Genomic DNA, 72,089 nt, shown 5'->3' on the forward strand with positions numbered 1-72,089 from the left:
CTTCTGGGGAAAATAACATTTGATTCAAAACTAAAATCGCAGCACTGCTTTAGCTTCCCAGTGTGACAACTGGCCCCAATGTCCTGCACGCACTACACGCACACCAATTGTTTCACCATACACCATACGGCTTTCTCTATAGTTGCGCCACTTTCAAACATCACAGTACACCAGTCATCTCAAGGAGAACGGTCGAGAGAAAGAGAGATAGAGACAGATAAAAGAGTGAAAACAAATATAAGCATCATATCCAGAGGAAGAGGCAGAAGCGATGAGAAATGGGAGGATAGATTACATAGACAGAGAGATGGAGAACTTTTATCTCTACCTTAAGGGGACTGACATGGCAGGGGCCCCAATGAGACAGCTCCTCCACTGTAGTCCATTTGTCTCCCTGTTCTAGTCTTTCTCTTAGGAACAAAATCAATATATCTAACCTTTTCAGCAGCCGGAGGCTTAGCACACGCATGCACACACTGTCACACACTCTTCACCTCACCTTGCCACTGCTGAGTAAGATTTAGTAAATCACACATCACCTGCTGTTGTTCATCCAGAGACATGGGGCACGATGGCACATATATGGATAAAACACACGCGCACACACATACGGTGTGAGATGAGATATGAATATTGAGAAGATGTGTTGAAAACACAGAGGCACAGTGCCATCTATAGGCCAATAAGAGAACGACAGCTCTTGTCTGTAACATTAGGTTTTACAGGATTTTTTATCATTATTATTTATCAGTTTCCCATCAAGATATACAATCTATTTTTCCAAGGAGTCCTGGAAAAATTGGCAGCACAAAAATATTTCACATACAAAAGATATTTGAACAAATATATGAAATGCAACACAAAAATCCACTCATTTGACAGCAGGCTAGAACTTGCACATTTTAAATCATTAAAAAGGTCTGCAATTCGATAAATTAGCAATATTGATTCCTTTAATCATTCAGTATTGTTTTGAGATTAAAAATTCTGTGTCCGTGTTGGACACCATACAAGTGGAAAGGAAAAGTTCCCAGTTACAAGCAAATGTGATTATTAGCAAGGTGGCTTAATCTTTATGGTGTCACTCATCTCACAAGATTAAAATATTGAATGGTGTCATTCACCTCATAAATATAAAATATCTAATGCACATTGTAGTCTGTGTCTCCATGAATAATTGGATCATGATACATCATGATTGCCATAATAGCTTACAAATCAGCATTACCGTTTATTAAGATTATTGCAGTAGAGAATAATACAGACTTTTGTATCTGACAGGCTATGAGTACACTTAAAGGCCAAAGAGTTCACTTTTGTGAGTCATTAATGAGATGAGACTAAAAAGGGACCAAATTGGCTGTGTAGGTTGCAGCCTGGCCTAGCAGTTAGCACATGAGATATGTAAGTCCTCTCTCAACTGTACTTTAAATGATGACAAAAACACACTGGATATCATGTAGGCATTGTAGATATCTTGTAGGATATTTAATAATACAGTACAGTATGTGCTAGAATGTGTCGAAGTGGCAAAATGTTAGTGTGGCTTAAACAAGAAGCCACCGCTTGAAATGTAAATATTCTTTTAATATAAATCATTTATAACAAGTGTTATACATTCATCTTGCAACAAGAGGCTACTGAGCACTAGAAGATGTAGTACTTATTAGGCATATGCTATGTTTGCCTCTATGCCCATGGTGGTTTAACAAGCCACCTTTGTTGTGCCTGCAGCAAACTATTAAATAACCCAAAGATAATATATCATATATACTGAGCACCACTGCTGTGGATAACCCCATATACACATATTACCCATTCTGTAGCTCTGTGAGTCACAGCATTAATTAGAAATGGGATGACAAATGTGTGACTTCATAGTTTGTGTGTGTGCGTGTCAATTTTTATGACGTGGATGCGAAATTACCCAAAAACCAATGGTGCCCACAAAGAAAACCAGCTTAATAAACATCCAGCAGTATTTATTATTAGGGGGGGGGGGGTTTACGTTTTTTTTTTATGTTTTTTGGGGCATAATGGGCATATTTCTAAAATGTAGATTGGCAGCCTGATATTATGGGAATTCGCAACTACACTAGTCAACATTTGAGATCAAAAGTTGTCAAGAACGGGTATTGGTTTTGAGACAACTTTTATGAAAGGTTTTGATCCACTTTAAATGTATAAATGTAGTATATTTTATGAGGTGGCTAATTTGTATGAATTAGTATGACATAATTCATAGAACAACATACAATCATTAGAATAAAGCAATAATAAAGCCCTCCAACCCCACTCCTAAACCCAAGTCACTGCACAGTCAGAAAAAAATTGACCCTAGCTGTCATTGGGGTAGTACACCTTTGAACATAAAGTGCCCTATTTTAACAATCTAAGAGCATTGTTTAAAGCACACAGCGCACAGTCTAAACAGGCGTGTCTGATTCCAAAAGGGTTGTTCCTATTCTCGTAATGAGTAATGGGTGTGTTTTGGGCGTAACGTCCAATAAACCAATGAGAGTCTCAGCTCTCAACCCCTTTAAAAGCCAGTTGCGCCTGGCGCCATGCCTAATCCCTATTTAGAAAACAGAATTTTAAACTGAAAAACTAAGCGGAGGAAGAAGACCGCCAGTTTAAGATTAATTTAAAAAAGTGTTGTTTTTATAAAAAATAATTATTTTTGGGATTAAAACCTTTAAAAGTCGTTTTCTTTCAGTCATAGATGCAAAAATAGCAGGATTTTGATTGTTGTAAATGTATTGATATCTTAATCATTGTAATCTCGTAAAATAATTTGCAAATATGCAAAAAAAAGGTTTGTGCTCTAAAAATACAAACAAGAGATAAAGAATTTACAAACGTGCAGACAGCCGTTTCAGAACTCGGACAGCGCCATGGTATGGGTTGTTTAAAGCGTAACTAAACCCCTGGTCAGAGCCTGACTCCACCCACTGGCAATATTTGAAAAATGCAAGAAAAGTGGGCAGATCCCAACGAAGATAGAGGGGACAAACTAAGCTCGTACCAAGTGTGTGGTGAGATCGTAACAAGGGCGTGGTGAGCTTGAACCTGCTTACGTCACGAGGGTTTTTTTGGACCCAACATCCAATAGGAAAATTCAACTGCAGTAGCCACCATTCAACCTGAAGAGGGCAGCACTCAGATGTTTTTACACCATATATTGTAGTATTGAAACACTTTATATCCAAATGTCAAAAAACTTACTAAAATCAATGAACAGCACTAATAAAGCCCAATTCTTACAGATCATTAACTAAAAAAAGTTGGTTTAGGGTTTAGTTACTCTTTAAAAAGCATTACTTAAAAATGTTTCTCATCACACTGTATCCACAGGTACAGAGTCATCATATACAATAAATCCGTGGGCAGCATTTAAAAGACATTTAAAAATAGATGCATTTGTTTAAAGCAAAGCATTTATTTACTTACCGGGCTATAGGCGAAGCAGCTCTTTACACCTTCTAACGTCTCATAATCGGTCCTCATTTATGCCCAAGAGACTCAATTTAAATCTTTTACATTTTAATCCTTTAATTTTTCATATTTAAAAGCCTTTTTGTCCTACTGGTCATCCATATGTGATAAGCAAACCCACATTGTTGTCCCGTTTATAGGCGCATATTAACTCGCTCATTAAATAACAAAAACACTATTGCGCCATAGACTTTAGACCAGTGGCCGGTTGCATAAAACTTTAAGACTAGTCTTTACAGTTAGTCATGAATTTTTTTCTTCAAGACTGGTCATAACTGTTTTAAGTATGTTACATAGAAAGGTAGATTGGTCTAATTTAAATCCAAATAATAAGACTGATTAGCCCTAACTAATTGCTAGTTAGTCAGAATCATTCGTAAGACGCAGTCTTAATGTCACGGCTATGTTTATGCAACCGGCCACAGGTTTTAGTAGGTCAATGGCGTAGTCTATTTTAGTTGCCTCAAAATAGCAACGTGCCAACAATGTGCCTGAACACACTCGTTTTTAGACCAGAACGCCCATGGCCGCAAAATTGGGTGCAAATGCATTTGCTATTTAAACAACGTGGTTCTAAACGTGAAAATGATCATTGCGCCGGGTTGAAACTAGCAAAAGACACTTGCTTTGCGCATTGCGCTGCATTGCGCTGGGTGTATGATAGAGCCCAAAGAGTTCATAATAGTTACCAAAGAGTTAATATCAGTTACTTAAATGTACATATTGATACCAAATCTATATATCTGTACTTAAATGCACATAGGACATCATAAAGGGTACTGCCCCAGTGACAGCTTTTTGGCAATTATTTCTGACAGTATGGGGCAAAAACAGCAAAAATGAAATAGCTTGAAATGTTTGAATATGAAAAAAAAACAACTTGTAAAATACTTACCAATTGCCATGAGATTGCGTTGCGATTGACTAACTGTTAAAACACTAAAAACTTGAAGCAAAATACTGCCATGCATGACAGTTTTTCCTTGTTTTATCTTGGATATTATGTGCCGCTTTGCCTCTGCTGTCACTGAGGTACCAGATTTTTCAATATTAGCTCAGTGATACCTCCCTGTAGCTATCCATTTTCATTCAATTCAGGGGAAAAAAAACACCTCTAGAGACATTAGCTATGGCTGAGTGAAATAATTCATCACGGCAAGCTCTTCAGATGCACCGGCGTTTCGGAAAGCAACATTAATGCATTGTTCTCTAAACATGGTACTCTCATTTCTCAAACAGCAGAACACTGCTGCTCCGGGATCAAACTCCATACCCTAAAACCTAATCTTGGGCACTATTAAAGAAATATTGGGCACTATTACAGATCAGCATGAATGGGGAAATAGAGAAAGCAGCAGGTATTCAGCCTGGGTGAGAAGATGTACATCTAAAGGATTGAAAGTGGGGCTTTTAAGTACATTTTAAGGTTATGAAAGAACATCCCAATACTTCATTAGCATTCTTTAAAAAACACACAGAACAGAAACTAACACTCAATGCGCAAACATTAGTATGCACAAATAATTCCCGCCCCTTGGTGTACCTCTCCAAGCGAAGGAGAATTGATTATCAAACCCATGATCCCATCACAATAACATCTGGCCCCAAATTCAACTTCAAATCTGTGGTTTTGAACCGAAACCTTCTCACCTAGGCCTCAAGGTGTCATTTAAAGAGGCAGGGTGTTAGTATATCCTGCACGTTTGGCTCGCAGCTCTCCGCTAAAGAGCCGTCAGAGCGGAACATTTTGAATAAAGAAAGTCATTTACTTGCATTTTGCTGCCGGACGGAAGAATAAGTGATTGCCCTGGGCTCCTCTCCGCTCGCTCTCAAAAACAAAGTCATAATTGAGGTCTTTGTAGGGGAGAACATTAGACTGTGAAACATTTATGCGCGTGTTCGCCTGCCGAATAATAATGTCGCTAGGGTTGTCTCTTTAATATTAAAAAACACAAACATTTGCACGAGTTTAACTTCTCTTATTACGAAATGCAATAATGAGATCTTTGCTCTCTGTGAGAGACTTCTATTTCATCTATTGCTAACAACATCAACCAAACAGGGCCATACAGGGGAATCTAAGATGCTGACTGTAAGCGATGCTATTGGTGGGAGTAATTTAATGGGCCAGAAACATCTACAAACAAAAATAAGTGCATGTCACAGTAGGGGGTATGTGACACACGCTGCAAATATCACTAAGGGAAAATATACACTGCCGGAAGATTTTTTGCTGTACGTTAATGGTAAAAATTGAGAAGTCAGTGATAAAATTTAAAATAACTTCTCATTTTCTAAGTAAGATATTATGAGCTTTAATGCCACTTCAGTCAAAGATGAGATGATATTAAAGGATTAATCCATTTAAAAAAAAATCCTGATAATTTACTTACCACCATGTCATCCAAAATATTTATGTTTTTCTTTGTTCAGTCGAGAAGAAATTATGTTTTTTGAGGAAAACATTCCAGGATTTTTCTCATTTTAATGGACTTTATTGGACCCCAACACGTAACAGTTTTAATGCAGTTTAAAATTGCAGTTTCAACTGAGTTTCAAATGACTCTAAACGATCCCAAACGAGGCATAAGGGTCTTATCTAGCGAAACGATTGTCATTTTTGACAAGAAAAAAACTTTTAAACCACAACTTCTAGTCTATCTCCAGTCCTGTGGCGCTCCAGCAGTGGCGGAGGCAGAGGGCAAGTTGGGGTGGCAATTGCCCAGACGAAGTCCTTGCCACCCCTGTTGCCAAGCCGCTGAAAACTTTACACTGTTTGATTTTTACGAACATTTCTCAAATCTCTCAGCGGACGTGAATGCAAGCGTGCAGCGTGCTGTTGCTTTTATTGGTATTAAATTAAACGAAGTACTGTTTTAACGGGAAGTTAGTGCTTACATTAATACTTCAATGAGCATTACTAGTCTTGTGAAACTGACTAATACTGTCACGCCTGCGTGAAGATGCTTAAAACAATAAAAAACATGTCGTTAGCAAATGTTCAGCAACAATCACATGTAGGCTTATTCATATTGGCACATATTGAACTTAATAAAACCACCGTGGATATAGTACAGGGATGTAAACAGCGCGCTTTTCGGCGCCTCACGCTTTTTTCACGTAAGTTTGACTGGGTGTAAGGGTGACTTGGGTCCTAGAGGGTTGGATTATAATTTGACAAAGTCATCTGAAGCCATTCCATAGCTTAATGTGACATACGTCTTTAAAGGGGGGGTTTAATGGTATTTCAAGCATTCTGACTTATTAACACAGTTATAGAGTTGTTTCCTCATGCTAAACATAGGCAAAGTGTCAAAACAGCAGTTGGGCGTGTTTCAGAGTATTTCTGTGCCGAATGCACTCCGCCAGGGTTCGTACAAGTTTCGGAAAGTTTTTTTCGATTACGGTTCTAACTGACGTTTCAGGGGTTTTCGATACGTATCACTTCTTTATATGGGCTTCCGCCGGAAAACTTCCCCCGGAAAACCCCGCCCTGCCGTCAGTCAGCGGGAGACGCTAGAGCTTGCTAACAGCTTATCACGCCACTCAGCTTTGTTTAATTTCAAAAGTCAACAGTGGCACAACAAGAAGTGTGTTTTTGGATGTAAGGAGAAGACATCCAGCCTTATGGAAACAATGGATATAGTTTATTATCCGGGGTAGCAGCGGAGTTTTGCGTGTGTGTTTGATGCGGTGGATTTTCAGAACCGGGTCATGACGAGTTACACGTGGTAAGTAAGACTTCTGTCTTATGTTGGAAATAGGCGCGTGTATATTATATAAATGACACGAACATGTAGTGAATCATAAGTTAAACAGTGTTGTATAGTGTTGCATAACTCGTACTCGCTCCTCCCGCGGTATAACTCCTCCTTCTTCATTTTTTCGTACGTTATCGGAAAGATTCGGTAAAGCTAATCTTTCTTTTATAAATCTGATTAAACTAAAGACTCTTCAGAGATATAAAGGATGTCATACTACTCTATAGGTACTCCAGATTAACATCAGAAATGCAGAAACAGGGTGTGTTACGTGAGCTTTAAGCAATTTTCCTTGTGTTGTCAAAATAGGCTAGACCTCAATATAGTCAGATTTTTTTGTAATGTATAACTTTAGTATTTGTGTTATTAGTAAAGGTGTACTTATGGTAAATAATAACAAGCAAATTGTTCCAAATTTTGGTTTCTTCATGAGGTGTGTAACCAAGTTTTCCTTTGTATAGGGACAGCACAGCAGAATGAAGAAAAAAAGCGATAATACCAAATTCTTTCTAAAGAAGCAAAAGTCCGGTGCAGATCAGGGCCAAACAGATCCCAGTCCAATTTGTTCTATTTTTGCTGTATACTTAATACATATATAATTGTGTACATTTTGGAAAATAAACAACTTTAATTTAATCTATATACATTTTGTGGAAAATAATTTATTTTTAGTGTAATTGACCCCTTTTGTATTGACCCCCCAAAATAATACCTTGTCACCCCGTTGCCACCCCTGTTTTAAAAGTCTAGCTCCGCCACTGCGCACCAGTTCACAAAAGTTTCACAAAATCCCTTCCAGGAAAATTTTCTTCTAAAAATATATAAACATACAAATATATCAAATGAAAGAACAGACCATCTGCTTTCGAACAAACAATAAACAAACAAACAAACAAAATTGGGAAAAACGTTTCATCCTATCTATATATTTTTCCCTGCTTACAAACTCTTAAATATGGGTATTTTTCTTAAAAAATATTTTTTAGCAAAAAGCTGAAATAAGTGTTTTTTGTGAGGGACTTTTGTTAGAGATCAGATACAGAACAATTATCAAAACATACACAGAGTTTAAAATTGCCAAAAAAAAGCTTCAGTTTTTTATAAATTGGGTGAGTGCACCATCTAGTGGATAACCGCAGTATTACAGATTAACATAAAACCTCATCAGAAACACTTTTTTATGCAAATGATTTCTCTTAATTGACAAGATAACTTGTCAATAGGGGAAAAGAGTTAATGACGGCCACAGACCATTCAGAAATACCGGTTTGTTGGCAGATTTCAGAGTCTGAAGAGTCTGATAATCTAAAAAAAAATGCTAATTTTCAAGAAAACATATCAGATGCACTTAGAGGGTTTTGCGTCTTTTTATATATATATATATATATGATACTACGTTGTTTTGATTATGAAAGACTGAAATATTACTCTATTAATTTATTCGTGTCCATGGCACAAAATGCAGCTTTTTTTGTGCCTTGAGCAGGAATGTCTATTTCGTGTCATTCAGCACAAATTTATAAAAATATTTTTTTGTGTCCGTGGCACGACTTTCTTTTTCGTGTCATTTTATGTATTGTTTTCTCTTTTTCTTCTACTTTTAAATCATTGTCGCTTGAGGTTTGGGTTAATTTTGGGGTTTGGGTTATATACTTTTATGTATTAATTTCTACATGTTTTTCTTCCGCTTTTACAACAATTCTCGTCTGGAGTTGGGGTTAGAGTTGGGATTTGGAGGTAAGAAAATAGGTAAGAAAAATAGAAAAGAGCAATGAGAAAGCAATACATAAAATGACACGAAAATAAGTTGTGCCAGGGACACGAAAAACTATAGAAATTTGTACGACTTACATGAAAAAACATTCATGCTCAAGGCACGAAATAAAGCTGAATTTCATGCCTTGCACACAAATAAATTAATAATTTTTTTCGCGACTATAACCCGACTATAAAACTTGAGATCAGTCTGAATTATTAACATCGTATTTAAAAAAAGGTCAAAATATCACATTTATATATCTTAGAACAGAGACTTGGTTCTTTCTGTTAATGCTGGATTAATCCTTCATGATTCAAGCATGTGAGGAGAATCTGAATTTAAGTTATCTTGAAAGCTTTAATGAAGAGAGCCACATTAATAGTTGCATGAATAGAGCTGAATCCTAATCTCATTTTTAAACACAACCCTCTTGACCATTTAAACAGGAAAAGGCATTAAGGCATTATTAGACATTGTAGATAAACAGCATCATTCCACAGTTACAGAACAATAATGCAGGCTCAGAAAACAAAGTAGTCTCCATGTGCAGTGCTGTTTATTGCAATGAAAACACAGACAAGGTCAAAAAACAGGCAAGAGTCTAAACGAAAACAACCGGAGACCCGTACCAGACAGTAATTCAAACAGAGATGGATGGAAAAATCTGAAAAAAAAGATGCAAAGAACTCTAAAACTAAAAACAGTAAAATGTAATTTATTTTCTGCATGGAGAAATAGAGTTTTAACAATGACATAAACCTATCAAGGCAGACCTATCATACGTCTATAGAGATTATAATATATGCTTTAGTAGAAGTCTTAGCATACTGTTTTTGGCACTAAGATGTACATAATTTCCCATGACAAAAACAATACATTTAGGGCATAGTACAAGTAGACGAATTACTATAGGAATGCATTGGTGTAGCACCTTGTCCCTGAAATGGCTACTTTCAAATCCAACCATATGTGGGTGCCAAAGTTCTGACCATAATATTTGACACATTCTGTATAAATACCCACCAGAGCATACCTTAAAAGGCCATAAAAACGTGCTGTTTTTGTGTGTGTTTCTTTAAATGCAAAGAAAGCTTCTGTTCTCATCCCCGTATGTGAAGTAGGGGGTAGAGCGATTACACATGTGCTTTGGACTACATCAAAAATGTGTTTCTGGCAGAAGGGTGAACTATGCCCTCCTAAGGCGGAGTCTGTGAGTGGTTATGGGTGGAGCATAATCAATGTGACATCACATTGACAGAGGATCCTCAACAGCCTGTTTTGTGTGACTGTTGCAGTTTAAAGGAGATCACACAAAGAAGAAAATGGATTTGTATAATAGCAGAATGTTTCTGCACATACACTGGCGAATCCTTTTCTGCTAAAAACACATTAAAAAGTGCATTTTCTAGATTAAAAAATCTGTTTCTTTTTTGTGCTTGTTGTTTACAGTTCAGAGTGTTTCTTGTATTGTTTTGGCTTAATTGTTTCCTTGTCCCCTTTTGCTTGCTTTCTGTATGGGTTATCTCTGGTTTAACCCTGCCTGTTGTAACAGCTTGGCCTAAACTGTAACCGTGGGTTCACACCAGCTACGTTTGTGGCATCAAAATTGCATCTACCGTGCCTAGTTTGCCACTTGAACAGTTTGAGTTTACTCGCTTCATTTGAGTGTGAAATTCTAGTCATCGAGACATTCATGCGGAATTTTGCGTCATGGGAGGGGCTTTTGTGACTTCGCTCGCTTTCTGTTATCACGCTCACTACAAGAGCAAGCTCCTGATTGGTTAACGCGGCACATTTTTCCGCCAAAGTTAAAATTTTTCAACTCGCGCGTTTGCCATGGCAATGCTCAATTTGCGGCATTCGCGCAAACTAGATGCGCGAATGAGGTGGAATCTAAACGCCTCATTTGTGCCGGGGAAAATCCAGATGCGGGTCAACGCGTCTTCACATTGACTTAACATTGAAATCACTCACGCTTGACCCCTCTACCGCGGCTGGTGTTAACACAGCATAAGACAAAAAATGATTAAAAACATATGTGCTGTCACCGGGGCAGTACCCTTTAAAAAGGTCTTAATTATGTACAATTAGGTACAGATATGTAGACCCACCAATATGTATCTATGAGATGCAATATACTTTTGAGGTGCAAAAAAGCTGTCTTTGGTACCAATATGGATCCCTACAGGGCCAGAACATACAGAACGGGGGGGGCTTTTGTTTTCATGGGGGGCACACTTTATAAAGTGAGAAACTATTCTCAATCCGAAGGCTGCCTCTGGAGGTCGGATATGCAGGCTTCATACGTAAACAATCCTGGTTTATTTAAGTTAACTGAGCATTACATTCGCAGGTCATAAGCATATTACAACAATTTACAAATAATTAAGAATAACAGTCAAGTTTATCATTTTTAATATTCTGAAATAAGACTGTCTTGATGACGTATGCGCAAATGCCACCTTTGGAGGCTGCAGCCTTCGGATGAAAATAAATGGCCACAGACTGAACAAACTCATTTGAAATAGACCAATACAAGTCCAGTCAAGGTCAAGGACAACAAAACACATAAGTTACCTTACGCCTATACACAATGTAACGAGTCCACCAACAACGCAATAACAACAATACATACCGGGTAGCAATAAAACAAACGTGATCTGTAGCATATAAAAGTGTACTCACCTAAAATAATAGCAGCGGCTCACATAAAATCACATAAGAACTCAGTCTTTCCTCTTATGCTGATTTTTGTGTGTGAGTTTTTCTCAGACATGCTGATGATGGCACTATACCCAGCAATAACCAGCTGCCCCTTACGGAAATTAACCATGGTTTTACTACATTTAAAACAAAACAAAAACACCAAAGGAATAACGAGTGACATAAACCTACAATACTGTATACTTACCGTATAACCATCTTATATAATTTTTATCTACAACCAAACCCTTATTTTAATAAACAGAACGTCTGATACAAAATATAAACGTATTGAAAGGTATGCTGCTGGAGACTTTGGCTGTTGTATTTGAATAAATAATTAGGTGAGTTTAAGAAAGGATTACAGGGGCTATTTTGGTGATATAATTATGTTTTATATTATTACGTTTAATGTAACAATGGGTTAAATTATCTGATTTAAATTTGAAAGATCGTTTTTTAAGTTACCGTTGTAGAAATCTGTAGTACCTTTTCTGTGGTTAAATACTACTGAAGAGAGTGCATACTCACCAAGCGAGCGAGAGCGTTAATAAGTAATGAAAGTGAGCAAGTTCATGTAATTTTTTTTACCTTCAATAATAAGTTTGACCATAAGATTAGGGGGGCATGTAGTGTCATCTGGGGGGGGGGGGCACAGCCCCCTAATGCCCCCCCCCCCCCCCCATTGGCGACGGGCATGGATCTCTAGGGTACTAATATGAACTTTTAGGTACAAAGGTCTACTTTTTAAAAGGATACAGCCACAATGACAGCCAGGGTATCTTTTGATTAGTTTTCAGTCAGTGTATATTGAGTTCCTCTTCCCTCATGTACATATCTTCCATACATAATTCACAATATCAAACCTGTCATTGTTATTTTCATTATTCATAACATACAACAAAGCATGAATTACATGAATTTACATCATCTTTTCTACAGAAGAAAAACTTTGTTCTTTTTTCCGTTTAATGCTTAAAACATGCACACTTTTATATTAATATAAAGCTTCATATTTCGTTCATGCAATATGGTCTGCATATTGGCCAAATGAATGAAGTAGGCGGGACATTCGTTGCAGTGGTGTGAAAGCCAAGAGAGACAAAGAGAGATTTCTTTGCTATGAAAAGTAATCTCCTGTATTGGTTTGTGAGTAATGGAGGCAGATTCAGTATTTCATTAACTTGGCTAAAGTGATGTATCATCCCTCTCTTCTCAGTAACATTGCATTAACTTATTAGCCTTACTCTCTCTTTTCCCTCATCTGTCACTGAAGCATAATCACCTTGTAAAAGTTGAGATAATAAAAGCAGAAAGAATAAATGACCTTAAGAAAGATTCAGACCTTAAGATATATATAGCCTACACAGAGAGAAAATGGGGAAAGAAGGGGGTAATGGTATTTTTAACTGTGCGAGAACATGGTATTTTCTTTCTTAATTTCTTAGACATACTGCGCGAGTTGTATTTGTATGTGTGTACGCGTATGGGGTTTTGCATGTGTATTAATGGCTCTCTGCATGAGTGGAGACAGTTCATTAGTGAAGCTGTCCTCCAACCAATGATAAAGCCTTTTTAATTATGCTTCATGAAACAATATTAAAGATTATTGGGGTGTGTCTAATTTTTCTAGACAGTGCCACTCCTCTCTGGGACAGCTGCCACCATGGGACGGATGCAAATGACTGGCGGTGAAGTGCACATCTGAGACACGACAGGAAGTCGACTAAGAGAATTAGGGCTGACTCAGCTCTTCTGGCTCATTTAAATGAGGACCGAGACATACAGGCAATTTAATACATTTAATATCATGCAGCAAATTGATGTACAACTCCTCCCTGTTGGATCACCTGTGTCAGGTGGTATGGTCAGGGCCACATGGAAACAAGAAAAATCTTGCATTTCCTTTTCATAATCTGCCTCTTGTGTGTTGATTTATTTAAAGTATGCTTTCAGCCATAAGATGTTTGGCAAGTACATTTTTAAATGGATTTAGAATTTCACTGATGTAAAAAATGCACTTCAATTTTAAAGTGTATAATCAACTTGGGTTTAGTCTTTTAAACTTTGATTATTATTATTATTATTATTATTGACTAGTGATGAGTTGCTATAACTTATAAAATAAAGTTAAATTAACATTTTTTGGACTTTTTTGGACCCCGTAACCTAACATTTGATTAACTAAAAGATCTAAGAAATTTTCTAAAATAACTGAAAATGTGTTCATCTGAAAAATGATGGATATATGCATCTTTGACAGCTTTGGGGGGGGGGGGTAAATGATGGGTTTGATATCATTTTTGGCCATACTATCCCTTTAAATGCTAAAAATATCTAAAGGAAACACCACTTTTTTCAATATTTTACTATGTTCTTACCTCAACTTAGATGAATTAATACATATCTTTTATCAATGCATGCACTTTTAATCTTTTGATGAGTTTTTATTTGAAAGTGTATAACTTTGGCCCTGGGTGCCTCAGCTCCCTGCAGACAGTTTTGTTTGATTCCAGCAATTGCCAGCTTACAGAGGAAAAAGGATTTTTTTTCTCTATCATAATCTATGCAAAAGTTATTTTACTCCAACTGATGGGGGGAATAATACCCTTTTTGTATTTAATTTCCACCTAAAAATATTTGAAGTCCTCCCATAACCACATACAGTGGAATAAATGCAATTTCTTTATATCATTTTAAAGAAAACACTTTGAAGTTACACAAAAAGCTGCTGTTTGTGACAAATATTGTTATTTATGTTGTTTTTCATATGATGAAACACCAAATGTTCTTTTTTTATGTTGTAAATACTGTCTTTGATAGTGTATAACTCTGGTTCTGTGTGCTCTAGCAGACTGCAAACAGTTCTGGTTGTTGCCAGCAGCAGACAGTAAACACCCAAAAAAAGAATGATCTCTTTAGCATGTCGCATTCAAAAGTTATTCTTATTTTACTGAAGGGTGCGAAAATAAATTTTTCATATAAATATTAATTTTTTTGTTTTGCAGATATAATAAATAGCAAGGGATTATTCATGCACACAACCAAAGAAAATGCTGTGAATGGACTCATTTTTTAGGGTAGGACCTAAGAGAAAAGTTGGTGTATCATTTGTGGCTATATGTGCTATCTGAGGCAGTTCACGCTCAAGTTTCACATACATTTACAAAAGACGATTTTTTACCTTATTATTCATTATTCACTATTGTTGGATATGTGTTGATAATAGAACAAAAATAATGTAGCCTTATTCCTGAGAGTGCTTTCATTTGATATAAGACTTGCCCATGTTTGTCATACTTGAAAAATATGAAATATGTGAATATTAAATCATATAAAAAATTATGGGGGGGGGTTGATAGTGTAAATATCTTTCTTACAGTAAAAGATTTCTCAAAGTGATGCATATCTGCAGAAAGTAGAGACTCTAAGCTTTCAAACAGTATCTCATATGTGTTACTGGGGTCCATGATGGACCATTAAAGATTAAAAGAATATTTTATATTTAGTCAAAATACGAAATTTTGTACCCAGGACAGGATCCTCAGGGTTTAAGAGGTTAAAGAAACAAGTTAAAGTAAAAAGTAAAAGTTAAAGTAACATAAAAATACATGTTGATTTGACAAAAATGCAGCATATTTTTTAAAGTGAAGAGGTTGAATTGACTTGCATGCGCCGCAGTCGACCGCAGAGTGTTAACAACCAGCCACCTCAACTCCATGTCCCGCCTCTTTATCCAACTTTGGTTTTCCGCGAGTGATTCGCGGTGACGCACGGCCAAGATGGCCACGGCAGGCAACGCCTAGTTTATTTTTTACAGTCTATGGTCTGCACATGCAGGCAAAGTATCACTGTTCTTGCATGATCACATACTATGATAAATTCACCTTTTTTTGTGTTAATTTGTGTGTCTTTCTGTTCATTATCTGTCCAAATCCCATGAGTATTTTTAATTGACTATTTAATGCCAAATAAACAGTTGATTAAAGAGGATCTTACTTAAATAATGCATCTCAATGGGAGTTCCCGGCAAAATATCAAACAATTAAATTTCAGGCTGATTATTAAAAGAGTGAATCAGTTTAAAGCAAATTCCATTACCTTATTAAAGGTGTTGGTATGTAATTAGCCTTTATAAAGAGATGAGGTCCCTAAGCGCACAGAGAGGAGACCGAGACGATGAACGTGGCAGTGTGAAAATCCTGGCAGCATGTGAAGAATTGTTTAGACTTCATACTTTTATTGGCTTTATCCCTCGGGTTAATTTTGAAAATGTTATTGCCCTGGACTTATTTCAAAACTTGAATTTTTTAAAGATTGCCCAACTTGAGCTCACACACACATACACACACCACCAATGGTAAGCCACACAAAGGCAATGCACTGCTCCCCTCCGATGCACTGATGCATTTAATCAGAGGGGCTTTTTTCGGTGGAGGGAAAGTAATCATTTTTTCACAATAAGGCTCGTCTGAAACGTCCACTCATATTTGTGTGGTGGCAGCTTGTAGCCCTGGATGCATTATGTATTCCAGTGATAGATTAGACTCATAGTATTTGTGCTGCCCTCTTCGTGCTGAATGTCAACTTCTTTAATCATACTTTCCCAAAAAACAAACTCGAGTCTGCTCTTTTCCAAATTTCAGGAGAGAAAGCACTCCACAAGGAGTGCTGTGCCATTTGGAGAATGAATTGTAATCAAAGAGGAAGCAGAGACAAAAGACCAAAGAGGTTCCTCGGAGTCAACGAAATAAAGGTCTTTCTTATTATGTTTATCATAAGACACAAGTCTTCAGCTTCAATGAACTGGTGATAAGGTGAAGTGTAAATAATCATATTCAATAGTAAAGCGGGGGAGAGCAGGATATAACGTTGCACTTATTGTTAGGGTGGCCATTCGTGCCAGTTCCACCGGACACATCCCGAACATGTTTTCGGGTTCGTTCTCCGGAAGTCGCGTTGCTCGACCGCATATACGTCATCGAGGTTCTCACATTTCAGTTAAAATGCATTAGAAAATTAAGATTTATTTATTTTAAGACATACAATCATTGTAGTTTCATTCTTACCTTGAAATGTAACGGTTGCTTTTTTTGAAATTAAACCCGAAATATTAAACCTTGATGACGTATGCGGTCGGCCAACGCGACTTCCGGAGAACGAACCCGAAACATGTTCGGGACGTGTCCGGCGGAACTGGCACGAATGGCCACCCTACTTATTGTATATGTGTAATGTATGTGTTTGCTGCCTTTACTCCTCAAAAATACGTCATACTGTCATCATTTTATTTACATTTTATTATCTCAAAAATTACATTTAAATGCATATATTTCATTTATTGCTTTTTGTTGCTGCTAAACAGTGATGTCTGCGTAATAGAATGGCTGCATTTGAAACTTTTAAAAGATTTATAGGTTATAAATTGAATGACTGCTTCTTTTAGAGAGTACCACAGTGAATTTATTGATCTGTTCCCAGTAGGGCTGGACATAGATTAATCTAGATTAATCTCATACAAAATAAAAGTAATTTTTTGCATAATATATGAGTTTGTGATGTGTGTAAATAATATTATGTATATTTAAACACACACACATACATACATACATACATACATACATACATATACATTTAAGATTTTTTTTATTTAAATATCGTTTTTTAATTTATATACAATTTAGAATATATAAAAATATATATAAATATATATAAACATGTAAATGTTTCTTAAATACATACATGAATATGTGTGTATTTATATATACATAATTATTACACACAGCACAAACTCATATGTTATGCAAAAAAAAAACTTTTATTTTGTATGAGATTAATCTATGCCCAGTTCTAGTTTCCAGATGTGTGATTGGCTTTAGCAAACTCATTAGTCAAAATGGACACCCTGCTCAATAAGAATATTAAAACCCAATAAATAGATTAAGATTATTAACAATATATATTTTAATTATTCAAATTTCAGTAATAATTTGTAGTGGATGTATTGCAGAGTGTAATTTGTTTCTTTTATATTGAAATAAACAAACGCGTTGCAATTTGGCCACTAGATGGAAGCATTGTGCGCCATACATTTTTTAAATGTTAGATGTTTTATCAGAAACTGCAGCCTGCAATATGTATGATTAATCAGTGATCTGATGAAATATTTGTACCATATATTGCACAGCTATACTGTTTTTAACATAGCTTTTTCTTTCTAATATCAGGCATGGTATATTTGAAAATAAACAGTGTATTTCCCACAACATTTAAAGTAATTTAAAGCAAAAAGTATTTTATGCTCATTATGTCCAGATTAAGGGATCTCAGAACACTTAAAATTTCTCAGGATGAAAATATCTTTCTTCCCCCTTTGGATTTAGAACTTGGCACAGAAAGATATCAAGAGAGCCATCCCTACATCTCTCATTCTGGGGATGTTTATAAATCTCCTTAAATGTCCATTCAGCCACTGTCACTTGTTTGCTCCCAGAATATCTAAAGATCAATTGCAGCGGATGTTACTTTGCTCTCATAAGCATGTTGTACACGGATCAAATATGTTATGTAAACCACAGCACCCGAACTGACATCTCACAAGATTTTATTTCTATCCGAGTGATTAATAAGCTGTGAAATAACCTAAGCTTTCACACTAGCAGTTTATTTTTGGAGAAAATGATGTTTTACTTACCGTATAACACATGCTTACTCAAGTAACATATTGAGTATGACAGACCACCTTACCCTGATGCATTAGACTTTTATCTAATCTTTTTAAATCACTTATGACAACTTATGAGAAAATTATTCTGTTGTAAAGCCTCATACATACAGGAAGCCCTAAACAACATTGTTTGCATTGTACACAGCAAATTTAGCAGAGTTAAAATTACGGTGTTAATGGAAATATAAAGAGTTCGGAGTTAATTTAACACTGGATTGAGTTAAAACTATTTTATTTAACTCTATAAAAATAAAGAGTTAGTGTCAAAACAGAGTGTTACCACTTTTTAAAAAAATTAACTCCTACAGTGTTTTGTTAGTGGAGTTTGTTAACTCCTAGAGTGTTAAATAGAGAAGACCTCCCCCTCTTTACAGCACATACTGAACCGTGTTTTTGGATGATGCAGTTCAAGCAGAAGATCATCTCTTTCACTGTAAATGGTAAGTAAATGTTCAATAAATAACATTTTGATCAATAACATTTGAGAGTTGTGAGGTGATATGTTTATATTGCTGTTAGAATCAAGTTTAACATTCAAGAGTATATCAAGAGTCATGTGTTATTGTCATTATATGAATGCAGCAGTCGAGTTTAGGTCTCATCTTAGCCTCAGATGGAGCAATTCATACTCGTATAATGTTTTTGGAAGTTTTTTTTTTTTGCTTTATATGCTGTTTAAGTTTAAAATATACATTTTTATATCCATTAATGTGTGCAGGAGATTTGCTTTGGGGACTTTGGAGGAGCACAGAAATAGGCCTACATGAAAATTTCTTCAGACAAAGAGCAATTTTATAACAAAGTGAGTATTTTTGTGCAAAACATAAATGTATAACTATTTTCAAAGTATTTTGTAATGTGTTCTGTATGTGAATTCTGTAATGCATTTTGTATTGTTTTTAATAATGAATGTTTCCCTTTTATTTTTGTTTTATTAACAGAAAAGTTCAATATCTAGTCCAAAGATCTGAACGAGGATCATATCACCTCCTTACAGCTACTGGTTCATCATATTCTGCTGTTATTATGTGAAGACCAACATGGATTTTGGATTGAAATGAAGTGAAACTTGTTTGTATGGACTGAAACATCCCATAAACTGTGTTTATAAATATCTGTACTGTACATTGGGAATGGGCTTTTTAGTTGTCTCGGATGTTAATATATGTCAATTTAATGAACACTTAAATGCGTGATACATTGAGAACAATTTTTCTGTCATAAATAAAATGTTGATCAGATGACATTTAAAAAAATCCTTAACAGTTTTATAATGATAATGATCGATTATACTGCTGTATTGTTACATTAAAAAAACTGTTTAAAAATAAAGCTTTTTGTCCCAAAAGTACCGTAATATGTTTCTGTCTTTACATTTACCATATTAACACCATAGTATTAAAAAATATAACACTACATTGGAGTTAACAAATTACACCGAGGGAGTTAATTTTTAACAAATAAAAAATATTTAACACTTATCAGTGTAAATTTATAGTTAGATTTTTAACTATGTATAGTGTCAATTGCTAACACTTTAAAAGAGTTAATGTGCCAACACTTTCAAAAGTGTTAAAATAACTCTATTGGGAGTGGACCCCATGAGACACTTTTAAAGTGTTGAAATTAACTCTGATAGAGTTATTCTGAGGTTCCAGATTTTGCTGTGTAACTACTCCCTGAGGAGTAAGAGTATGTTTTTTAAATAAAGATATTTGACCAGCTTTGAGTGTCCTCTCTGTCTTATATATAAAGTTGACATGTTTGATAGGCACAATTAAGTCTTTGTAATTAAATTGATCCAAAGCTTTTTAATTTAACATGAAATGTTAACAACTTTGCAAAGACACTTTCTCAACATAAAAGATGCTTCGGTTTTCCAAAGTAAACTTGAAAACAATATTGCTCTCTGGCATTAGTGCATCCTACCAGGATAAATGCTTATTTCAAAGACTGGATTTCTACCTCAGCCACAACAGACGTTTCATATCAAGTGTTCACAATGTAAGTTTTGCACCTTTTTCGATAAGGCTCTTAGCATATTAAGACTAAAAGAGATGGATGTTTGCTTTGACCTCACTGATTCCACCTCAACATCTTGCTTTCCTAAGGTTATGTGAGACACAAACAATATATTTTGTTAATCCGTGCCAATGTTTTAAACATTTTGATGCCAAAGAGCACTAGATATACATAAAGGAAGCTGACTGTGCATTATGATGCCCATCTGCTCAGTTACTAGGATTTTCACACACAACCATTTCTAAGGTTTACAAAGAATGGTGTGAAAAGAGAAAAACATCCAGTATGCAGCAGTCCTGTGGGTGAAAATGCCTTGTTGATGCTAGAGGTCAGAGAAGAATGTGCTGACTGATTCAAGCTGATAGAAGAGCAACTTTGACTGAAATAACCATTCGTTACAACCGAGGTATGCAGCAAAGCATTTGTGAAGCCACAACACGCACAACCTTAAGGCGGATAGGCTACAACAGCACAAGACCCCACCGGCTACCACTCATCTCCACTACAAATAGGAAAAAGATGCTACAATTTGCACAAGCTCACCAAAATTGGACAGTTGAAGACCGAAAAATGTTGCCTGGTCTGATGAGTCTCGATTTCTGTTGAGACATTTAGATGGTAGAGTCAGAATTCGGCGTAAACAGAATGCGAACATGCATCCATCATGCCTTGTTACCACTGTGCAGGCTGCTGGTGGTGGTGTAATGGTGTGGGGGATGTTTTCTTGGCACACTTTAGGCCCCCTAGTGCCAATTAGTCATTGTTTAAATACCACAGCCTACCTGAGCATTGTTTCTGACCATGTCCATCCCTTTATGACCACCATGTACCCATCCTCTAATGGCTACTTCCAGCAGGATAATGCACCATGTCACAAAGCTCCAATCATTTCAAATTGGTTTCTTGAACATGACAATGAGTTCACTGTACTAAACTGGCCCCCACAGTCACCAAATCTCAACCCAATAGAGCATCTTTGGGATGTGGTGGAACGGGAGCTTCGTGCCCTGGATATGCATCCCACAAATCTCCAACTGCAAGATGCTATCTTATCAATATGGGCCAACATTTTTTAAGAATGCTTTCAGCACCTTGTTGAATCAATGCCACGTGGAATTAAGGCCATTCTGAAGGCGAAAAGGGGTCAAACACAGTATTAATATGATGTTCCTAATAATCCTTTAGGTGAGTGTATTATATTATATTATATTATATTATATTATATTATATTATATTATATTATACAACTTAGAAAATTGGAGAGTTTTCTATAGACCCCCTTGCAATCTCATGAGGGCCATTGAACCCCAGTTCAAAAACCCCTGCTCTATGTCACACAATTTTCCCACACTAGTCAGTTAAACATCCATAAATCTAAACAGTGCACCCTTAGAGATAAAGGTGCTTTACGATGCCATTGAGGAACCATTTTTGGCTAAATGGTTCTATGAAGAACCTTTTCTTCATAGAATCTTAATAACCTTTCTGTTTGAAAAAAGATTATTATTTTAGATTATAAAAATAAGAAAGAAATGGAACCTTTGACTGAAAATGGTTTTGCTTTTAAGCACCTTAATTTTTATTAGTATAAGGTACCAAACAGTAATGTGCAGTAACACCTATTATTTTGGAAAGCCATCTATCTCCTGCCACTACACTTTTAAAAATAAGTGGTTCAACAGGTTAAAATCTAAAAAAAGAAATGGTTCTCCTATAGCACTGCTGCGAAGAACCATTCAGAATGTTTATTTGTAAGAGTGCAGTGTCAACTCAGACTGAGTCTAATTCAGACAAGCATGAGACCAGGAGGCCATGTTCGGCTCCAACAGGCTGCAACTTCCACTTAAAGTGTAAATGAGATTTATGTCTCATGAGATCCATATCATGTCTGTAACAAAACTGTTTCAGTGGCTGTTGACCCCAGTTGGAAGATCTGTAATAAAGTCACATCAAATGCTCGGCAAAGGTGCTGGGGTTTTGGCGAGGTGCAATTGGCACAGTGGCCTACGACAAATGTGTTAAAACATGCCACACTAAAGAACATTTTGACCATGAAACCAGTGGTGTAGTCTAGATTTTTGTAGTGAGTATACTGTGATTTTTCCCTCTCACCCTTATGCTCACTCGTCCCAGAGTGACACCCCATAAGCACCACCACACTTACAGATGCACACAGTATGGATCTTCATGTAATCGAGAGCATTCTGAAAGTGTACTCATAAACACATAAACTGAATGTGTTATCAACATGTCAGTTTATTATAAGAAAAAAAGACTTTAACAGTCAATGGATTTACAGCTGGGGAAACTGGATGAATTTTTAGACTGGTTTAGTGTTAATCAACATCTAACTCAGGGCCAAAAGTTACTCAACTGTTAATTAAAATTAAATAAACTGTTTCCAATCTTCAATCCGTGGCTAACACATGCATTGAAGGAGAAAAAAATATCCACTCTTTCAATAGCTATTATCTGACAACTATTGATAACATTACCATGTGTAATTTAATGGTGTAAATGTTTTTAATTAATACACATTTAAGATGACCATGAATTAACTCTAATTTGCATAGTCATTGAAATAAAAGTTTATTTTATGCATATAATACAAGCAGTGTCTAAAAATGAAAATAGGCTTTTACTTACCGTAATTATTATTACAAGACCATCATGTTGCCTAATATTAGACACCCAAACCAAAGTGAAGAAAATTGTCTTTAATTTGCAAGTCTGAACTGAACATCAACGCAGACATGATTTTCCTCACAAAAGTTTAAGACCATATACATCTTGAACGTAGATATATAAATTAACACAGAGAAGGAAAGTTTAACACTATGAACCACAAGCAAACATGCTGAAAGCTAAAACCATCAGGATATAATTACGGGCTTATTTTATTGCATTTGGAGCCTTACCTCCAGATAAACTAATAAACTGGACTGATGTTTTAAATGTTGTTTACTCACATGTGCGTTTAACTCTCCGGATTTTATATTGCAGCAGCTCGTTCACTTCACATGGTTTGTTTACAGTGTCGCGTGAGCAGCTACACTTGCAGGTTCGACTTCATTTGGCGCTAAGCAGACCCTTTGGTGATGTCAAAGTACCGCGAGAGCGATTCAAAGCAGATTTCTCCATGTGATAAATGCAATCGCTCTCGCGGTACTTTGCTGTCACTCGCCTGTGGGTTCTTCTGGTGCCACACCAGTCTGCTCCCCAGTCACTTTCGCGCCGCTATGGTAATTTGATTTCATACGCGAATCGGATCGCGCAGTTCAGCAGGAATTCAAACACACCAAATATATAGTCTAATTTATATGCAGTTCAACCCGCTAAAATAGCAAGTGTAGCATGCTACTGGTCAGTGCTTTACATCTGAGTTATGACTAAAAGTTTGAAATGTCAGAAAACCATGCTGTTACGCATCCTCAAGCTATTTTTAGTGGGTATACGGAAATCCTTGACAATTTCTAGTGGGTATACGGCGTATACCTGCGTATCACGTAGACTACACCACTGCATGAAACACAACAAGGCATTTAATGTAGTTACATTTAAACAAGATACAACATTTTTAACTTTACTTTTAGATACACTGCGCAAAGTGAACTGCTTTTATTATACGCCGCTAGCCATTTTATTTTCACACAGAGGGAATTTTTAAATGACATGCTTTATATTGGATAGAGTGAAGCAGTCGCATGAAATTTGCATAATTTTATTGGCACAGGGCTTTATATCAGAAAGTGTAGGTTAATTTATATTTACTGCTCTTCGGCTTCCCATGCCCCAAGATAAATCAAATACATTTTAATAAATGTCAATGCGTAAAAATGCTATTGTGGCTGAGAAAGCCGTAAATGCAATGTGCTTGGTCTTGAAGCTCTCAAGTAAATATTGTAGTCATAAAATAAGTTATTTTTTGTGAGTTTGTTTTAATAGGTGCTAATACTAATAGGTATCTCTACAATAGTCACCAGTGCTAATCTATACAATTATATTTTACCATAGGTGTCATTTACACTGGGGACATGCCCCACCACTTTTTGAAATGGCTGATTTTGTCCCCACCACTTTTTGAAATCTTTTGGTTAAAATGTTCTGAAAAATCAAACAATACCTGTGCGACTTACACTGCAAAGATGACTTTTTTGCTTGGTATTTTTGTCTTGTTTTCAGGAGAAATATCAAAAAATTCTTAAATTAAAATGCTTTTTCTTGATGAGCAAAATGACATAAGAAAATAAGTCTTAATAAGTTTTTAGACAAAAAGTAGTGAATTTGTGATTAAAACAAGCAAAAATATCTGCCAATGGGATGAGAAAAAAATCTAAAAATAAGATTTATTTTTTCTTAAACACTTAATTTAAGCAAAATTTTTTCAACCCATTGGCAGATATTTTTGCTTGTTTTAAGCACAAATTCACTTAAATTCTATAGTTTTGTCCAAAAACTAGACTTATTTTCTTACGTCGTTTTGCTCATCAAGAAAATACATCTTGATTTAAGAATTTTTTGATATTTCTACTGAAAACAGGACAAAAATAATAAGAATTCTTAGTATTTTTGTCTTGTTTTCAGTACAAATATCAAAAAATTCTTAAATTAAGATGCTTTTTCTTGATGAGCAAAAATCTTGTTTTTAGACCAAAAATATCAAATTTAAGTGATTTTGTGCATAAAACAAGCAAAAAAAATCTGCCAATGGGGTAAGCAATTTTTTCTTGAATTTTTCTTGAATTTAGTTTTTAAGAAAAATGTTCAAGATTTTTTGCTTACCCCATTGACAGATTTTTTGCTTGTTTTATGCACAAAATCACTCACATTTTGTCTAAAAACTACTTATTTTCTTAAGTCATTTTGCTTATTAAGAAAAAGCATCTTAATTTAAGAATTTTTAGATATTTTTTACTGAAAACAAGACAAAAATACTAAGAAATGTTTTTCTTGAAAATATATTCAGTGTACGAGTCCGACTGGTTTTGTGGTCCAGGGTCATATGTTGCGTTGTGTGCTTAAAGTGTGTTTTCTTTTACATATGTAATGAATTTCAGTATGGTGCTTTGGCACTGTTTGGTTGAGCTGGTGTTGTTGTAGGGACTGTTACATGTGCATTTTTGTGTTGTTGACACTATGCCCATTTTTGATGCGCCGTTATTCAATATTTTTCCCGTCCTGTTGTAATGTTTTTTCATCTGATCTTTTGTCCCCACCACTTTTCAACACAAACTGACGCCCCTGTCTTTTACTCAATAGTCAAGACCAAGTTGATTGGAAAAAAAAACTGTTTAAACTGCAAATTTACAGTGAACTAAACACCATGTGAAACTTGAAGTTCCCATGCTGATAAGTCAGTTGTGCTTATATATGTCAGAGGTAGAGGTATGGACAAATTTTCAGCTCTGGTACTTTCCCCATGTCTTAGAGAAGGTGATAGGGGTCCTGGTTCCCACAGTCTGGGTATCAAAAAGTCCCTGCCATCATTAAAACTTTACTTCTCATCCTCACTTAAGCCCTACATCTGCACATATTGACTAGCTCATAAACTAGTGAAGTCAAAATAGCTGATTTGTTGTAAACAAAAGTCATCGCACAGTGTACTCAGCGGTTCCCAAATAGGGTACATGCACCACTCTAAAAAATCTTGGGTTGTTGGGTCAAATGTGGATAAATTTAACTGTTGGGTTTAGTCATTCCAAAATAATCATAAACTTCCGTAAACTCATGGTTGAGTCAAATATGGATATTTTCATAGACATTTTATAGCGCAATTATAAGGAAAACTTCATGAGTTCAGTGTTTAATCTCTAGGTTATTTTTAAACACACTGTTGCAGACAAACCAAGCTGTTGGGTTAAATGAACCCAGAAAATTTTGAGCCTTAACAGTCCAGCATAAGTTAAGTTACAACCCATGGTTGTACACGAAAGTCTATTTCCCTGTAAAGCCCCTAAATGCCACCTGAATGCTATATAAGACTATGTTATGTGAACGATGTTTTGAAGAAAGATTATTTTTAGAGTTATCTCAAAGCATCATTATACTGATTTAAGTGAAAGAATTTGTGTTCTTATCTCAGGGTACAACTAGATGCCACGCGTTTGATTGATAACCAGAAAGGTCAGGAGGTTGCAAAGTTCCCTTGCCTAACAAAACGCTCTCCAGGTGCAAGGACAGCATGGAAAAATGTTATATCTGATTATACCACAGGGCTGTTGAATGCTTTATTCTGATTGGTTGAGAAATGTGCCATGGGTGTTGATTATTTTTCTGTAAAATGCACACCTAATTTTTTTATGTTTTAAAATAACCACCAGAACAATGTTTGTGGTAACCGTATTATAAGAAGACTCCCATCCTTTTAATTATTTGATAATAATGTTATTTTCAAATAATTTAATGGCCCATCATCAATTATTCCTTACATATCTTCCTTGCAAAAGAACACAGGCGACTTTGATAAAATATAAAACGCATTGAAAATCAATTTGCTAATCTAAGGTACCTGATAGTATTTGATTGTACAATAATTTAATAAAATGTACATGGCTTATTCCCTGAAGCTTCTCTTGTAACACAGATTAAATCACAACTCTGATGTTCATGCACAATGAAACCTCTAATCAGAATAAAAGCAGTTTGACTTGAGAAACAACGGGAGCTAAATTAATATCTATGGCCAAGATTGCTGGAATAAATGAACCCTCATTATCAACTATTACATTGACAAAGGAGATTCTACACCAGTAACACCTTATTAATCTGTGTTATAGAGAAACACCCCTTTGTTTAATTCATCTCACTTCTTTCTCACAGACAGTGTAATATTTAAAAGTTGATTGGAAAACAGAAAAAATCTGTTTAAAGCTGAGCCCATTCATCCTTCATTTCTGATTTGCTTTAATGCTTTAAAGGACAAAACTGTGACCCTGCGAAAATTCTGAACACGACTCCAAATCCACTGCTCATCTTCAGACTTCACAGGAGACAATGATTGTAATGTTTAAACATGAGACGAATATATGCATGCAGTGTGAAGGTCTGTTATGTGGCTGTTTTTTGGATAAAAATATCTACAGCTTCCATACACTGAAAAAATTAAAGGCTGGATTTATTTAAAAATATAGTGGCTCATTTTTGCATTCATCCTAGCATTTGCTTAAAATTTCAAGTAAAATGTACTTTAAAAAGTGGATGCAAAAATGATGCACTATATGAGACTTCATTCAAAATGTTCCTGAAAATGACACTTAACTTTTTCTTGCAGGAAAACTGGTAAAAAAATACTTTTAAGGCTTTAAGAAACTTTTTATAGTATTTTAGTTGCCGATTTATTTAGGGAACAGATTACGGTATCAATTGTACACAAAAAAATATTACATTTAATATTTAATAAAATGTTTACAATTAAGTGCATGTTGGCTTCTCCAATAAATAAATAAATAAATTGTACTTAATAATAATTTCTAAAGTTAAGTGCATTTTTGGCAGTCTAATAAATAAATAAATAAATACAAGCAGAGATGGGCGGTATTAATGCTTTACCCCTGGGACCTAGACTCTTAAGTTCACATTAAATGTGTGCCAAAGGCAGAGCACCTCACCCATGACTGCTTATGTCATAGTCATTTACTACTCACCACCAGACACAGCAGTTTACATTACTTAAGCAGTCTGCCACCGTGTTAGCAATGGAGATTATTTTTCGCCAAAATGAAACAATTAAATGAAGATAAAGTCACACAGTTTTCGGATACCGGTTTCTTGGATGCTTATGAAGGATCACCGCCACCGGCGTTTTCCAACTCCTCTAAGCTAAACAACACAGGACTCGATCTTCTTGACCTGTCTCGCGCTGTCCCACTCGGCTTGGCTTTGGGAGCTTTCATCATCTTCGCCGTGGCTGGAAACATTTTAGTGATACTGTCGGTGGTGTGCAACAGGCACTTGAGAACTCCAACCAATTATTTCATAGTTAACCTTGCGATCGCCGACCTGCTACTGGGCACCACCGTGTTACCCGTATCAGCCACCCTGGAAATTTTAGATTACTGGGTTTTTGGAAGAATTTTCTGTGATGTCTGGACAGTTGTGGATGTGTTGTGCTGCACCGCATCTATCATGAGCCTGTGCGTAATCTCCATCGACCGCTATATCGGAGTGAGCCATCCGTTGCAGTATCCGAATATTGTAACGGGGCGCAGAGCCATCCTGGCCATGCTCGGGGTATGGATCCTTTCCCTGATTATATCCATCGGACCTCTTTTGGGATGGAAGCAGCCTCCGTCACCGGACCACACGGTGTGCGTAATAAACGAGGAACCCTTTTACGCACTGTTCTCATCACTTGGTTCCTTCTATATTCCATTAATTGTTATCCTAGTCATGTACTGTCGTGTTTACGTAGTAGCCAAAAGGACAACGAGAAGCTTGGAAGCCGGTGTGAAGACGGAAACGATGAATTCGGGTGAAATATCGCTAAGGATTCACAGGGGATCGCAGGACATCGGTTGCGGAGCTAGGGGTCGCGCGCATCAGCCGAGGAACTCTCTGACCGTCAAACTTTTCAAGTTTTCGCGGGAGAAGAAAGCTGCTAAAACCTTGGGGGTCGTGGTTGGAATGTTTACTCTGTGCTGGTTACCATTTTTCCTCACTTTACCAATTGGTAAGTCTATTACGCACTGTAATGTTTGCTTCTTTTGCATCCACAGCGGCCAGTGGCATATGTTACAAAGTGCATAAATACTTAACATTTAATGTATTTATTAAAAATAACAATAATTTCGCAAAAAAAGCAAACCAGAGCATTTTTAAGGAATCTGGGTTTATTCAAATATACAAAAATTGCCTACATAGAAATACAAAAAGCTCACAGGAAATATGGCATGCACTGACTGGAATTTTATCTGATATTTATGTTTGTTGATCCTCTTTTGTGTTAATATTTTGTTATTACTATCCTGGACCCATATATGGCTTTAAAAGGTTTGCACATGTTGTGTGTCATTTTTGGCCAAGTATCCTTAAATTTCTAAAAGCTGCATGAGTTTATTCTCCAAACACACCAATGCACTGAATGCAATTCAGAACCAAGAGCAAAGATGTCAATTGTTTAAAGCTAAGCTGGCATCACATTTGGCCACAACTGTGTGTGCACTTACAGTATATTGTTATATGTATGTTATCATTACAATATTTGTGGCAATTATTTGAGCAGTATTACAAAAACGTAAAAGGTAATCGACAAAAATGCCATACAATTGCATTGGCCAACTTTTTTTTATTAATAACTCGTATTAAGAATGTCCCAACTTGCCCCAATTACAATATTAGTTGTTTTAAAACATTTTTAAAAACCAATTTACAAAAATGTGGCTAAAATTCAAAAATGTATATACGCATTTGACTCAAAACCTATAGGCTACTAAAAATAAACAGCTTTATTTACAACTTCCCCATGTGACAACTATCTCCAGTTTTCTCACACAGTATGCAACCACGTCATAAACTAAAACTGTTAATCTAGTAGTAGTAAAAGTTACATTTATACATGAAGTTTATTTAACTAAATTCGGGAGGACCATGGTCATGTAATCCAACCAATCAGCGCAAAGAGGTCTCCATAGCCATTCATCACCTCTGTTTAGTGACAGTTTTTCGCAGCTTCCCTTCTCCACCTCATAGCTTCACTCTCAGCTGGTATCTATCCCAGTTAAGGAGGGGGTTCAGGGGACTTAGATCCCTTCCCTCGGACAGCACGCCTAATATGCTTTATCATCATATTTGATTACATGTTAAAGCAGACTCGTGGTACATTCTTAAAAATCGTAATTCTCAAAAGAAAAATGTGGTGAGAAACCACTACAGTGATGTGTCCCATAAGTCTTCAGCTGCGGAAAGTCTGTGGTCAGTGGGAAGACTGCAGACTCGGGGTTAAGAGAAGAGTAAATCTTTTGGCACTTTATTTCTTTCTCCTTCTCATGGGGCCTCCAGTGTGGGGTCCGCTGCATCCGCCGCTAGACTTACACAGCCGGGAGTATGAGAACGAAACCCTGGACCACAGCCATACAGACTCAAAGGGAGGTTTTATTAATGAATTAGCATACTAGTCATTCCTATCCCAGACAGGGTTATCTGAAAAGGGCAGATGGCTTGGTCCCTAATTAGGCAACAGTGGATTTCTTTAATATATTAGAAACGAAAACTTACAGTAGCATGTTTACACAATTCCCTAAGCAATGAGTTATTGTGGCTGTCGAGATCAGGTTGAATTTATTACGATAGAATTATTCAGTTAACAAGTTTAGTTAGAAAATGTGTGTGCTTATGAAGAACGGTACTCTTGTTTAAAAGACGTGTGTGAAAAGAATAGTAGCCTAAAGTAGAAACAAAATAGTGTGAATTAATATGTCGACGAGTTTAAACATTTATGTCGAATCTTTTCCACTCTTTTGCCATGCTTTTGATTAATTTTGTAGATGTGGATAATGTTTAAGTGATTTTTAACAAGCTTATTACACTGAAAAAAAAATTATTCATTCTATTTACTTAATTTTTACTCAATAGGCTAAATAAAAATATATATATTAGAAAAACAAAACAAAATAAAAAACTTTTGTTTAAATGTAATAAATTGATTGCGACCACTTACCTTAAATTGAATGAATAATTTTTTTCAGTGTAATATGGATCTTGGACTGGTAGTTCACGCACTTTTTGAAGCACCTACACACATAAAGAAGACCATCATTTTGACTCACATTACTGAGGAAACGGACACACGAGATAAACTTGTAACAATGCATGTGTCTTGTTACATAAATCCTTGATAGGTTTCAAAACCTGTCAAACTATACAATGGAGTAAAATCCAGTAAGATACACAAATTGTAGACTAGTTGGGAAAACAGGATGCAAGGATGTAGACAGTATATCTAAAACGTCTGCTTCCTTTTGAAATCCTATGTTCAACAAGAGTTCAAGTTTAGGAAGTGTCTGTAAAGTAAGTGCATGAGTAACCTGAATGAGACACGTTTGCATTAACATCTATTTAAAGGAATAGTTCACCCAAAAATGAAAATTCTGTCATCGTTAACCCACTCTCATGTTTTTACAAACCTGTATAAATTTCTTTGTTCTGAGGACCACAAAGGAAGATATTTTGATGAATCAGCGTTTCCCATACATTGATTTATTTGTGGTGGCCCACCACAGAATCAACACTGGCCCCCACAAATAGAATGATTCCCATTTACATTTTTATTTCACTATTTAAAACAGCTTAATTCGGCTTAAAATATAATTTGATATATAATACAGATCAAATACAGATACAGATCAAAGAGTAGAAGTGAAACATATTTCAGGTGCCAACACTAGATCAAACGCAAACACAACATGATGACTTCACATATATGCTAATTAGCGTCTGACGTCATCACCACCACAGTCTCTCAAAATCCTGTGGGAAACACTGTGAATGTTTGAATCCAAACCGATCATGAGCCCCATTCACTTCCATAGTAGGAAAAAATGATGGTTTTGGGGTAAACTATTCCTTTTAAAGGTGCCCTTCCTCTGTCGTTTTTATTGTTTTATACTGTTGTCTGAGGTCTACTCATGACGTTTGCATGGTTTTTACATCCAAAAACATCAAAAGCAATAAGTAATAGGCCATTTTGTATCCTGGTTTTGAGGCTGGTTAGAGAAATGATCCGTTTTAATGGGCGGGCCGCATTGACGACTTAGAAGTAAACGACCACTGCTATGATTGGATAACAGTTTTTCGTAGTCAAACTAACTTTCAACACTGATTTAATCTCATGTGAAATCAGTTCAATGTTAAGTGAGTGTCTTAAGACACAGTGTCTTTCTTACACACGCATATTTTATCATAAACCCTTTTGACACACACGCTTGTCTTTTATCGTAAACCCACGCACAAAAACACACACACAAACACACACACGTGTCTTTTATAGTAAACCATTTCGATGTGCGTGTAACGAACGCAAGAACACACACATGTGTCTTTTATCACATTCGATGAGTGTGCATCATGAATTCACGTGAATCGCGTCCCTCTGAAGAGATGTCCCGGCCGCAACTGATAGTGACACATAGTACTAAAGTGTTTTACTCACACACACACACGCGTGTCTTTTATCATTAACACTTTCAACGTGTTTGCAGCATGAATTCGCGTCCCTCGGAAGAGAAGTCACCAGCCGCCACTGTGACACATAGTACTAAAGTGTTTTTCTCACATAAGCTGCGCCATTCTGTCCAGATCCAATATTGATGGAGGAGCATTGCTTTTTCATCGCAGTCTCTCTTCAAATCCAGCGTTCTTCTGAACATCCAAACATGTAGCAACTGTTATGATTCCCTCGTTTAATAGGAATGATGTCTCGACGAAAAACAATGGCCCGAATACGGTACGGTTGACGTTTAGCCATTTCACTTGTTATGAAAACTAACTCAAATACACGTAATATGTGGGCGCGGTCTCAAGTTGAAGAGCTCATGAATAGTAATGACCTCGATCAGTTCCACGTCACACTGATAAGCTTTTCTAACTGACCTGATTTCTCCTCATATTTCTTTTCAGTGGCTAGAGCTGACAGAGGAGGTGGAAGTTAATTTTCACATTCACGACACAACACAAACACACATGGACATAACACATATCAAAAAATACAAGTAAAAATGGTTTTATGTGGAAGGGCCTCTTTAAGGTCTATTTATGTGTGTTGTTAGAATCTATGCTGATAGATTTCTGATAGATCTTCGTCACTTGTTTGGTCCCTTGGCCCTTCACTCATGAATTCAGTTTTTGGCTGATTCTCATGGTTCCCATGGTGCTTTGAATGTAGAGAGTCCATGCAATAGGGCTGCAGCATTGATGTGTCTTCCGGAAAAGAGATCCCAGTCTACAGAAAATCTACAGGCATAGATCCAGAGATCTACCATGGTAATTTAATAAACAGGGGGGTAAAATTATACACTGTACTTTTATTTACAAATCTTCCCTATTTTTGTTAGAAACAGAAATGGAAACATTTGAAACGCTTGGCAGAAAGCCTATATAATAGGCCTGTAACATAGATAACGCTTATACCATGGTTACCACAGAAATTGGTCTGGTGGTTATTTTAAGACATTTGACAGGTCATGTGTGCGTCCAGTGCCAGAGTGGGACTAATTTTCATGCATTTGACCGGCCCACTTTAGTTCACGTCTCACTTTATTAAAGTAATAAAATTAAATCCTCAGTAGCCTACATAAGTCTGCATAAGTGCACTATTCTCAGCAGCCTTGCAATTCGTTGTATTTTTCAAATATATAATTTCCAAGTTCAGTCCGAATGCAGTAGCCTTAACAATTATGATTTTTGCCATAATCATGCAGCCTTACCATAAGGTATATTATTCAATTAATCTTATTCAAAAACTACTGAAAGGTAACAAATGTGTTTTCCCCTATATATATATATATATATTTTTAAATGGTGGGTCTTGAGATTACCTGTTGAGTTGAAAAGGTTGGAAACCCGCGATATAGAATACACCAGCAAGCAAGATTTATCAAGTATGCAGGGGAAAACAGATGGAAAAATAAAAATCCTTATCTTAATGTGATAGTACTTAGATCACATGTATTGCCAAATAAGGTAGGGCTGCTTGTGTCAAGAAAAGCAAAACTATATAATAGACTTTCAAAATTTTCTTTTTCATAAGTAAACATCATATTAATCTGAAACATACGTTTTTCAGAAAAATAAATTGATGAGTTTTGCATCAAATAGGTTTGGTTACTCTTGCAATAGACAATAAATAATGACTATTCATATGATTCATTGTTACATCTATGACTTAGATTTTTTTTAAATACAATTTGTAGATCCTTTTCCTTTTAGATGCCATAGTATCAATTTGCGCTCAAGTTTATTTTACATCTACACTGTAAAATATTTCTGTAGAAATTACAGTATTACTGGGTATTACTGGCAACTAGCTGCCAGTAACTTACTGTAGATTTTACATTTATGTTATTTACTGGAAACAGTTTGTTTCAAGTTAAATGAACATGAAACATTTTCAGTTTTTATCTTCTACAGTAAGTACTGGCAACCAGCTGCATAATTACAGCTAATTTTTTACAGTGTAGATGTGCGGCAAGCGCATTCAAATAGAAATGCGTCTGAAACAAAACTTGTGTTCACAGGTGAGCATTTTGAAATGCAGAAAGGGGTGCGTCCAACGTTTCCATGCATTTTAAATGTTAAATTCGCCATGAAAATAAAAGGAAAAATGTCATTTGTTTTGTAATTTTGTGGTATTTTTTACAAATGAATTATCTGTGAGCTTCATTATTTTTTTAAAATTCATGTGCCCTCATAATCTTTAATAAAAATCCCAAATTTCCTCCCCTCCTCAAAACAATCTTTCTTTACTTCTGGCCATATGGTATGGCATGGTGGGTGAGGTCGATTAGCAATTAGAAAACACGACCCAACTTCAAACAATCCAATCAGATCTCGTTGGCCAAATCCAGCCCTGCCTTATTTCAATTCAGATGCTGGTTTCACTCAGATATACGTCACCACAGGGAAAATAAGACAATCGCTATGTTTCATGGCGACTTTAACGAACACTAATGAAGGAATTCTTCAAATAAGTGGTCGGGACTCGGGACACAATTAACTTGGGCATAAAGCGGTGGAAACATCTCTTACCCGCAAAATACGCGAGTGGGGCTGCTGTGAGTGCTGGCATTCCACCAGGAATTCTCCCAGTCCTCCCTATGGCCAAACTGGGCCTGTGTGCGTTTATCGAAAACATTTCTCAACCAATTAGAATAAAGCATTTAACAGCCCCGTGGTACAGACGGTTTTATCGGACGCACGTGCATATATTGTTTTTTTACAAATATACATTTTTCTAGCCACGCCAAGAATATTTTATTGTGATTGAGGGGTCTTCAAATATTGTGCTGGACAATGGAGGCCTTGAAGTCATAAAGGTTGTGATCGATACACCGTCCCCAAGCGTTGCTGCCACCTGCTGAATGCTAAAGCAAATAGCATAAATTCGTTAATGATGAGTAGAGGCAATAGGCTTGCCAGCAGAGGGCACCATCAGTCACAAGATATCATGAATTGTGCCATGACGATCTCAGCAAGGTAGTTATTAAAAAATGAGGTCGACCATCTGAGATTAACATTAAATGCAAAGTGAACTCCGTATTCAACAACACATGACTCTGGGAGACATAGACGAGGCTCTCTAAAGTTTCAAACTAAACACTAAAACACCAAGACTATTATTTAATAAAAAAACATGACAAATTAAACCGCAATGAGATTTTGTAGGGGGCATTTACTTGTTAGTTTATGACCTTGCTCTACTGTTTCTTTGCAGTCTCGTTCGACGTCAGCCTCCGACCCCCTGAGACCATCTTCAAAATCATTTTCTGGCTCGGTTACTTCAACAGCTGCCTGAACCCCATCATCTATCCCTGCTACAGCCGGGAGTTCAAGAACGCTTTCGGCCTCATCCTGAAATGCAGATGTCACCGCAGGAGGCGACCGGGTTGGAAAGCGTATAACTACAAGGGCGCGCACATCAGCTCCCTTTATTCACGGCAAGACTCGAAGGACTCCGTGAACTACGGCAGTTACCTAAATGGCAGCCAGAGGACCCTGTCTTCTGCCAGCCCGAGCCCCAGCTACCACTCCAAAGGTCTGTCACATTTCCAGGAGGACGGACCTAGATATGCCCGAAGCAGGACACCTTCTGTTTTATCAGAGAGTATTATGGATCATCATCTTGCGCCTGTGGAAGAAGTCCCCAGCCTGTTTTTAGGCCTTCCAGATCAGGGTATTGTAGATGGCCCTCAAATGCAGGAAATGATTAAGGATATGGACTGTGAGGGTGGTTTTTCACCCTGAAGATTACTTTTGCTTTAAAGGGGACATATCATGAAAATCAGACTTTTCCATGTTTAAGTGTTATAATTGGGTGCTTCTATGAACCTAGAAAATGTGAAAAATATCAATCCAATAACTTAGTTTTGGTAAACCATTCTCTCCAAGCATGTGAAAAAATAGGTCATTAAAATTTGGCTCCCCAGTGATGTCAGAAGGGGATAATACCGCCCCTTAATCTGTACTATCCAACCACAGAACTGCCATTTAGTGTAGAGATCAACTCATTTGCATTTAAAAGGACACACCCAAAAACGGCACATTTTTGCACACACCTACAAAATGTCAATTTTAACTTGCTATAATAAATGATCTGATATTTTGAGCTAGAACTTCACAAACATATTTATTTGGCATCTTGTGAAATGTCCCCTTTAATGACACATTCTCTTCAAAAAACGGACATGTCAGCAAAACGCTACGCACAAGTTCAGTATTTCCGTTTTGTCTGTCAGGTTGTATGGACAGTGTTTGTGTGATGTTAATTAAAAACTACGTACCTTTGCAAAGAATGCATTTTCTTTACACTGTGAAACTTTTTTTTTCTTCAATGAATTATGTTAATGTACAGCACAGTGTGAATACATTGGTATTCTGCAAGCACAGCATTAAAGCAATTTTGCTTTTCTTTCTCTATTTATTTGCCTCACTATACTTTAATATTGATTTTTAAATACTACTCTTTCTTTGATATATTGATATAATAAAATGTATTAGATTTTACTTCACTGAAGGCAAAATTATTCAGAAAGGCTGAACATACGGAGAAGAACATGATTTTATGAGTGAAGGGAATGAAAAGTTTAGTTTCTGTATGAATGAGACACTTCTTGCTTTGTATTTAGAATTTTAGATATTTATTTAATCAATAATGTATTTTTAGCAGTTATTCACTAGATATAGACAACGCACTGTACATTTTATTTACAGTCATTTTTATAAGCACCCATTTTCAAGAGAGGAGTTTTTGTGTTTTTACTACTCAACAAATCCCCTTAGGAAAGGTGAAGACCAGAGATAATTTGTTAATTCTGCCTTGAACACTACACATTAGGCATGTTGATCAAGGCTGCAAAAATAAACTTATATACAACATTTGAACAGAAACATTCTTAAGCAGAAATACAAAATTTGTGTGATTACAAAATTCACTTTACCGCCATGTCCAAATAAATCAAACACTAAATCCGAAGCAGGAACAAATGGACTGAATAAAAAATAAATAATTTAACGTAAGATTTAGTAACTATTACTAAACATGTAAAGGTAAACAAACTATGAAACAAAAACATTCATATATTGAATTGAATGCACACCTTTATGCCCATCTCACCAGCAAAAGATCCATTAATACACTGACATTTAAAAAACAAACATGGCTTTGTATTTACACTGTACAAATACAATATTTCTCTGATCGAAATATAACCCCCATCCAGAAATTTAAAGGCTTACAATTGTCAATTTTCTTTTTTTCCACTAGTCAAAAAGCCACTTATTAGTCCCTTCAGATGAAGATATGAACTTGATATAGATTCAGACTTTTGTTGCAGCAACTGAAAAAAAAAAGTATGATAATGATAAATGTTCTTTAAATAAAATCAAATTGAAAAAATTATGAAAATGAATCAAGAGACCAACCGTGCTTTAAAAGGGCTCCTTAAACAACAAACTTATTCTTCGTAGTTGAACCACTTTTCGTGGCTGTGTCTGCATGTGATTGGTATCCAATGATAACCTTTGCTGGCACACCTAATCTTTCCTTATACACACGCCTGTAAATAAAAGTTATTGCAGATTTAAAGATATATTCAATACATTCGCCTTATAACCACAAACGATTTTAAGGAGTTTTTGTTACCAAAGCATTGATTTTGACAAGTATTTATTTTCCCTACTAAGGATGTAAATGGGGCTTCTGATTGGTTTGGTTACAAACTTTGCTCAAAATATCTTCCTTTGTGTTTAGCTGAAAAAAATAAATGTATACAGGTTTGTAACAACAGGAGGGTAAGTAAATGACAACAATAGGCTTTATGCCCAGCTGCACCACTTCCTGAACTTCAGCCAGCTCCTTGTTTACTGTCTACCATTATTGGACAAACTGATTAATCCAGGTGTGCCTGACCTCAGTAGTCACAACAACAACAACAGGACACACCTGGATTAATCAGTTTGTCCAACAATGGCAGACATGAAACAAGGAGCTGGCCGAAGTCCAGGAAGCAGTGCAGCTGGGCACAAAGCCCACTATCCCTATCACCTGAATGTTCGTTTGTTCATGTTCTTTCCTCAAAATGATTTTTCTTACCCTATATGTACAACAGCATCTTTGTTCTCATAGTCTGTCGTCCATATTGATATTTTGTCTCCTTTTGTTCGCACATTGACGACGGCACCGCAGACATCATCACTGTGGTCATCAAATCCTTCTCCCACAAGGCACAGAAGCTGAAAAACAAAGGCAGAATTGAGAGAGACGTTAAAGCCTTTAATGTGTGTTCACACCAGACGCAAATGAAGCTAATAAATCATGCTATTCGCACGTAGTTGGACGCTCGAACATTTTGAGTTAACTCGCTTCATTCGCGTATGAAATTTGGGTCATTCACGCATAAAATTCAGACACGAATAGGCTTAATTTGCCGGCTTTAGCTAGCTTATAGTCTCAATATGTAAATATATAAGCTTAAATTGAGTAGAGTGTTTTTTTACAACTTCGACCTCCTCATTTTCTTCCAAGCAAGATCCTTTTTATTCCTGATTCTAAAAACGTACAAAGATATGCTGTACAGCTCCGGGTGACCACATACAGTGAACAATAATTTTGTCCTCAATTGTTGTTCCATATTTCTGCCTCAGCCCGCTATGTCGTAATCACATCACTACAAGAGCAAGCTCCTGACTGGTTAACACACGTGAATATCCAGCAAAGTTTAGATTTTTAACTCGCACGATTCGGGCGAATCATGCGTTTCCACGCATTGGACGAACAGGGCGTTCGGTTTGCCCCGCGTCATTCGCGCCTCCTCATTCTCACGAATTTTGCCGCGGGATGTCTTATCGCATCTTTGCATTTACTTAACATGTAAATTACTTACACTTCTTACCTCAAGTTAGACTAATAATTAATACATACTTATGCGTGCACTTAATCTTTGTACAGCACGTTGTTGTGAATGTGTTAGCATCCAACCCAGCCCCAATCATTCATCAGGATCCAAACGGATGAATCTAGAAGCCACCAAACACTTCCATGCTTTCTCCACCCAAAGACTGTACAAGACATGAGTAGTTACACAAGTAAGTATGGTGGCACAAAATAAACATGATGATTTTTTAAGCAGTTAAAAATGAGAACTATATTGTATGGCGGAAGAGCACTTAGTTTGCAGCACTTCGACCCCAGCACGCAGTTAAATCATCAACCCTGACTATTCCCCCTCTCGCTCAAACTTCCGTCAATATTACTGCGCCCGAGGGCAACCATACTTACTCGTGTAACCACTCATGTAACAGTCTTCAAATAGGGAAAACATGGAAGCGCTTGGTGGCTCCACATCCATCCCTGTTTGGATCCCAAGGAATGAATGGGGCCAAGCCAAATGCCAACACACCCACAATGCGCTGCACAAAGATCAAGTGCACACATCCAAAAAAGATAGGTATGAATCAATTTGTCGAAGAGCATAGTAAAATACTGAAAAAACGGTGGTGTTTTCCTTTAAAGCTTCATTCCCATCAGGTGTGAACGCTAGGGTGGCCATTCGTGCCAGTTCTGCCAGACACGTCTCGAACAGGATTTCAGGTGCGTTCTCCGGAAGTAGCGTTGCTCGACCACATACGTCATAGAGGTTCCAGAAAGGTTCTCACATTTCAGTTAAAATACATTAGAAAATTAAGATTTATTTCTTTTAAGGCAGTGGTTCTCAACTCCAGTCTCCCAGAACATTTTAGATGTCTCCATACATAAAACACCTGATTCAGTTCATCAGCTTGTAAGTGTGTAAATTAAGACAAAGTTTCAAACATTCTGGCAGCAGCCTAATGAGTGGAATCAGGTGTTTCATATAAGGAAACATCCAAAACATCCTGGGAGGGGGGCCCGAAGACTGGAGCTGAGAACCACTGTTTCAAGACATACAATCATTGTAGTTTCATTCTTACCATGAAATGTAACGGTTTGTTTTTTGAAATTGAACCCGAAATATTAAACCTTGATGACGTATGCGGTCGACCAACGCGACCTCCGGAGAACGCAACCGAAAATCCGCTCAGGGCGTGTCCGGCGGAACTGGCACGAATGGCCACCCCAGTGAACCCACCATCAGGATCTACAAACAATCCATATCAACTATCAAGCTAATGCAGCACAACTGGAGATTTTGGACACACCGTCTCCAACCAGAAGCGGTCCAGGTCGGCTCTGCGCTGCTGTTTGGAAAGGGTGATCAGCCAGCGGCCTCCCCGTTTATTCCTTTCATCCTCCCACATAGGCTCAATGCCATCCTGCTCCAAAACAGTAAACAGATCGTAGTGGCATGACAAACAACACTCTGGACAGATGAAGTATCAAAGAAAAACAAAAATGATCACAGAGGAGTCCAGATTATAACCTATGTGACAACCTGTGCTTAATCAGAAAGTGGATTATTGCTTCTACTAACTATCTTACCTTGAAAAGAGAGTAGTCACATCCTGACATTAAGTTACTTGATAATTGGATGTGATTGTATAGCCTGGGAACAGAAGATCAAAACTTGTATTAAGGCCACAGTTCTAATGTGAGGAGTTTGCGATTCATGAGTATACGGTGTTTGGGGTGAGATGCAGCAATTGGTTTTTGAGTCAAAGTTTCTCTTGTAAACACTTACGCCCAAAAGTCTTCCACCGTGTCAAACTTTGAGATGAGACGGAGATTTGCTTGCCATGTTTTGCTTTTGTCATTTTTAAAGAACCAAAGTGCCCATCTGCAAAAAAAACAACAAAATCCATATAAATATCCCATGCATGCTGCTATTGCTTCACTTCCTTATTCAAATAGACAAGACCTAGGTGGCTTTACCTATTTTGCAGAGGATGCTTGATGTAATCTTCAAGACTCACAATCTCTTGCCTATTTTCGTCGTTTTTGTCTTCTTCTGTATTTAATGGATTTGTTGAATTTTCCTACATAGAAAAGAGAGGGAACAGTGAATTATAACTTTTAACCAAACTGGTTTCTGACAGCTAATTTGTGAAACCGAGTAAGCAACACATTTTAGAGAAAAGTCTTATTTAAAACTTTTTAAAGTTTAGAAACAATACGCACACCCTGCAAACATATAATTTCCAAGGAATGTATCTGCTCATCATATACATATATAGTATTCCATAGTACTAACCAAGTCAATACTACAATTGATAGAACTGTAGTAGTACTATATATATATATATTAACATTTACTATAGTATGGTTCAGAAACACTAGTAAATATTTAAGTACACTACAGTACTTTTTCATGTGGGTTGTTTTCATTCAGATTTGACCAAACATCTAACTATTTCACTACATTTTTAGTTTATCTTGACCTCTGGTAAAAACGTGGAACTTTTTATTCATTTTGGGCTACATTTCAAGTGACACATCAGCAAAGCATGAGTCCAAATGTTAGAGAGAGATATCGCTTAACAGCATGGTCTGGTTCTCAGATCAGACGTGAAATAAGTTCACTTTATCCACCCAAAATCACAAGACATTTAACAGTTTAATGCCATCCATTAAACACATATGAACAACACGAGAGTGATATAAACACATGAGCTCATTTGACTGTCTGCTGTGAGACACATCATTACACCTCAATATCTTTACTCGTTTTAGCCTCCTCACCAGCCCCGAATACAATAAAACACGTTTAACATTCACTTCTGTCACCAATGTCAGTGAAAACAGTCATAATAATGTTTGTGGGATCACTTATATTGACTCACCGGTTCAGCAGTCGCCATCTTCTAAAAATGTGAAGGGTCTTTCCCGTGTGTTATAACACATTTGATTGGCTGAACACTTTTGAGTGAATGAGCACGCAGCGCAACCTAAAGGTCACTGAGAGAACTGCACTGCCACCATCGAGATTCCCACTATGTTCGACATCATGCGGAGCTGCGCAGACAGATCAACGTCTGACATCAAATACCGCGGGAGTGACTCGAAAGCAAGCAGTCGGTCTCGCGGTACTTTGACGTCAGGCTGATCGGTATGCGCAGCGCCGCATGGATTCGAAAACACCTAAAATGTTATTTTTATGATCATATTTGTTCTATATGTGCATACATTAACACGTATACATAATTTACTTAAATGTATAACTACCATATAAGTGACAGTAGGCAAGTTTACTGGGGGAAATATTTTTTTTTTAAATCATAAATCTACCATACTGTTGACACTAAATTATGGTAACACTTTACAATTAAGTTGTATTTGTTAACATTAGTTAATGCATTAGCTAACATAAACTAACAAAAAAAAAATACTTCTACAGCATTTACTAATCTTAGTTCATGTTATATTACCCCATTTGCTAATACATTTTTAAAATCAACATTATTAATTGTTTACATTAGTTAATGCAGCATGAACTAACATGAATAATTGTATTGGCATTAACAAGGATCAATAAATACTGAAAACCAGTATTGTTTTTTGTAAGTTCATGCTAGGTAAAAACATTTACTAATGTTAACTGAAATTTAGGTGGATCTATTTCTGATCAATATGCTATGGTTCTATTTGATTTATATTGATCTCCTAGTTATACTTTAAGTTTAAAGTATATGTCTAATTAAATTATTTTATGAGCTATGTGTATATTTATGAATGTTAAAATTCACTTTGAGGCATGACATTTCATTCATTTTGTCTCAGAATACAATAAAGCTCACATTAACTTGATAATGGTCCCCATTTATTACATACTTTGACTGAGAGCAACGCCATGTGTGTGCACGGTCTGCAATTGTAATATATATATATATATATATATATATATATATATATATATATATATATATACCTAAATAACATTTTTCATGTATGTGTGTATTTATGTACATAATATCTACACACAAATATATTATGCAAACACAAACTTTTATTTTGTATGTGATAAATGGCAATTAATCTTTTGACAGCCCTAGATTTTATATATCAAAGAAAAAAGTGAAGACAGTTTGTTTTGTAATCACATTTATTCGGTGTGTAACTGGAACTCAACTGGAACTGTACTATCAATACCAAAACAAATGTCAACACAACAGTCACTATTGTAAGTACCAAGATAAAGGTTTTAAATGTTTAGTGTCTAGTTTCAAACACTTGGGAGAACAAGCAACATAAGGATCATGTTTGTGACTGGATGCTCAAAACTGCAGGACAGCTCGGATACTGCGGGAGACACATAGGAAAGAGGTTTGCATTAGGGTTCTCATACTGAATAACCAAAATGAATGCACAACAAAATATGCATGTACCTCTTCCCAGCATGCATCAGATCAAAGGCCTCATTGATCTTGGCAAAGGGCAAAGTGTGAGTAACAAACTCATCCACCATCAGCTTCTTGCTCATGTAGTCATTGACAAGCTTAGGAACACTTTCCACACTCTTCCAGCCTGAAAGACAAAAATATTTGCCTAAAGTATCAGAAAAGGCATTTGCATACTGCAGGGCAAATCTTAAATCTATATATTGCTAAACATCAAGTGGCACAAAAATGTTGTATGTAATGTAAACAAAATGGCCAAATGTCAAAAGATGAATAATTAAAATTATTAATATTATTATAAACCGTATTGGTCAGATAATTCCATATATTATATATAAATAGTCATATATTAATGTGTAAAAAAAATACATCAACTGGTAGACCATGGCACTTACAATTCAGGGAACAAGTACACTAATACAAAAATACTTGCAATAATAAATACAAATAAAAAAGCTGACACCTTTGGGATCTACAAAAGATGGAAACTATTTTGTCATCCATTTATGGCAATGAACAACCAGATGAATGTGTTAAAAAAAAGAAATGAAAAAATACACCTACCACCAAAGGCTGTGCCTTTCCATGTACGCCCTGTGACCAACTGGAAAGGGCGGGTGGAGATTTCTTGACCTGCCCCTGCCACACCAATGATAACACTGGTTCCCCAGCCTTTGTGACATGCTTCAAGAGCGGCCCTCTGAAATCCAAGAGAAAATCATCCTAAATTCAAGCTGTAATAAACATCAAGCCAATTCTGCGGTTAAAGGACACACTATTATGAGTCACCATGGCTCATGGTGCCTACCATTATTCCAACATTGCCGATGCATTCAAAGGAGTAATCAACTCCTCCATCTGTGAGCTCCACCAGCACTTCCTGAATTGGCTTGCTGTGGTCCTTGGGGTTCACAAACTCAGTGGCTCCAAACTTCTTTGCAACTTCAAACTTGTCTGGGTTGATGTCAATGCCAATAATCCTGGTGGCACCTAGTGACTTGCAGCCCATAATGACAGCAAGCCCCACTGCTCCCAAACCGAATACAGCGCAGGTGGAACCGGCCTCAACCTGCCCGGGTGTATACGAGTCAACTTACAATGATACATTTTAAAGCAGCATACAGAGGAAATTAATAGATGGTTTAAAGCAGAGATGCAGAAACAAGACCTTGGCAGTATTGAGTGCAGCTCCATATCCAGTGGATATTCCACAACCCAGGAGACACACTTTATCCATGGGAGCATTATCATCTACTTTGGCCAGAGAGATGTCGGCCACTACGGTGTACTCAGAAAAGGTGCTGGTACCCATGAAGTGAAAGATCTGCTTGCCTTTACAAGTGAACCTGGAGGTCTTATCGGGCATCAGACCCTGACCCTGGGTCACCCTTTGTGAATCACATTTACATCACAAAATTTAGATCTCTCATAAATGGGTATGAAAATCTAAATGAATGCATAAGTACCTGATCTTCTGGCACAGGTTGGTTTTGGGATTTTTACAAAACTTGCACTCTTCACACTGGGGCACATACAGTGGAATTACAACATCACCTTGATAAAAAATAAACAAAATGACTCCCAAAATGCACATTTTGTCTTGCACAAGAGCTACATATATCCAGCTGTCTTCTGCCTTACCTGGTTTGAATTTGGTGACCCCTTCTCCAACACTCTCAACTGTGCCTGCCCCCTCATGACCCAGAATGGCAGGAAACAAGCCCTCTGGGTCACTTCCACTCAGGGTGTATGCATCAGTGTGACACACACCTGTAGCATGGATCTGAAACAAACATGCAACCACATTTAAGACAGCTACTAACAACAATGCGTTGTTTCGTGCAAATTATTTGATTTCTTAATTATTTTATAAAATCTTCACTACACAGTCCTGCATAAATATGCTTGAGACAAGACAGCAGGGTCAAATCTGAACCTATGTCCACCTGCCAGATGTAAATCTGTCACAAAACCTGTTACTTTGACAGGTGCAAGGGGGCATATCACATTTTATCTCACTTTATGTCTCTATGACATTTCAAAAACAAAGATATTATGGGAAACCAAAGATAAGTGGGATGCTAAATGACAGAAAGATAAAAATGAAAAATGAGTGAAGATCTGACTCCTCAAGTGATCTGTGCATACCACATAATCTTTTGCATCTGTGAAGAGGTACAATGTTCAGATTAATGGTTTACCTTAATTCTAACTTCATGGGCATTGGGTGGAGCTACCTCCACCTCCTCAATGGAAAGAGGCTTACCAGCCTCCCAAGCCACAGCTGCCTTGCATTTAATGACCTGAAGATGAATTAAATAGCAATTAGTTAATTTATATTTTTATACGAGTTGCTTTAGGTAACTTCATTTCACCGGAAGTGAATATAATACAAGTAAATGCTCTGGTCGTCTGAATGCAGATGCATCAATTCAACCATATTTATGTACAGTTAACGTTATATATAGTCTATGCAACGTTACATTAAATCTGTACTAAAATATTGTTGTGAATCTCTGATTCTCTTGCATGCCGTCTAAAAAAGTCTATGCTAATGGTAATCGAAAGAAAGAGATAAGGTGAACCTATTTCTGGTCATTATGCATGCGCTGGCTCAAAATACGGTAAATAATTGCAATGAAAGCAGGTCAAAGTAGCACAATGGATCCTTGAATGCCTAAATCTGGACTCCTGTCATTTACAGTACGCTACCACTTTTTGATTGAAATGGATGCAAGCTTTTACTCGACGGTTTGTATAAATAATGCAAAACTACGCACATTAAACGCACAATAACTTGCTTGTTCAAACCATGAGGGGAAATTTCGTCTGACAACTTACTTTCCCAGTTGTGTCCATGCTTCTCTTCCACCGCGGCAGAAAGGGAAGAAGGGGTGTGGCAAACTGAAGAACTCTTCCTCCAGCCAATCAGAGACGTAAAACAGGCCACGCTTGTACAAAGTCCGTGTTTTTTCTCAGCGGTGGTCTGTCATTGGTCCATTACTCAACGATTGCAGAAGCGAAGTTTTCGTTCAGATTGTAATGCTACTGTAATTTTTTTACCATAATTGTGTATCTCTTAATAAATTAGATAGATTTATAAAACGAATTGTCAGTTCTATTTTTAATCTATTTTTCATTTTGCACATATCTAGAATGCTTTACAAAATTTATAAGAATGCGTCACCCAGTTTATAAGAGAGGAACAACACAATTTACACTTGATAAAAGCAGATTCACTCATCATTTTCTTTACAAAGAAACATGCCAATACAAGCAAACAGAGATATAAGGTACTCAAGTATTTTTTCAATTATCTGTAGATTATCAGTGTTTTCCTTTTACTCCACGTCACGTTGAATTTCATTAAATACTTATTAACATTTTGTTATTTACATTACAAAATCTAGTTCCTAAATACTTGTACTTTTTAAGTATGTAAAAGTTATGTGAGTATTAATAAGTACTACATTGTATTGTACATAAATATTAAAGGTAAAAAACATTGCACTTTTCATACGTAGTGGAGTGAAAAGTACAATATTAACTATCAGGATTTAATCAAGTAAAAGTTTGGTAAAGAAAAAGTACAGACACTTAAGTAAATAAAAATACTTCACTACTTTACACCTATGCCAGAAAGTACATCAGAGCAGTATGACAACACATCTTTAACTTGTTTACAAAGTTAAATTAAAACAAAGGCAAAAGTGTAAGTATACCACAGATTTTATTTTGCAAGTCCATGGTAACGGAGTAGAATTGTAGTTCATTTCAATGGCAAAAATGAAGAGATCCAGTACAACCAGCAATAAAAGATTTAACATTACTGATTTCAGAGGCACTGGCTTCTTTCCACACTTTTCCACAATACATAATATAACCTTGATGCTAAACAGGTTGGTACTGATTTAACTCCCAGTCCAACCAGTCAAGTTTGTGGGAGACACATGCCATCTTGTACACAGACATGTGCAACTTAAAACTTCAGCTCTATCAAATACAACAAATAAAAATTCAACTGCTGAAAAAACTACATATGGTACAAAAGAAGTAAAAAAGTTCAGCTGTACAAGACAGGCATCAAGTAACAGTCTAAAGACTGTATTTGTCCCAAAAGCTGCTTCTGCCTTCTCCCCAGAAGTTTCTTTTTTCTGCAGATGATAATACAAGATAGCATATCCACATAGACCCTCATCATCGCCCACCTGCAAGGAAAGCAAGTACAATGCTTTATTGCATTCTGCTAAAATTACTATTTGAATGAATAATGTCACTATATGTATTACTTTCTGAAGAACTATAATATAAATATTCAGAATACCATCTAATTTGTTTAAATATCTTCGTTTCCCACAAATAAAGGAAGTCATTTGGAGTATAATAATTTAAACCCTAAAATGTGTGCTTTTAATCAGATTTTATTGTTAATTTTTAATGCTCAACAACGTAATCTTACCTCTAAATCCACGTCCACCACCTCCACCTCTACCTCCTCTGAACCCTCCGCCACCGCCTCCTCCACGTCCACCAAAGCCACCTCCTCGACCACCAAAGCCTCCTCCTCGACCACCAAAGCCGCCTCCTCGACCTCCACGAAATCCACCTGCAAGCACATTACTCACTTTAGAATATTCCTTTAGATGTTAATTCTACATGAATTAATGATTATCTTACTTAAGATAATTATTAAACTGAATAACTAGCTTTGTATGCGGTTACGATAGCACAAAGTGAGCATGGTCTTACCTCCTCTCCCACCTCTTCCTCCTCTGCCTCCACGAGGAGGCCCTTTCTCACCTGGAGGCCTGGGGAGAAATCTCTGAAGGGGTAGCAGCTTCATGGGGTCAATGTAAAACTGAAAAAATACAAATAAATATGATTTTACATTTTCTGCACAGTTCTGAGCAGTACACAGTACTAATCACAACAACAACGCAAAAAGCAAGACAGCGTAACGCCTTTATAACTTCAAAAGTAATAGTTAAAAAAAATTAGAAAACCTGTAATCCTATGCAGCAACTACCTACCAATTAAAAAAGTGACAGATGACAAACATTTTTAAAAAGCATGGCACAATAGGGTTTTATGTAAAAGAGCTTACCTTTTGTAACTTCTTGAAGGAGGATGCTTTCATATTTTCAGAAAGTTTGACAGAAAAATACTGATGGTATTATTTAAGGACATTGATTTTACATACATGAAAACATTTGTGAATTGACAGCACTGTTTAAAGACCACCTGCAGTAACAATAAAGGATACAAAATCACGAAGCTGACCAAAGATCTCATCCACTTTTCCAATCTGTTCTTTGTTTTCCAGGTAAACAGGAGCGTTGAAATAGGGAACTTTGTTTTCCTCCGTCACACATTTACAGACAATTTCGTCCTCACAAGGGTGCATGAACTCTCCTAAGGCTATTAGATTGAGTTTATCAATACACTTCATATGCTTGTATACATGCAGGCATATATGACGTGTAAGTTAAGTTAGTTTTTACTTACAATGTCCAAAGCAAAACCTTGAAAATAAGTTAAGCACACAAGAAATAAAGCATATTTACCGACAACGTGTTCCGGTGGTCCATAGTCTTGTTGTCTGTTAAATCCACCTCTGCCACCTCCAAATCCGCCACCTCGACCGCCTCCGAATCCCCCGCCTCGACCACCTCCAAATCCGCCACCCCGACCACCGCCTCTATTAAAACCGCCGCCACGACCCCCTCGACCACCACCCCCGCGGAATGACATGGTAAAGACCTGTGACACATATGAATGAAACACGTTAACAAAAATCACAGGATGAGACGACAAAGGCACCGCTTGAGCTCAGTAAACCACACAAACACAAGAGAAAACGATAGTTTTCCAGGTTTAATGCAAATGTTTTGGATAATTAACACGAACTAACGTTACTTCTTATCATGATCATAAAGTTTCAGTAGGAATGCTAACGTTATAGGTTAACCATAGAGAATAGTTCACAACACATATATCAATTCAACGTGCAGAAGTCAAATACATAATAACAGATATCATTAAATGAAAATGTTATTGAAACATATCATTTATAATATTCCCGGTAGTGTTATAATAGTCAAAATACCTTTAAATATGATCGGTTAGGCTTCTATGAAAGTCCACGCTGTTGACTCTGTAAACACATGTGCCAGACTATCTGCCGTAAATCTGACTACCGGTTTACAGACTGTCGTAAAAACGGAAGTAATGACCATAGATATGGTAATGACCATGTTTGGACGCTAGAGGCGGACGTGTCAAGGAAAAGCACTGATGTTTTATTTTCTTTGGCATAAAGGACAAAACACGTACACTTACGTAAGGTAGAAGTACAGTATAGTTTATTATAAAATAATTAATTTAAAATTAACTGCTGTCAAAAGCTAAATAAATTAAGAAAGTATATGAATAAAAAATATATACTAATTAAATTCTATGTAATAAATCACAGCATCAGCTTAAATGAGATCTAACAATGAAATCAGTATTAAATCACATATATATATATATATATATATATATATATATATATATATGCATTTGTTTTATAATAGTTGAAAGAATAATATTGTATTATAAAACAATTATTGTTATAAAACTACATTAGGCATAGGGAGCTGGACAGCAGAGGTCACTCTCGGCACATGATAAACCGAGCTGTAGATTATAGCATCTGTGGAGGTGCTGTGATTGTGGTGAAGGACCAGAACATTTGGATTCTGATCAGGGACAGCTGGCTCTCCTGGGTCTTCACATGAGAAGGCGATATCTGTAAATAGAAGTCAGTTTCCCCCGAATCTCTCCATCTCTTTTTTTTAGTTTTTCTTGAATGCCGCAGGCAACTGTCAGCATCCAGCATGGGAACTGGAGTGGTGTGCTGAAAAACGGAAAAAGCAATAGACATCTAGAGAGAGAGATAGAGAGAGAGAGAGTACCCACATCAAGCAAAGTGATGCATTTTATGTGTAGCTTATTATAAACTTGTACTGTATATCTTGTATCACAAATAAGCGTAAACGTTTTAAAAAATAAATGCTGTTTTTATGCCTGCAAGACCTTGAAATTTTGACTTGGTCTCCACTCCACTCCGCTGGCTGTGAGACACTACTGCGTCTGAATGTCAATATTTGATGTGCAGGCTTGTACACACATGCTGCTTCAAACGCAGTGCTTCTTCTCATAACACCAGAGATGGAAGCTATTCCCAGGCAATGTTTTGTTTGTGTAAATCAGTCTCGGAGGAAGCCTTCATTCCTCTGACTGTATGATGCTTAGAATTTAAAAATATAATTTATTCCATATTTTGTTCACCATACATCTTGTATTCATCTTACGTCTATGCAGTGGTATCAACATTCGGTTGCAGCGAGATTGCACTTGATGAAACCTTGTGTACTCTGTATGAAATTTCTAAATATTGAATAATATTTCATTTTTAAGAAAACCAAAGTATTTTGTTCCATACAAACGGCAGCATTCAAAGCTAAAGTGTCTTTTAAAATGTTGTCAATTCAAGCTTCCCCTTCTTAGGTTTGCCTATAAAGTTCACAACCTCTATCCTTGTACACTCAGTATAAAATCAACACAATACTGTAAGCGGCTGCTGTTTCAAATTCCTAATGCACATTTCGGAACGTGAACCATGTGATTTAATTACACTTACAGGGAGTAAGTGTCCCGTTGGATCGATTTCGCGGTTCGGTAATCCATGATAGTCACGGTGGTCAGCCAGATTATGGGGTAAGGTAGGCATTTTGGCCTTTAATTGGCTGTTAATTGCCCCTGACTGTTCAAAGTAAATTAATTATTGATCGTATACGCCACACTTTTTCTGTACTTACATAGCCTTACAAATCCTTTTATCTCCCTTTGGTGTAAGTACATTTCCTCTCTGGCATAATTACATACTAAGAGAAGCCCATGGGCCAGTAAGCACCTCATTAAATCCAAAAAGTTGTTTATTCTGGATTTGTCTTTGTGCAATGTCTGTTTGTATATCGACTCTTCGTAAAATATATACTTTTCTCGTCGCAATACTCTCTTTGCCACCCCTGCCTAAACTGTGTAGTGTATAAACAGAAAGAGAAAGATGGTTACTAATTGAAATCACTTGTTTGGTCTGTGGTCTTCCAAGAAAGCTAGCATCCAATCTCTGTTCAGGATGACACTAAATGCATAGCACAGATCCAAGCCAACCTAAGCCTGCATCATTATTCTGCCCATTGATTTTACACTGGGCCTCCAAAGACAGCCTGCTCTTTGAAATGAAGTATAAACAAAGTACCAGCATGATATAACAGCATTTTTATTCTGCTTCAGGAGACAGCCAGCCCCATGGATTAGAGGTTTCAGTCAAAGAAACGCAAGCGGTGCGTAAGTGTGTGTCCATTTCAAATGGCACACTGTTCTCTCATCCTGTCGCTGAATGACGCTCGCTCTCTGATCAGGTTGAGTCAGTTCATTCTGAGTGGGTGAGGAAAATAAGGTGGACTGAGCCTACAGGGACATCTGAAGACAGGTCATCTAATGCTTATGGTCAGGCTCTGATGCATTCTGAGATGGTATTTCACCGATCGAGATAAGAGTTGGCATTATGTTTGGTTTTAATGCTTTGACAGGCTGTATCTGATTTAACCAGACTGAGTGAAGGGTTTAGATCATGGTGAGGTAGAAGAACGGGGATAAAGGTCATATTTGTTAAGATCTGAGTTTTTGCAGCAGCAATACAGTACAAACTGAATGGGCTCTCTTCTTCTTTATTTCTCATGAAACCCAGTGTTAGATATTTGAATGAGAGTCACGTTGTTATTTTCAACAGATGGACTCTTTGATTACATTAAGGGAATATCAACATAATGGTATAGCTACAAATGAGAAACAAGTCAAAAAACACTATGCCACCAGGTCGCATAATTGTTAGTTACAAGCAAATATCTCTATATTTTGTACTTTGATGTTAGCAAATCAAATACTTTAATGTATTGTAATTGGTTCCCTTTGATATCGGCCAGTTTTTTACACATTCCATCTTCTATTCAGTGTTGCGATGATGGATAAGATTATACCCTGAAAGCACCTATACATACAAATAGCAGTGTCATTAGAGCAGAGAGGCTTTTCCATGCTCTCACTGCCCTTACTGTTCATCCACACAATCCTTTCAACAAAATCAGAGAAGATAATGTGTATTATTAGGTTTCTCATTCTCCCTAATAAGTGATGGAGGAGTGGTTGCTCTCCCATGCATTTGTTTATAGATATCGGACTGGTCTGCAGGCCATTATCAGGTGGCATCATTGGATGAAGCGGGCCAGAGAAGATTTACTTATGTTGGGTGGCTAATGCTTAAAATACATCAGTGCCCTTTGTTTTGCCTCAAACTGCACGCCAGTGATGTTTTTAGTAATGCATGTTTGTTAAAACTATAGTTATATTTCCTTATTAAACTATGGAGTCCTGATTTAAGCTTATCCCTGTTTGGGAAACCACAATATGTCTGTTGTTCACACTTATCATAATATATAGTGCATTCAAGTCATATTGGATATATTGTATTTACGAAATAAACACACATAAACGGTACCACAAAGTCATAAGCATGAGTGGGAAACTTGAAATGTTCTCAATTAAAGGGCAAGTTCGGTATTTTACACTTAAAGTCCTGTTTTCAGATTGTTTATGATGAAATAGAACGGTTTTGACTGAAATTTCGACATATGCGGCTGCCCCAAGAATTTTCGGGTGTTTGTTGTTTCACCTCCCACATCTATAATGGCTTCATAGGTGCACTGGAACAGTCCTTACTAAAATGCATTAAACTTTCGTTTACAAAGACGTGAAACTCACCGAGTGGTCAGGGGTGTTCACTGATATGCTCACACAAAAATCGCTATATATATATCACAAGCCAAAACCTAACTTTGTTTTGCAAGTCAATTCCACTTTGTTTTAACTTCATGCAATATATATATATATTCATGCAATTCATTAAAAGAAGGCACACCACCATCATGTGAAGATGAACGAAATGGCTTAAACACACCATTTGAAATCACCTAAACAAACACGCCCCCACCCCAATAGAATCTGGACCATCTTTTGATAGACCTGCCCCACACATATGCAACCCAGGCAATGATGTTGGTTAGTAGACAGGCCCCTTACTGCTGATTGGCTACAAGTGTGTTTTGGTACTCAGCCCGACTCCTGTTTTTAAAGTGTTTTTCAAAAATCATGCACCCGCCTTTAATGGCAAGCAACTTCAACTCGCAATAGCATAAAATTTAAAAAAACTAACAATTGAAACACTTTTAGAAGTTGACAGCTGCAGTTCTCATTTGCTTTTTATTAAAATGGTATATGTTGCAAAATAAACTTAAAAGTTAAAATGGTTTGAAATGACAACGGACAAGGAAAGTTTATGATGAGAACATTTTTATTTTTAGGGGAACTGTTCATGTACAGTAAAGCCATAAGATGCCTTTGGCCCATGATGCTGTGATGGGCTTTAGCCTTCCTGCGACCCCACCAGGCTCAGAATGGATGAATGATGTTCCTCGAAAATCACAGATAAGTGAACCGTGAACCAGAGAGCTCCTGAGATCTTATTCTATCACCTCTAAGCCCTTGAGCATTGCACTTCACCCCTAATTAGTCTAGCGTAAGCCACTTTGTATATAATGGCATCCTTTAAATGTCAAGGAACTATGTACCATGATTGGATATATGTTTGTACTTAGCATATCACTAACATTTAGACAGACAGTTAAATAGCAGGTTTGCTTGCTTTAATCTTGTCTACAGCAGGGGTTCGGAATCCTACTCTGTGAGCTTAATTCCGGAGTTTTGCTCCGACCCTGCTCCAAACACCTGGATGTAGTGTTATTTTTTAAGTGAACCCAAAAGAGCATGATTAGCTGAATCAGATGTTTGATTAAAGTTGGATACTGGGTGAATTCCAAATGTTGTTTTCATGCCCTTGAAGGGCGCTGTGGGAAGGATGCTACTCAATGGGCTGTTTCAAAAGGAAATGAATCCTTTTATGGATTTCCACAACAATCCTAATGATATATAAACATGATTTTCATATTACATGTGGTAACATTCCCATGAAGCTTTGTAAGGGGAGTAGCGGACACGCATGTATGAGGCAGCAATGTATTTTCCTCCTCAGGCAACTCATTTTAGGCAGTCTGCTCATCTTTCATTTTTTCATTAAATCTTGGTCGCTGAATTGTGTATTGTGACTGCTCCTCATAGGCCTTTTTGGGAAAAAAATCTTTTCCCACATAAATCTTTCTCGGTTTTCCATTATATGTCACATCAATGTTTCAATAGTCACTATGTTTGTGCCAAGTGCGACCCTATTTATATTTAATATCTGCTTTATCCAAAATATTCTGCTGACCACAGCAGTGCTGAATCAGGCACATTGTGAAGAGCAAAGCCCAGCTGAAACAGCTAAACTAGATTTGTCCTGTCTGCTGAATGGGCTTTGTTTCTTTTCCATTGAGAATTTTCTTACTAAAAGAAAGCTGTGTCAACTATGTCAACAATACAAATAGTGAAAATTACATTTACTTAATACATTATACTTTTAAAGTAATTTGTACATGTAGTAATTTATTACTTTGAGTTGTATACAACTATGTATTCAACTGTATACATTTTTTTTCTTGTATTATTATTTATATACATTTGGCACTTACACATGGTTGGACTTCAAATATTATCACCTTGGGAGTGATAATATGTTTAATGCTTTAGATAAAAGTGAATGCTGATTTATATAAATAGTAGCTGTGTCTCATTTCAGAAGGCTGCATCCTTTGTGTTCTCCTCTTACGAAAATTAACCATGGTTTTACTACATTTAAAATAAAAAAACATGGTTACTGTAGTAAAGCCAAAATAACCATGGTTTTGACAACTATGGTTTTTTAAAACCACTTTTACCACAATAAAACCATGGTTAATTTTCGTTAGGGTCCGGAGGTTGCATCCTCTGGATGCGGTATACGAAGGGTCATCAACCTAGAATTAAACGAGATGTCCTTCTTAGGACATAATGTCAAAAAGGAAACAGGAAGTATCACGTTGCTAATGCGCCCCACACCGATTAAATAAAGGAAAATATTTCTAAATTTGAAAAAAAAGTGTTTATATGTTGTTTTAATATGTGCAATGTTTGAGGGGCTGCGGCAAACATACAACAAAAATCTCTTGGAGAGATATTAAGAAGAATAAAGTTTACTAGTTTTTAACAGATATTTGAAGTGAGTTGTACGGAAATAAGACAATAATTATCTAAGGTAAGCTACTAAGGTAAAACTACTTAAAAACTTGAAACTACTTTTACATTTAAACATCACATAGTATTTACAACTGCCAGTGCAACCTGATCTCACACATTTCTGTAAAACAGTCACGCATTATTTTGCTCAGTTTTTCGTGGCATTGTCACGTATTTCCACCATTTTACATGCCCATACCACGCATTTCTTTTCTGTGTCAGTTTCACGTATAGGTAACTGTTTTTATTTTTAAACATTTGTCGCTTCGGTTTGGGGTTAGATTTGCTTTTGGCTTTAGGATGTCACTTATTGGTTTACACAATTTTTTTCGTATGCTTTGTCTGATGTTAGGGATGTCATTTTATGTAACAGAAAGTTGTTCTAACCCCAAACCGAAGTGACAATTGTAAAAAAATAGGAAAAACAGTTGAGTAACCAATATGTGAAACTGACACAAAAAAGAAATGCGTGGCATGAGCACTTAAAATGGTAGAAATACGTGACAATGCCACGAAAAACTGAGCAAAATAATGCGTGACTATTTCACGTATTTTGTGAGATCAGGCAGGCCAGTATGTAGAATGATGTTGAGAAATTACATTGTTTTTGCGGCGACACAAGGAATTGTGGATTATTTGCATCAAAGAAGGATACATCTCATGCATCCTCTGAATTCACGTAAAATGATGTCGCTAATTTGAATGGGTGGCGCCCTAGTGCCCCTTATTGATCGGCCGCCACTGATGATAGGAATGTTTACATATAATGTGTCACATATGTTCCTTTATCATTGCATCTGGTTAGGACACGTTGTCATGAATATCCGTGTCCTGAATTGGAAAGCACACTTTGAGAGACTGCCTCAACCTCACACTCCTTTGTTAAATAAACCACTCACTCCCTGACAACACTTCCTTTCAGCTGTCTAATGCCATATCCCAGGACACTTTATTATTCTTTTTAAAGTATTCTTTCTATTTTAAAATAAAACGTCTCTGCAAGACCTGAAGCCACCTCCACTGTGTCTGCCTTCACTCTCTCAGAAATGTGTAAGGGTATTGCAGGGTTGGATGTAGGGAGAGGGGAAGAGAGGTTGGGTGAAGAGTGAGGGACATGGGAGTCATTTAAGCCCTGACACTTCCACCCACACTCCATACTGCAGCTCTCTTCATCTGCAGTAGATCCATGTTAAACGATCACTATCATTCTCTCTCTCTCTCTCTCTCTCTCTCTCTCTCTCTCTCTCTCTCCTTTGCGAACTTCTCATGTCCTTAGCTGGTTTACAGTTCAGTGCTCCTCATGTACCTGCTCATGTGTGTCCTCCCTGCCTCAGTCTCATGTTTGTTTCTGTATCCTCATGAAGTTTGAATACCCATTTAAATCAGTGCAGGACATGAATGAATGTTTATGTTACTGAGATTTTCTAATTATTGTTTTTGTCTGGAATAATTAAGCAGTATATTTGTATTATACATCATTATATTTAATTAATATTCATAACTGAGCAAACTGTTATATCTAAGATGTTTAAGAATTATGAACAGTGAATTGGTTTGGATAATTTATCTCAAAAAGCAATTTACCATGAATTTGCATTCCTGCACAGTCTGCACTACATTTTATTACATGACTTCGCTTTACAAAATAAAGTGGTAATGACTAATAATGATCTAATGTGTCAAATGTTTTAAATACCACCAAAAATAAATGACATTTGTGGAAATAAGGCATTTAAATTACTGACTATTGCCATTAAAGTCACAATGATATTGAAATTTAAAAAACATTACAAATGTTTTGGAATTTTGTGTTTTTTTACAAATAACTTATCTTATATATAAAATAAAAAAAATAAAAAAGCAAATCTCCATCTTTGAAACAATCTCCAGGTGGGCGTGGCCCGGGAAAAAGATTGCAGCAATTATCAAATAGCAACATGACCCAACTTCCAACGATCCAATCAATTCTTGATGGACAAATTCAAGTCCAGTCCTACCTTTTTTCATTTCAGAAGCCATTTCACGACATATATATCACAAGGGGGAACATAGACAATCGCTATGTCCATTTCATTGTGACTTTAAAGGTGGGGTTCATGATCTCTGAAAGCCAATGTTGACATTTGAAATCACCTAAACAAACACACCCCTACAACAATAGAATCTGGACCTTGTTTTGATAGACCCGTCCCACACATGCGCAACCCAGGCAATGATGTTGGTTAGTAGACATCCCCCTTACTGCTGATTGGCTACAAGTGTGTTTTGGTACTCGGCCCGACAAAAATCATGCCCCGCCTTTAAAGTAAAATTACTGAACCTTAACATGAGCCTGATAAAAATTGCTCATTAACAAGAAAATTATTAGAATTTTATATGATAAATATATTGATTAATATTTTCCCATAAATAGCTTCAATTTTTTGTGAGATCCTTGTTAGCTAAAATGTTTTCAAAAGAGTAGCTTTACTGTAAATACTATAAATTAATGGTAGCTTGCATCTTCACAAGCTACATTTTCAAAGCTTTCTCACTGTTTAAAAAAAATGTAAAGAGTTAAATACATATGATTTCAAACACATACTTATATGTCGTTGTTGTGTACTTGTATATCTTCTTCCCTCCACATCTCTTTTATCTGCCTGTGAAATCCCTTGCCATTATTCATCAGTTTTATCACCCTGCTTTGGGCTCTTGTCAACACCAGCTAATTTTAGCTGGGGACAATGGGAGGCTTTGTGATAAAGTAAAAAAGCTGCAAAGTATCTTTTTTGCCCAGACTCAAAGTACACATGTGTGTGCATGTTTGAGGCTAAGAAGTGTTTCTCTCTCGACATCCAATCACTTTAGTAAATCGCTTTTATGCACCGGGCTTTTATCTTGGCCTCGCTTTTCTCGTTCTTTTCTTCCCTCATTCCTACGACTTCTCTTTATCTTTCAGTTTCTCCTTTGGTTTCTAAGTTTATCGACGCTCATTCGAGCTAGCAGGTCCTGCTGTAGTTGGTCGGCGTTACGGTGACAGGCATGTCAGTGCAAAACAGTAGGGGTCTTGTTTCTTTGTCTTGCCAATTACGCTCTGCCTAGCTGTCTGCTTCCCTACTGCAGATAGCGATATGGCATCACATCGAATGGTATGTTTTATTAATTGGAACGTCTACCAAATATTGACCCCGGTATTTGTTCAACCTAATCGTGTTTACCGTGTCTCCCAGCGGCATGTAAATAATCCCAAATCAGCTTTAATGAGTTGGGAGAGAGTTTGAACTGCCTGCTAGCATGAAGCGTAGATGATTTGAGCTTTGGGAAGGCGAGCGGCGGTTTATATCGCGTTAGCTCCAGTGATATATGTTGTGGGTTTGTTAAAAAAGGGGCAGCGATGGAGGCAGATGAAAGGGATGAAACGAACACGATGCAATCCGTTCGTCTGTTTACGTGCTCATGTGGGAGTGCGAGAAAAAAAAGCGGAGCTCTCAGGACAATGAGGATAGAAGTGTTTGATGACTAACTCATTTGCTCTATGATGCGATCATTAGCATTGATGTACTACTGTAACTGATTTGGTCAGCCAATGGAAGATGAAAAATACGAGAGACAGAATAAGAAAACTGTGTGGATGTGTGCATACAGTAGTATCTGTTAATATATGCCAACTAGGTCATGCAACTATGTGCGAACATCTTGAAGAACATTCAAAGGTTAAATCTGCTAGTTTCCAGAGAAGTGAAGTCATTTGTGTGAGAGCTAATTCTTGGAAAAGTGAAGTCATTTTCACATTCTGTGTGGAGACTGACATTTTCGAACCGATTTTAGACACATGAGACAATTCAATGCATCCACTTTTTTCTTCTCCCGTTTTTCTGACAAATGTTCTCACCACACATGCCAGTGACATATATATATAACATTATAGTATTCCTAATGATCTGGGTGATGGTATCAATAGATTTATCGTCCATCTCACCTAGTGACAGCTTTTTAATTTTACGTTTGCGTTTTGCATTTGCTCACTCAGCAAATTGATGAATATAAGATTCATGAGCACATTAGGGTGATCACTAATGTGTGGGATGAAAAATTGAGAGGAAATGTATTTAAAATGTAATGTGAAATATAATGCATCCTTAAAAAGTGCTCTAACAGTAATTTTTTGTGTTCAGTTCGCTGGACAACTACAACATTGATGGATTCTACATCACACAAAAGCAATAGTTTGTGATTAGTATTATTAGTTTGTATTTGGCTGTCGATATGCCCACAGTTTTATGCGTAAAACAGTTTTACCAAGAAAAAAATCTACATAAAGTGAATTTAAAGATGTAATGTGTTTTTAGGCACGTAGTGGTGAGATTGAGAATTGCAACCAACCTCAATTTCAAAACGCAATGTGGTGAGATTGAGAATTGCAACCAACCTCAATTTCAAAACGCAATGAAAAGCTACGGGAGACTTATATGTAGATAAAAAATAGCTCATTCTACCATAATAAAACAATGCAGTTCATTATGTCTTAATGCACCATTGATAATATAGTTATGTATATTATAGGGCTGTCAAAATTTAATTATAACGCGTTAATAACGCGTTAACACGTTAATAACGCATTAATGCAAATTCATTTTAACGGCACTAATTTTATTAACGCACGATTAACGCAACACATAATTTCTGTTTGTCCCACAGCTCGATGAATTGAGGCACAGCAAGTGACCCGCGCTGTCTAGATGAGTCGGAGGTTTTCATAAAAATAAGAGCATTAAGCTCTCGTCTAGCGAATCCAATGCTGTAAATGTTCATTAAATATCTAAAATGATCTTTATCTGCACGTTTCCTGAGAGGTGTACTGTCCCAAATCCATAATCTAAAGCAAAGATGCGTCATCATTCACTTTTTGGTTTCGGTTTTAATGCATTCAGAAATGATAGAAAAAATAGACTGCAGGACTTGCTTGATGTTAAAATAATTATTAAGAGAGATAAAGTTCGGGTCCTGATTAATGTTAAAAGAGTTATTAAGAGTGACAAGACTCAAAAGCGAAGTCTGACGCAGATGTCTGAAACGCATGCATACAAACTCGCGAGTGCGCGACCCCGATATATATAGACATCTAACACAAAATTACAGTTTTAAAAATATCTGTTTTGACAAGAATTCACGCAGGTATGACCTATAATCTGTTATATCTGAAGTGAATGTTTGGATTAACTGTTGAGTAAAAGTATCTGTATATTAAACCCTTCCATTAGCCTACAGTATCAAAGCGGTCTGTCTCAATGTCAAAATTAAACAATAAAAGAAAACATATATGTAACATCTATTGATATTGTTTTTGCTCTGCGTAAACAGTAGTTCTGTCATGCTTTGTCAGATTCCAACAATTGTTCCAATTGTTTTGAAGTTTTTTAATAGAGAATGTTAAAATATAAATGACTTATTTTTGAAAATTTGATCATCCCAACTCAATTTGCCAGCACAGGTCACAAATGATCAGCAGCAAACAGAATTGGAGAAAGAACAAGGTCTTCTAAAGGGAAAATCATATATAAAACTATGGTTGATGGTTCTGTTGAAAATGTAAACAGGCTGTTGTAGACATACATTTGCATAAAGCATATATATTGACCAAATCCATGCTGATTAGAGCATTAAAAACTTGAAAAGTGTTACATTTAGGTAAGTTTAGAACAGATAAAAATGTGCGATTAATATGCGATTAATCTAGATTAATTTTTTCAATCTATTGACAGCCCTTAGTATATTATATTCTAAAAGTTACATATTATGGGTGCTATTTTAACAATCTAAGTGCATGGTCTAAGCGCACGGCGCACAGTCTAAAAGGCAGTTTCTGAATCCACTTTTGCTAATTTAATGATGAAAAAATGCTTTGTGCGCCTATCCCACAGTCTAAAAGGGTTGTACCTATTCTCATAATGAGTAATGGGTGTGTTCTGGGCGTAACATGCAATAAACCAATGAGAGTCTCATCTCTCTTCCCCAGTTGTGCTCGCGCCGATTCCCTATTTAGATGGCGATATTTGTAAACTGAAAAACTAAGCGAAGGAAGAAGACCACCAGTTTAAAATTGATGTTAAACAAATTGCTTTGTTTTTATTTGTATTGAAATATATAATATTTTTCTCTTTTTTGTAATAAAACCTTTGGTTCTCTTTAAAAGTTGTTTTTTTTTCAGTCATGAAAGTAAAAATAGCAAGCTTTTAATTGTTGTAAATGTACGGAAACCTACATGTAATTTCAGTGTAGGTGTAATTAGTGTAATTTCAAATAATAATTTACAAATATGCAAGAAAAGGTTGTACTCTAAAAATACTTTATTTGTAACAAACAGGAGATGAAGAATTTACAAACATGTTAAAAACGTTTCAGCACTCGGACAGCGCTGTGAGTGTTTTGAAAAGCATTACTTAAAAAGGTTCTCATCTCACCATCTCATCACTAAAAAGTCACCCATACAATAAATCAATAGGTAGCATTAAAAAAAAACATTTTAAAATAAATGCAATATTTGCATTTATTTAAAGCAAAACATTAAATTACTCACCAGGCTACAGGTAAAGTGACTCTTTACGCCTTCTAACATCTCATAATCAGTCCTCATTTATGTCAAAGAGACTCAATACTAATCTTTTACATTTTAATCATTTTTCATATTTCAAAATGTTTGTGTGCTGCTGCGCATCCATGTTTGTGATAAGCAAACGCGCATTGTTGTCTCGTTTATAGGTGCATAGTACTAACACGCTCCTTAAATAACAAAAACAATATTGCGCCATTGACTTAAGACATTAGACCAGGTTTTAGTTGGTCAATGGTGTAGTCTATTTTAGTTGCCTCAAAATAACAACGCGCCAACAATGCTCCTGAACACACCTCATTTTCAGGCCAGAACACCCATGGGCTCAAAAATGGGTGCAAATGCATTTGCTATTTAAACAATGTGACAATGATAACTGCGCCAGGTTGAAACTAGCAAAAGACACTTGCGTTGCACATTGCACTGCATTGCGCCGGGTGCATGATTGGGCCCTATATAAAATCCATATTTTACTTCTGTAATTTTAGTGAAAAAGAAGCAAAAAGATGTTAAGCAAGAAAAAAACAGTGGAGTGATTTTATCCATTGGAAACTGATTAATTCGTGAACAATAGGCATTTCATATCAAAAATCTAATGAGGGTTTGCCAAAAACGATATCGACTCGAGAAAATTCCAGTGTGGCACAGCTGCCAGTTTTGCAACGTGCCATGCGACCTACAAAGCGAACTCTAACCCATCATTTCCCTCTCTTTCATCTCTAAATAAAGACCTGACCCCATCTGTGGCCAAAGCTGACACTTATAATAATCCTCCAGCCCTCTGCTGACTCTCCGAGGAACACGGACCCGAGATGGCAAGGCCTCACTTCAGTCTGTCACTGCTGTGACCCGTATGTGACTGTGTTTATAAGTGGGAGGTATTAGCAGGAAGATGGATTTGAGAGAGAGGTGTATTTTAAACAGCTCTGTGGACGTGGCATGCATGTGAGGGTTGCAAGGGATACAGTTCAGGTGAGATGGAGCTGTGGTATGTGTGTGGGGGTGGCGGTTGTGTTTAAACAGTACCTGAAGAGCACCTGCAGTGTAATGGAAAGTGGTGTGGGGTGTAGTGATGTACTACACGTGAAGCTGCCGGTGGCGTTCACCTTCAGATGGGGTCACGCTCAGCCTTTGTAAAGAGCCTGTAATAACTGCTTCTGCGGGCAGGAAACCTCCTGGTAAAAACAGTGGCACAAAACAAGCTTGGCGTGTGCTAAAACAGAAAAATTTATAACTCTCTTTGTGTATGTGAAGAAAGCACCCATTCATTGAATTTTAATTGGTTTGGGGTTCTTCCCCTTCAGCTTTTGGGAAGAGCAGATGTCAATTAGTTTGCGGTAAGCTAGCACAAGTGGGCAAGTGTGACTGTTCTGGAGACTATACCCTCTTCACCTCTCTATGAACAGCTGGTCATTGTCAAAAACCTCATTAGGGAAGTGGCGTGATGCTGAGCTGTTCCGGCTAGGTCAATGTGACACAAGCACGCACAGTAGTCACACTATTCACCAGCTTCAGCACACTTCTCATCTCTCTGAATGAGCCTGTTTGATCTTTGGTAAACAGACCTGGATTCATCTTATTGTCAGCATGCATAACACATTCCATATTTAAAGGAATAATTTACATCCAAATTTAAATTCTGTAAATGATGACAGAGGTTTCAACTTTAGATAAACTATCCCTTTATATGCAAAAGCTTCTTCATATGAAAGAATTGAAATTGAAGCAGTCAAAGAGAATGGAGGGCTAAAGTTAATCTCACTGCAGAATTTGCCTTTGGCCACTTCTTTGTCCAATACAAAGCATCCCATGTGCATACTAACCCAAACGTTACATCATATGCACCCCTCCTCCCCTCTTGCTTTCTACTTTGTCTTCATGAGCAACAGAAATTTGCCTTGTGCTCTTGTGCAGAATGCAGATAGGGCAGGAGGTTTCTATCCCCAAATATATTTTCCCTTAAAAGTACTGTGATTCTTTGCAACTGGTGGTGGTATGCACTATTGTTTAAAAGTTTAGAGCTTTGAAGACCTTTGGGGATCCGTGGTGGTTCTACCAGGGGTCCTTCAAATATTTATTGAATGCAAATAACTGTATATTGGCTGATAACTGGCTAATAATTAAACATTTGAAATTTGCATTGCACTTCTGTACTGTACAAAATAATCAAGGGCGAGTAGAGATTGTGATTTTTTTTCCAGTTATTGTTATCAAAACAACAGGATTTTTTTTGCCTACAACACACTCATAAATAGCTGTCTATTAATGTTACATTGGGTGTGATGCAACAAGTTTTCATCAACAAAACAGTCCCTTTTTTATTTACTAAAAAAGCAAACATGTTGCACAATGTGATTACAGCTAGTGCATGGGTCTTCAACAGGCGGTCCAGGGACCCTCGGGGGTCCATGGTGGGTCCTCCAAATATTGTTTAAAGGGCATAAGACTCCCATTACAAAATCTATTCAGTTAAAGTATGCCAACATTTTTTAGGATCTTTGAAATAATAATTACAAAATTTGTACATGTACTGGGGGTCTATGCTCCTTTTCTCCATCCATTAAGGGTTCCCCAGCCAGGAAAAGGTTAAAGACCTCTGGTTTAGAGACACTTCACTGAAATGTTTTATTGTCACCAATATTATTGATGTGGACATTGGCTGCGTCCAAATACCCACACTTGTGGTCTTGGCCACTGGAGAACGCGTGCACGCAACAGGAAGTAAGTGAGCAAGACTGTCCCATGTCTTAAAACTGGCTAAGTGCAGTGCCCTTAACGTACACTGAGCCCACACTATCTCGAATACTGCTTTGAAGCATTATTCAAGGTTAAGCGTATCCCGTCATGCATCATGTTCAGGATGTAAATCTGAGTCTTTTGCCCAAACCTCGCGAGATGTCGTGGAAACTGAATTGTAAGTTAATGAATGCATATTTTGGTAGTTAAACGGAAAGTGTTCCACATTTTATTGGTGCAAACATTGTTATGTATTTTGTAAAACATCTATAACTGCTTTTATAACATTAAAACCACATTAATGGTGTCGTTTATTCAGTGGCTACTACATAAACTTTAATAAAGCTACATGCACAAAATTAAGTCTTTCTCAACTCCAAGAACGCAAAGAATGGACTTGCGTTCTCGTGGAGATTGGTTTTGCCAGGAGACCTTGGAAGAACAAACTCAGAAGGTCGCATGAAAACAGAAGCACTTGTGAGAATTGAGATGTGTGCGACCTTTCTGTTGATCACCTGACCACCCCAGATTTCAGTGTGCAAGTCTGCACTCGATGCATCCTCAATATCACGAACATATCCGGGTATTTTCATGCGGCCTCTGTACTTGTGTTCCTGAGAATTGGAATTGAACTTCGACGGTTAATAATGACGTAAAGCGAAAACACAAGGATGCAAGATCGCTGAAGAACACATATTGAGAAACAGCCCAAGAGTTTTTTTCACAGGTGCAAAGAATTCTGTTTCTGAAAGTTTCAGATGCGTGTAGATAATCTTTTAAGTTCAGCAAATGTTAATTTCAGAGTGATTATGTGTTCATTTTATTTAAAGAAAACCTTAAGAATATATATATTTTAAGAAGCCTAAATAAAAAACAAATACGTTTTGGTGCAAATTCATGCCACTATACCTGTATGGATATTTTAACACTCCCTAAGTGTGTCCCATTGGGTGAATAATTTGTATATGCACGCTTGGGATTTTTCAGTGCCGATGCCGATTTTTGTTTCATCAGCCTTAGCCGATAAGCGATACAGGCTGTCGATATTTGGAGCCGATACTGCTTTTGCTCACTCAGTTTACATCATAAAAATGACACAATAATGATGCCAAATGTTACAAGTCTCAATTTAAAAAAGTAACATTTATTGAACTTAAAAAAACAAACAAACTATATTTAACAAATAGTAAAAACAGGTGAGGGTGCTATGGAACCAGGAACTGCACTCTCCACAATGACGAGGAACTAGGGGTGTCACGATTCTCCAAATCCTCGATTCGATTACATTTTCGATTCTAAGGACACGATTCGATTCGATCCGATTCTCGATTTTTACATATTTTTTATATGGCATATAATTTAGACAAAAATTATATGCCATTATTTATTATTATTATTATTATAATACTTTAACATTAACATGCACATTGCACAACTCGCATGGGGGTTTGTGGGCTTCACTTAACGCGAGAGCTTGTAGAGAGAGGATTGCTTCTTGCACACACAGATCGGGCGGATGACGTGACAACATTTTTTTTTTATTAAATTCGGTCGACTGCTTGTTATTAGCTGTGTCCTTCTAAGCATGCGACCTCTCTGCCTTTCATAGTGGCAGCCACAGAAGTTCAAGAAGAGAACTGAAATGAGACGGTCTAGCCTTCTGAGGACCCACAATTTGCGTCACCTGTTGCACACGCCCCCAGTAGCGCCCACCGCGCCTGTCAGCAGAAAACAGCGGAGACATTTCTGACTTATTAAAATAAATATGTAATCAGAAAAATATTAATTTATTTTAGAACATATGACACATTGATGTAGATTAATCTATTCAACAGCATATCAAATAATCAACCTAGAAATATACGCAACATAAACAGAATAATATTAACACAAAACATAACTTATAATACTAAAACAGTGACAAGAAAAAGTTTTCTAATAAATACACACTTTTATTTAATAAACTTTTAATTGTTTGGGATATCCTCGGCTGTTAAGGATCCATTCGTTCTATCATTAACAGCGCGGAGAAATGAGGACGCATTTTGACAGCTCTTATCAACGCTGGCGAAGGAGGAACGTGGCAAACTCAAAAAATGAGAATTAAAAACAAAGGAAATAGAATGTCAGAAAAGGGTTGCCTGGAATAAGTTTTACAAAGTGGTAAATCAGGATGACACCAGTGCAGGCTATGTAATTTGTGCGTTTAATTTAGGCTATTTATTTATTTGTTTTTGTCCCTGTGCGCCGATCGGAGACGGAGTTCACTGCTGATATTCTAGAGCTTTCTAGTCTCGCGGCTGTCATCAGCAGCGTCTTGCATCGCCCAGTCAGCGGATGGCGGGCGGGTGCGGTTTTGAAAACTGGTCAGAAACGGTGCGGATGGGTGGTGGACGGATGATGAGTTTTGTTATGCGGTTGCGGATGAAATAATAGTCCATCCGCGCATCTCTAACATGGACTTAATGCACATGGACTTAATGCGCGTGTCTTGGACTCATAGCATCTGAAATAAATCCAGCATCATAAGCAGCTGCGCTTCTCTCTGTCTCACGTGTGCATGCGCTCTCGCATCTGTCCGAAGTCTGAACATAAACTAAAGTAGTAATCCTTATGTATTTGTTCAGTTTTATGCGTTTCATGCAAGCTGAGGCAAACTATCCTTTTGTTTAAAATATAACCCGCTGCATCTTTGCGCCTCCCTCACTATCGCGCACGTGCAGAGAGCTGCGCTCTGTCCAAAGTCAGATCACGTAATCCTGTTTATGATATGCATTTCAAGGAGTTGTAGCAATAACTTACATCCCTCGTTTTTAAAATATGATCGCTTTCTGCTGGACAGATGTTTTTAAAGGCATCTCTGAGAGTTTTTTCCTCGCTTGCCAAGCCGACCAGACGTGAAATGGGGGCGTGGCAGCATCGACGATCCCATTTTTTATTTCGAAGTTCGGAGCTGTGACTTAATTTCGATCGATTTCGATTTAAAATCGAAATCGTGACACCCTTACGAGGAACTATCAGCAAATTATATTGATTTCTGGCACTTTACTACTACAAATATATATAGAGATGAGAAATAAAAACTCGCTTTGTGCTGAGCTATAATCAGCTGTTAGGCTGAGCTTTCAATGTTGTCATGGAAAGGTTGGTTGTTTTTAGTCACATGACCTGCAATCGCTTGCGGCTTCCAGCACTCTGCGAACACAGCAGCCACATATCACAGCAGCCACATATCACAGCAGCCACATATCGGCCGATGCCAATACACATAAAACTCGCAAATATCGGCCCGATATATCGGCCGGACGATATATCGGTCTATCACTACATGTAAGTAGTCAAGTGGTCAAGTGCAAAGACTGCAAGTGTGGTTATTTGGACGCAGCCATTGTTAGCGGTGCCACACATATCCTAAAAAGGGAAGCTGAAACATTTTGATCCCCCCTGGGGGCTGGCTGCAGTAGAGGTCATAAACCCCACCCACTTTATGTAAACGAATAAGACATGAGCCTTGAAACTTATAAATCTTATTACGCTTATTAAAAAATCCCAATGATGGTTTCTATTATTTTGTTATTTCTTATCGTGCTAAAGTACTTTTAAGTGTTTGTTTTTCTAATAAATTTGCTTCAACTTGGTTATTAGATGTTATTTAAAAGGGGTTTGTTGACCTGATTTGTGTGTTTGTAATTGAGTTAAACATAAAAATGGGTGGGGCCTTGATACCACAGCTCCACCTCACGGGCACTACTGTGCTGACTCTGGCTCCAAATGACATCAGTTTTGAGATATTTTGGCTTATTTTTAGTCTATGGAAAAACGTCGTCCATCTTTTCTTTACAGTTTATGATTATTACAGTGATTTACTCCGTCTTTACTGTGGGTGAAAAAACTGACTCACCAAGTATTTTACTTATAATGAACGTCTTGAACTTGTTTGTCTCATGGGTTTGACAGTTCTATTCTACACTATTGTGAAGAAAGAAAGAAGAGTGAGAAATTCATGTGGTATTTTATTTCAATCAAGACAGCTCATTTATTTGTTTTTTAATAATTTCTGTTGTATAGGTTTCATTGAGACAAAACCAAAGTGTTTCCCGGTAGTACTGGTTGGGAATCACTGAACTATAGGATGCCCCTGTTCTGGCCTTACCTTCATCAAAACTCCAACCGCGTTCGGCCTCCTACCTTTGTAGTGAAAGTGCCCGTCAAGAACAAAGCCACTATAATATTTAACACTGTGGATAGGAAAAATGGCCAGAACGACATTTCAATGTCACTCCACTAAAGGAACTTTCTAAAAAAACTCAGCTCCCTTGAGTAAGGCTGTCTTGTCTCTGAGGTTTGGCTCGCGTTCAGACATATCACCGCTCGCTCTTTTATGTCATCCTGGGTTCACACATAGTCCACCCACATAAATTAATTTATCTTTTTCATATGCATCAAGCATCTTTGCGTTTGCAAAGTTCAGTCTTTTTATTCCACACATGCCCAGTGCCAGTGAAATAACCAGATGTGATTGGTTCAGTCAGAGAAATCCTGCGCTCCAGAGAGGCCCAGTGTTACTCAGTATTACTTTCACATGTGAGCTTGAGAACCATGAAATGGCTTCCTTTTTGCCTTCCAGCTTTACAATCAAACATTTCACCAGGTCCTGGAACACCGTCCTGTGGGGCGTCGCACCCTGTGGTACATACATCACAGGGAAAAACAGACAAAATCAACAAAGTTCCTGGACCCTCAGGGCTAGACGCAGGCCTGATTGCATTGTAGAGAGACTCACTGTCACCACGCCGCTCCTCTTCATTGCAGGAGTGTGTGAAGTGTGTCGTGATGATCCGCCAGTTGTCTTTAATTTAATCCTACTGCCTTTAAACCTAGTTGTCGTTATACAAGACAGCACCCCCTGAGGGTAAAAAGCATGGAAACTCAATAATCCACCAAATGCCATGAAAACCTCTCAGAGGACAATCATTTAGATTTTAAAAATAACTTATAATCATGTACAAAGATCATCTCTAGTGTCTATCTTAAAAAATGCATTTTATGATAAATAAGTATGCATTATAATCTTTCCTAACACCAACCTAGCATTTATCAATGTAGGAAATATATGGAAAGATGCTCTATTGGGTTCTATTTGGTTAAGATCTGGTGACTGTGGGGGCCATTTTAGTACAGTGAACTCATTGTCATGTTCAAGAAACCAATTTAAAATGATTGGAGCTTTCTGACATTGTGCATTATCCTGCTGGAAGTAGCCATCAGAGGATGGGTGCATGGTGGTCATAAAGGGATGGACATGGTCAGAAACAATGCTCAGGTAGGCCGTGGCATTTAAACGATGCCCAATTGGCAATAAGGGGCTTAAAGTGTGTCAAGAAAACCTACCCCACACCATTACACCACCACCAGCAGCCTGCACAGTGGTAACAAGGCACGATGGATCCATGTTCTCATTCTGTTTACACCAAATTCTGACTCTACCATCTGAATATCTCAACAGAAATCGAGACTCATCAGACCAGGCAACATTTTTCCAGTCTTCAACTGTCCGATTTTGGTGAGCTTGTGCAAATTGTAGCCTCTTTTTCTTATTTGTAGTGGAGATGAGTGGGGTCTTCTGCTGTTTTAGCCCATCCGCCTCAAGGTTGTGCGTGTTGTTGCCTCACAAATGCTTTGCTGCATACTTCGGTTGTAACGAGTGGTTATTTCAGTCAAAGTTGCTCTTCTATTAGCTTGAATCAGTCAGTCATTCTCCTCTGATCTTTAGCATCAACAAAGCATTTTCGCCCACAGGACTGCCGCATACTGGATGTTTTTCCATTTTCACACCATTCTTTGTAAACCCTAGAAATGGTTGTGCGTGAAAATCCCAGTAACTGAGCAGATTGTGAAATACTCCCCGTCTGGCACCAACAACCATGCCATGCTCAAAATTGCTTAAATCATCTTTCTTTCCTATTCTGACATTAAGTTTGGAGTTCAGGAGATTGTCTTGACCAGGACCACACCCCTACATGCATTGAAGCAACTGCCATGTGATTGGTTGATTAGATAATTGCATTAATGAGAAATGTGTTCCTAATAATCCTTAAGGTGAGTGTATGTGGCACTGTCATTCAGTTTTTCACATTTTTATTGTTATTATATGACAATATTTTATTTCTTCTTCCTTTTAATCTAAGGTTCTTTAAAGAGCTTTTTGTTTAATCTACGGAACCTTTATTCACTACGAAAACATTTTTGGGAAGCACAAAAAGCAAAGGGAGTTCATGAGTTTAAGAGTTAATGGATTTGTTTTATGCCCATGGTTGGTTAACTGATTAAAGCAGCTACCTTTAGGCCTTTAGTTGTGTTGTTTATTTAAGAATCTGCCAAAGACTATTTACTATTACAAATCATTTGCAATTTGGAGGCACCAATCAGCACTTATGTGTTTCTTTTTTAAACAGGAACAACTGT

General features: G+C 37.0%; 4 protein-coding genes across 5 annotated transcripts; 1 reads left to right on the top strand and 3 right to left on the bottom strand.

Annotated features, from left to right (window-relative positions):
* Positions 1–27,935: 27,935 nt before the first annotated feature.
* On the top strand, positions 27,936–37,564 carry adra1bb (adrenoceptor alpha 1Bb). The gene is made up of 2 exons (XM_055177460.2): positions 27,936–29,135; positions 35,892–37,564. The coding sequence occupies exons 1-2, from the start codon at positions 28,184–28,186 to the stop codon at positions 36,419–36,421; spliced, it is 1,482 nt and encodes a 493-aa protein (XP_055033435.2). The 5' UTR covers positions 27,936–28,183; the 3' UTR covers positions 36,422–37,564.
* Positions 37,565–37,827: 263 nt separating this feature from the next.
* eif4ea (eukaryotic translation initiation factor 4ea) lies at positions 37,828–42,582 on the bottom strand. 2 transcript variants are annotated; one of them, XM_055177463.2, is made up of 8 exons: positions 42,431–42,580; positions 41,523–41,626; positions 41,332–41,427; positions 41,133–41,196; positions 40,853–40,966; positions 38,769–38,908; positions 38,099–38,232; positions 37,828–38,013 (listed from the first exon to the last, which is right to left on the bottom strand). In XM_055177463.2, exons 1-7 carry the CDS (start codon positions 42,446–42,448, stop codon positions 38,118–38,120), a joined length of 651 nt encoding a protein of 216 aa, XP_055033438.1. In that variant the 5' UTR covers positions 42,449–42,580; the 3' UTR covers positions 37,828–38,013; positions 38,099–38,117. The 2 variants fall into 2 exon arrangements, with proteins under 2 accessions (XP_055033438.1, XP_055033439.1); XM_055177464.2 differs by lacking the exon at positions 40,853–40,966 and having other exon boundaries at positions 42,431–42,582.
* A 1,089-nt stretch (positions 42,583–43,671) lies between these two features.
* Positions 43,672–46,973, bottom strand: adh5 (alcohol dehydrogenase 5). The gene is made up of 9 exons (XM_055177461.2): positions 46,826–46,973; positions 46,186–46,287; positions 45,626–45,767; positions 45,451–45,538; positions 45,153–45,372; positions 44,793–45,053; positions 44,549–44,684; positions 43,973–44,111; positions 43,672–43,886 (listed from the first exon to the last, which is right to left on the bottom strand). Exons 1-9 carry the CDS (start codon positions 46,841–46,843, stop codon positions 43,862–43,864), a joined length of 1,131 nt encoding a protein of 376 aa, XP_055033436.1. The 5' UTR covers positions 46,844–46,973; the 3' UTR covers positions 43,672–43,861.
* Positions 46,974–47,695: 722 nt separating this feature from the next.
* gar1 (GAR1 homolog, ribonucleoprotein) lies at positions 47,696–50,238 on the bottom strand. The gene is made up of 7 exons (XM_055177462.2): positions 50,091–50,238; positions 49,549–49,744; positions 49,248–49,402; positions 49,089–49,148; positions 48,734–48,842; positions 48,444–48,590; positions 47,696–48,192 (listed from the first exon to the last, which is right to left on the bottom strand). Exons 2-7 carry the CDS (start codon positions 49,733–49,735, stop codon positions 48,182–48,184), a joined length of 669 nt encoding a protein of 222 aa, XP_055033437.2. The 5' UTR covers positions 49,736–49,744; positions 50,091–50,238; the 3' UTR covers positions 47,696–48,181.
* Between the last annotated feature and the right edge of the window lie 21,851 nt (positions 50,239–72,089).

Source organism: Misgurnus anguillicaudatus, chromosome 16, assembly GCF_027580225.2.
Source record: "Misgurnus anguillicaudatus chromosome 16, ASM2758022v2, whole genome shotgun sequence".
Classification (NCBI taxonomy): Eukaryota; Metazoa; Chordata; class Actinopteri; order Cypriniformes; family Cobitidae; genus Misgurnus; species Misgurnus anguillicaudatus.

What these genes read in the sequence shown, in the direction of transcription:
- adra1bb (XM_055177460.2), top strand. Translation starts at nt 28,184, where the DNA reads ATGAAACAATTAAATGAAGATAAAGTCACACAGTTTTCGGATACCGGT. An exon ending in TTTCCTCACTTTACCAATTG is followed by an intron (nt 29,136 to 35,891) that starts GTAAGTCTATTA and finishes GTTTCTTTGCAG; the next exon opens with TCTCGTTCGACGTCAGCCTC.
- gar1 (XM_055177462.2), bottom strand. Translation starts at nt 49,735, where the DNA reads ATGTCATTCCGCGGGGGTGGTGGTCGAGGGGGTCGTGGCGGCGGTTTT. An exon ending in ACCACCGGAACACGTTGTCG is followed by an intron (nt 49,403 to 49,548) that starts GTAAATATGCTT and finishes TCAATCTAATAG; the next exon opens with CCTTAGGAGAGTTCATGCAC. An exon ending in CCTTCAAGAAGTTACAAAAG is followed by an intron (nt 48,843 to 49,088) that starts GTAAGCTCTTTT and finishes GTATTTTTTCAG; the next exon opens with TTTTACATTGACCCCATGAA.
- eif4ea (XM_055177463.2), bottom strand. An exon ending in AAGCATCCTCTGCAAAATAG is followed by an intron (nt 41,428 to 41,522) that starts GTAAAGCCACCT and finishes TTTTTTTTGCAG; the next exon opens with ATGGGCACTTTGGTTCTTTA. An exon ending in ACCGCTTCTGGTTGGAGACG is followed by an intron (nt 38,909 to 40,852) that starts GTGTGTCCAAAA and finishes TTTGTTTTTCAG; the next exon opens with CTTCTGTGCCTTGTGGGAGA.
- adh5 (XM_055177461.2), bottom strand. An exon ending in AACCTGTGCCAGAAGATCAG is followed by an intron (nt 45,373 to 45,450) that starts GTACTTATGCAT and finishes TGATTCACAAAG; the next exon opens with GGTGACCCAGGGTCAGGGTC. An exon ending in CTGCACTCAATACTGCCAAG is followed by an intron (nt 45,054 to 45,152) that starts GTCTTGTTTCTG and finishes ACACCCGGGCAG; the next exon opens with GTTGAGGCCGGTTCCACCTG.